Source organism: Lepidothrix coronata, unplaced genomic scaffold (genome assembly GCF_001604755.1).
Source record: "Lepidothrix coronata isolate B3197 unplaced genomic scaffold, Lepidothrix_coronata-1.0 Scaffold42, whole genome shotgun sequence".
Lineage (NCBI taxonomy): Eukaryota > Metazoa > Chordata > Aves > Passeriformes > Pipridae > Lepidothrix > Lepidothrix coronata.
This window is the reverse complement of record NW_016690222.1, coordinates 220093-292181: the sequence shown is the minus strand read 5'-3', so window position 1 is coordinate 292181 and position 72089 is coordinate 220093. Positions and strand designations below refer to the sequence as shown.

Genomic DNA, 72089 nt, shown 5'->3' with positions numbered 1-72089 from the left:
CAATAACAGTTTAGCAAGAGATTTTTAGTTCAATGCAAAATATTTGTCTTAAGCTTCTCTAATTTTTCTTCTCTGGCAACTATTTTTAGGTTTTTCTGTTTCTCCTGGGACACCTTCTCACCTAGTAGCCACAATACCACCCCTTCCATGCTTTCCAGCTACTTTCATTCCTGTCCAGCTCCCATCAGGAAATTCTTGCCAAGCTGAGAGCCCGGAATTCTTTCAGACCTCTCTCTTGGCAAGGAACTCTGCTTGGCAAAGCAGATCCCCGGTATTCATGCCAAATGAGAGCAGTTCAGAAATCTCAGGAGAACATGTGCAGCTTTCAGATTCAGGTGGGTAAAAAGTGCTGGAAATCTAAACCTAAGTCTATTGTGCGACTCCTCTGAATTTTTGCCCTTACTAGTGATTGTTACTGGTTTTATTTAAGTTCGGTAAAGGTGCTTTGTTTTTATTGTGGCTTGTTATAAAAGCTTTTAAAGTGTTTTAAACTTGAGTTTTTTTAGTTTTTTGAATCACAGTCATCCTATCTCTCACACTGAATGAAATTGGACCTTGTGGATATAAATGGAATTACATTGGAAAAGCTAAGTTATATGAAGTAGGCAATATGTTGTATTCAGGGGGAGACACATTAGAAGTAGGATGTGGATATAGCTTCCAAAGGTGTGAGAATGTGCTTCTTAGCTAAGAAGGCCTAGTCTTTTTTAACAATCTTGATGTTTCTCACACTGATACGGAATCACATGGTTCAGAGTTAAAACAATGTTAAGTTTCTACTTGGCATCTTCTCTTTGTTACACTTTACCAGCCTTGTCTTCTGTGGGAAGATACCAAAGGGTTAGAAAGAATAAAAGAACAATTTGCAAGAAATCAAAAACTGATTTCAAAATGGGGGGAAGAGGAACAAAAAGAAGTCAGAATAAAACAGCCTAAAAGGGAAGAGAATGTAAATTAGACAGGTATCATGAATTCATTTGAACTTCTATAACAACACCTGACTGTGATGCTGTGACACAGTCCCATAGTACAACTGAAATTTTAATTTCATATTTTCCAAGACAGCTCAGGACAAGTACTCTCACAGATAGAGTCTTGTCTCCTTCTTGTGCCTGAAACTATTATTTTATTGCTGGGTTAAACTGAATGAGGATCAATTGCCCAGTGAAGTTTATCACAGAGCTTCAGAAATACTTCTGCCAGTACAAATGAGGGGAGTGAAGGGGTGGTCTATAGGTGGATGAATCACAGAATCACAGAACCACAGAATAGTTAGGGTTGGAAGGGACCTCTGGAGATCATCTAGTTCAGCTCACCTGCCAAGGTAGGATCACCTAGGGCAGGTTACACAGTAATGTGTCTAGGTGGGTTTTGAATGTCTCTAGAGAAGGAGCCTCCCTTGGCAGCCTGTTCCAGTGCTCTGCCACCTCAGTGTAAAGACGTGTTGAGGTGGAACTTCTTGTGTTTATGTCCCTTACTCCCTGTCCTGTTGCTTGGCACCACTGAAAAAAGTCTGGCGCCATCCTCTTGATACTCACCTTTCAGATATTTGTATATATTGGTGAGATCTCCTCTCAGTCTTCTCTAAATTAAACAGGCCCAGCTCCTGCAATCTCTCCTCATAAGAGAGATGCTTCAGACCCCTAATCATCTTTGTGGCCTTCTGCTGGACCCTCTCCAGTAGCTCCTTGTCTTTCTTAAACTGACAACCAGAATTGAACACAATACTCCAGATGTGGCCTCACAAGGGCTGAATAGAAGGGGAGGATCATCTCCATCAACCTGCTGGCCAGGCTTCCTGATGTACCTCAGGATTCCATTGGCACTCCTGTCCCCAAGGGCACACTGCCTGCTCATGGTCAGTTTGTAATCCACCAATACTCCCAGGTCCCTTCAGAGCTGCTCTCTAGGTGGTCAACCCCCAACCTCAACTGATTCTGGGGTTATTCCTCCCCAGGTGCAATATCCTACACTTGCCTTTGTTGAACTTAATTGGGTTTCTATATACCCGACTCTCCAGCCTATTAAGATCCTCTGAATGGTAGCATGGCCTTCAGGTGTATCAGTCACTCCTCCTCAGATTCGTATCATCAGTATTTTTGCTTAGAGTGCATTCTATCCCTTCCTCCAGGTTGTTGATAAACAAGTTGAATAAGACTGGACAGCAGGAATATATTAGGACAGTGGGAGGTATGACTGCTTTTTTTTAAAGCAATGCTGACTTCGACCTGCCTCGTGCGTAAAACTAAGGCTTGAAGGTGCAGAGGCCTTAGTACATCAGGGTAACTTCCCACTGGAAGCTGGTCAGTGCAGTTGTCTTTGAGATTTTCTTCAGCTGAATATGTGCTTGAGGACTAGGCTGAGCTGACAATTTCCCAACTGTGTGGGTTTTTATTGCTGAAAACATAAGCATAAGCATATCAATAGTTTGTATAACACTTTACATTCTTATTTAAAGGTATAAGCACTGAGCCGATGCTTCAGTCTACAGAGAGTCCCACAAAAAACCTTTCCAGACAAGATGCTCAAGAAGAGAACAGAAAAGAAAAGAAAGGTGAATTAAACAGCTGCTTGGATACATTGTTCTTGCCTTGCACTGGGAAGCACAAGTTGAAAATTACAGAGCTTAGGCACCTCTCCTTATTAAAGCATTCTGGAGACAGCACAGCCCCATACCTAAGACTGTGGGAAGGAACACGTGGGTTCTGCATCCCTTGCTGCTGTCAACCTACTGTGTCACTTCTGACCCCTCTGCCGTATTCTGGTGCAAGACAGGCAAGCAAGTTGCAGAAACTGCACTGCTTGTCTGCCATTAGACTGGAGATGTTTGGTGTATAACTGAGAAAGTCTGAGTGATGAATATAAAACTTTTGTATTCCTGCTGTTGGACCAGAAAGTCCTTTCAGCATGTTGCAAAGGACTTCAGTAGCACTGGTTGCATTTATATGATTAAGTGAGCTATATAGTTCCTGCCTACAGCAACAGTTCATAGTATGAATGAGCAAATAAAGGCTTTCTGCTCCAGTTGTCAGTCCTAGCTTGACCTGAAGGAGAAACTCAACACTAGGTGACACTCAGAAAAAAAATTAATTGAAGTGGAAGCCGGCTGCTTGTGGTGAACACACTCAATAAGCTTCAATAGGAAGATGCACAAATCTGCCTGGTTAGAAAATCTCGTGTACAAATACTGACTGTTAAACTGTTCAATGAACTGGTTTGCAAGTCACATAATTATAGATACATAAATAATTCAGTACTGTCTAGCAGTGCCTACACTGCCACATTCTGCGGTGAACACATTAAGCAAGCATTACAAATCTCTAGAGATAAGGAGCACAAAGCATACTATTTGTCCTTTCCATGTTTCCAGAACTAGACTTGAGGATGAGAAGCCTCTTTTTTTCACAGATTACATCCTTCCACCTACATAATTCAATTGTATTCTGTAAAATGTTTTCAAAAATTAAAACCTTGCCTATGTTCCTGAAAATACAAATATTTCTAATTATTTTATGATATTTATTTTTCATTTATTCATTCTGTAAAGACTTTGTTTACACTGACCTTTTTCCTGCTGTTTAGATAGCAGTCAATTAAAAGAAGGTTTCTCTGAAGCTTTTTCTGCTGCCAAAGAAGAACAAAGAGAACAACTAAAGGAGGAGATTTCTCCATCTCTCTTTGGCATAGAGGGGAAGATGAAGACTGGAAGCATAGAAGACAGGTGAGAAATGATCTTAGTCAGTCCATCAAGCTACAAAACCATATTTTCCTTGATTGTATATGTAATGTATGTGTTATATTTGCAACATGATGGTTCTTTCCTCTGCTTGAGAGTGGCAGATATGCATGGGCAGAAACTGGACAGGTCTACGGCCTGTCAGTTGATCTACTTCTATGTAATAGAATGTTGGTCTAGCCAACTTAAATGAACTAGTTTTGTAAGTATGATCTTCAAAGGATAGAAGTAAGGCAAAAGTTGGCAGGGAGAGACAACATCCTCTGATGTGCCATTACTTCTGCGGTAGCCATCATTACGTGTTGGTAGCTCATTCATTCTTGTCCTTCCTCTGCCTCTTCAACTGTGCTGAGACCATTTTTTATATGCCTGTATAGTTAACGAGTCAGTGAAGTAATCCTTGTTAAAATTATCTGTACAGAGGAGAAACGTAACATTTAACTTGGAGCAGTTTTCTGATCTGGTACATCACTACATTGCAAAAGGAACTGTACTAGGACACTGAGGGGGTGCTCACAATGAGGCAAAAAGGGGTAGGTTGGCATTGGTGAGGGAAGAAATGCTTGTAGAGTTGTTACCTTTCCTTGACTGATGCAGATAGGAGCAGCAGGTCTTTGGTACACTGAAGCTTGATCAAGTATAAAACAGAAGTGGACAACTTCTAGGAAAGCACAGATGGAGAGTAATTGTCATGAGTGTGGGAATTGGACAGAGAAGGAAGACAAGGACCTCCAGATCAGAAGACTGGGAAGAGGTGGAAGGACAGTAAGCACATTTGGACAAACGGGCCTGTCCACATATGCCTTTTTGGATCAGCAATCAGCTTCTGAAGTCTATCTCCCAGCCACCCCTACTTGTTGTGCTTTGGTTCACATTGTGTCGTTGGTATGAACTGGATGAAACTAAAGCACAAAATTTACTCCAGCTGAATGTACTCCAGTTCTTCTTGATATTTTTGCTATGGTAACAGGCTATAGTTGGTTTGAAGCAAACTTCCCTGAAATGAGTATTGTCTAATGTCGAGTCATCTTCAGCAACAGTTTTGGTCTACGGTGCATGATAACAGACAGAGACAGACTGACAAATTAAAAGATTATCCATGGTACAGTGGTGTTAGATAGAGGTGGGATATAGAAAGAACAGTGATATGTTGCATAACCAGCAGAAAACCCAGAATTTTTTAATATTCAGCAGAAATTATTAGTAAGTGACTAAACTCAAGCCCATTTCCAATTTCATACATTCATATATGCTGTATTATGTTTCATTTTGAGTCAGCCTTCATTTTGGCCCTCTACAATGTTACAGATATTATTTTGTCTACTCTATCACCCTTCACCATCTAATTCAAACCACTCTATCAGAAAGATAGTGAGTTCTTTCTGACTGTCATTAGCTCTAGTCTGGAGAAATGACTGAAATATTTTTCTTTTTAACTATTGTCTATTTTTAAGGAAAGACTGATACCAGACCAAAAAATGTTGCTTGCTACAAGTAAAATTAATCCTTAGGCTAGACAGGATGTTTTAAACTGAGACTTAGATTCACGCAATAGTGAGATTTTACTAACATTCATCACAGTTTAATAAAATTGAAGATAACATTTACAGTTCTAAACTCCACATCAGCTGCAGAAGAATTATCAAAAGAAAACTAATTGGAGAACCTTACAAATAAGTACCTTCTTGTTACTTGCCTAGGCCAGTCACATCAGCAATTGGCATTAGACAGAAGACTTCTGAAAAATTTGTTGAAGACCAACTTAAAGCAGATAATCATCTCGTAGAGAAACAGCACAAGGAGCAACAGGTATCGTTGCCATTGGTTCATTCACTAAGATTTTGACAAATTCTCATGGACTTAGGTATTGTGTGGGTTCTCTTTTGGCGTGGTAGCACATTTTTCCACTATTCTTTCACGTGATATTGGAAGACTTTTCCCCAAAGTAAAAAAACCCTGTATTACTCTGTCACAATCCTATTCCCCTACTGTTTCCCACTGGATTCTTTCCACATATTTTCTGGGTCATAGTTCATGCCTGAGTCTCAAGATACTTAGACATCAAAGTTGATTCTGTTATTTGTTTCCATAATAAATGGTCTCTCATGTGCTACTAATGTGACAATGAGGGCATTTCCAAATACAGTTTTTACACCAGGGACAAGTTCAGTAACATTGTTCTGCTTTTTGCTGTGCATGCGGTTTGAGATGAGCTTATTCCTGACACCTCTAGGTGTCAGACTCAGCGTTTTTTTAGGCTTGGTGAGTTGGAAGATGCACATCTCAGGAATGTACATCACTCGAATTTTCCTTATGTCTCCCTGGCAAAAACATCTCAAACTGATGCATTTATATATTTCTGTGTCACTTGAACTTCCTTTGAAAATGAAGAAAGGCCAAACTTTTATCATCTTCTATCATGTAGCCATTTAACACCATCTCAACCCTTTTACCCTACTACTGAATGAATGGAGGCATCACATAGTGACTGCTTCTAAAAGTTCTCATGCCTTCCCCATAGTCTCAGGGCTATTTCTTATGTACTCAGTTACCTATAGCCAGTGTCTTTAAGACTTCTGATATCTCATCTTTTTCAATTATGGTGAATATCTTCCTTTCTGGAGAATGATTCTCAGACTGTGATTCTCAGGATTTAATTTTTTTTTTCCAGAGCAAGGCAACAATAACATCTCTAAAGGTTTCTCTGAAACGAAGAGAAGTTATGGCAAGGTTCAAAAAAATTAAACAGAAGACTGTAAAAGAAGACAGGAAGCATTCCAGAAGAGCTGGGTTGAATCGCTGGGGTAATTCCTTCCAGTCTGGCCAAGTGAACACAGGTATACTGCAGCCGGGGGAATGCCCTCAGTTAAATCTGCAGGTCAGTAACTCCATACGAATGGATACACATGAAAAAAAAGCAGACTGTGCTTTAGGTGAGTGGGAGATAAAGACTGACTGTGAAGCAAAAGTAGTTGAGCAAAGTGAAGAAGAAAAAGAAGTCATTGGGACAGACGAAGACTCAAAGGAAAATACTGTTGACTCATCACAGAGAAGATGGCCTGAAATCCTGCAACCGTGTCCTGAAGCAATGACAGGAATGAACCTACAAGTGGGTGAGGAAAGAGAAACTCATCATATGGATTCTCTAGGACAAGCAGGCAGAACTGATGGAAGACCTTTGGAGAGTACCCTGACAAAGGACCTAGGTAGGGTGGATCAGCCTGTGAAGGGTCACCTCATAGATGGAGCAAAAACCCCCTTGGAATTCCTGCAAAGGCATTATCCACTCCAGGATTTAGAAACAGATTGCATCAAGGAGGCAGAGTGCAGTGGAGGCCCTGCATTCACATGGGGTCAGAAGTGGGTTCAGTTATGCCCACGGGAACTTGTTTTGGGGAGCCAGAACTCAGAAAGACAAATCCATACTGGGTTTAAGATGGTCAATGACAAGATAATAAAAATTACATGTCACTCACCTGAGGCTGCGGAGAAGGGAGGGTCGTCCTCAGCTTTACAGCAAAAATGGCAAAGGAAAGGAACAGTTGCCTCCACGTGGCAAGTTGCGTCTTTGTCCTGTGAGTCAAACTGCTCATCTCGCAACAGTGACGATAATCCCAAATCTCACCACGTTCAACATCCCTCCCAGCATGTGACTCAGAGAGTAGATCACACTGACAGACATTTGGATCTCTCTGATGGTCACTATGCTAGTGATGAGTCCAGTGGAACAGAAAAAATGTCTGCTAAAATGTACAGCAGATCACCACCAAGAAAACAAGGTCTCCAAGCAATCTCAGGACAGCAAGATCTCTCCTGCAGCACAAGCAGCAGTGATTCTAGTACTGGGACTGTCTGTCTGAAAGGGAGTAAGGCTCGCTCTTCTCTTCAGGAGTCCCTATTTCATCTTACAAGACTGAAAAGAAAAGTGCACAAACCTGAATCAAAGAATGAGAATAGGGACAGTGGTGTTAAAAGCCTACATCTGCCATCCTCGAGAGTGGCTCATGAGATTCCTATTTTCAAGATTAAAGAAATCCCTGAAGCTGAGGAACTACAGAAAAAACTGTTTACGAACACATTAGGTAAAAGCTACCCAAGTTTTTATTTACATTTATTTTTCATTGGGGAAGAAAATTTCTCTTCGATTTATGACTCATTCTGCCTGTGCTCCCTTGATATATGCCCTCCTCTGTTAGTATTTCTCAGACCTAAACTGGAAAAAAAAAAGAGAAAAGGGAGGAGATAAATCTGCAAGTCCCTTGCTTTGTTTAGCTCTTCATCATCACTAGTAATTTTTCCTAAGTCTGTTGTTTAAGGTGCACTTTCAGATAAATATTTTTGATCTCATGAGATGGGTGAAAGGTTTGGTGAATCCTTGAAGTCATTGCTAGAATTCTCTGTGGTGCTTAGGTATGACTGACTCCTTGACACTGAGATGTTCACATTCTTTATTTAATTTCCTCAGAGAAAACAATACATGACTTTTAAAAAAGTGGGCAAAATAATTTCTCAAATTTGCAGTTTTGCTCCTAAGATACAGAGAGCCTCACATTGGTGGCGAATTATAATTTCCTAAGAACTTCTTCACTCAGTTTGTCCTGAATGTGGCCCTAGTTCTTTGGTCAACCAATATTTCTTGCTTTTTGGCCCAGTGATCTTACTTCTGGCAACGAAATTGCAACATACTTAAGCAGGATTTAGTCCTTTTATTAAACAGTTTCTTGACTTTTCTCTTAGTTTGCACTGAAGGACTTCCCCCACATTGACTACTCATCCCAAACCCATTAGCTGTCTCTTTGTGTAGGATCAGTCAAAATCAGTTGTCCTGTTCTGAGTAATCGCCAGGGCAGAAATATTCACTTCTCGTGGTTCTCAATTGCTCTATCACAATTCAGTAAGCACACTCTACTCCGTGTCAGACTGATGTCAAAAGAGGGTTCCTGAGGCCTCTTTGAAGGTTACATTCAAACTAAAGTTGAACTATTGGCATTCACATTCCTGAAAAGGAATTCAGCTACTGACACTAATATATCCCAAATCTGTTTCACTTTCTTGATTTGTAGGGCTTGAGTTGCACTACTAAGAGATATGCTGGGAATGGAATACTTGTGTAATTAAGCAAAGATACATTAATTCTTTTTGATAGATTAAGCAATAAAATTTACCGCACTTATGCAGTCTGTGGTTTTAAATACACAGAGAGGGTTCATAAATATTCACAAAGTGTACTAACATAGATGTCTTTACAGAAGAAACCCAGAACATCCTTAGCAGAGGATTAGAGACTGGTAATAACAGTGGAACCCCTTCACTGACTGTGGTGAATGAAAATGATGAGAAAACAGTGCATTTTCACAGGTAAATCTCTGTACACTAGCAGTTGATTTGTGTGTGCAGTGAGACAAATATTTCTTTTACAATCCTTAAAATCAAGCTGCTAAATTCTTGCTTATCAGTTGTCTTCTTTTCAAGGGCATCTGTATTGTTTCAGAACTGAAACACTTATTTAGCTGTCTAGATTCACAGTAAAGCAACTGAAGGAGGCCAGCTCTGAAATCACTGGTGCAGTTTGGGTCTTAAAGCCGAATAACTCCAAATGCTTTTCATAAGACGCTGAATATCTTCAGATTACAGTGAAATCAGTAAGAACTCAAGATAATTTTTGAATGCTGAAAAGGTTTTAGTTTGTAGTTTGTTTGGTATTTGTTTACTTCTTCAGAGAAGAAAAATAAGTTCTTGCCACATAATCCCAGCAATAAATAACTTTTAAACTATGAGGTTTGCAATGCCAATTCCTCTAATAAAAATTGAGCTTGCTTACAATCAAATCAAATACATATTTTTAATGTGATGAAATCTGTTAGAAATTACTAAGATACCAACTACTGTAAACACAGAAAAGATTCTTTTCCTCTTTACATTTCAAGCCTAGTTCTTAACTCGTATGAAATTAACATAATTTATTGATTTGGATTTTTTAATATATAATGCAAAGTAAGAAATTATTTTTCACATCTTCTTGTCCATTCCTCCTAATTTCAGAGACCATGGGATAAGTGCAAAAGGAGATAGAATTACATTTATCAGTCTGTATCATTTCCTCCTATAGCTGTCTTTAGCAAAATACTTTCAATGTCTTAAAATAAAATGGTTTCGTTAAAGATTCTTCTTGCTTGTGACCTTGCAAACCTACTGGAAGATGATATCTGGCTGACTGTGATAGGTGATCTGGATGTGAATATTAGCGGGATTTAGCATTTCATAAAACTGTTAATGAAACTAAGTGCTGCTTTTACTTTTACCAGTGTAAATTTTGACTCTGGAGTGATGTACTGGTGCAGAATTACTGCAGTGCCAGACTCTGCCAGCACTGCATTCTCTGCCTGCTGACAGTGCTGCCTTACAGGTGAAATTACTTTGATTTTTTCATAATAATGCAGGTTTTTAAAAGAGCTTTCCATGGATTTATGCATGTCATTAGCCATAGTAGCCCCTAGCATTTCCACACAAATGTTTATCCAAAAATGTCAGCCTAGTACAACGTATACAACTTTTTTTTTAATTTAAGAGAGAAAACTAATTGCAAAAGGCAGCTTATCCTCCCTGGCTATGTTGGCCCTGTAGTGATTTATGCAATCCCAAAATCTGCTTTGTATTTTTAAATGAGTAACCCTTTTAGGAATCAGTTCCCTATTAGGAACACAAGATGACTGTCACATTGATAGCAGTTGACTTGTGCTGCGTTGACAACTTGTGCTCACTGGAAGCAATGAAAATCTTTTTGAGAGCAGCATGACATGCCTGAACCTGCCCAATCTATCCGTTCTTTTGTTTCCAAGTACTTTGTTTTCAGACTTTTTCAGGCAGAAATAACATGAGAAAGAGAGTAAAAACAGTTGGGATATAGCATGTTGTGTGTATCTGGTGTCTATTGGAGCCTGGACAGCACTCAAGGCATCAGCCTGTGGGGTCTACCCCTGCAGCACTGAAATAGCTCCTGATGGCGTTTGGCATCAGCCAGACTATTCAGTGATGGTTATTTTTTGTTCCTTCAACAAGGACAGCTTATTTGCCATTTTTACTGCATAATTTTCTTGTAGAATGGAATCGGGATGCTTTCTGGACCAACAGCAGTAACCAATGTGATTGGTTTATTTTTTTCCCACCTGCTTTTGACTGAAAAACCCTTTCTTGGAAAAAAAGGCTTTTGCTTAATGTGTGTTTTTGCCTCACAGACAGCTTGCTGCGATGTGCCTCATGCAGAGGTGTGCCTGGGATGAAAGCAAGAATTTGAGTTTGCATAAAGTGGTTAGCCTTTTTTAATGTATTTTATATCTGTGTTCTGCACCAATCTCCTATTTACAATTTATAATTGCGGTATGAACTGTTTGTCAGAAGCTCCAAAGAAGTATTTTGAGTGCTCCTAGTGTTATTGGTTATTACACTACCTCAGGTCAGGATCTGTTTTCTAGCCTTGACTTAAAACTGTACTGTTCAGTCTTCAGAGGAAAATGTTACACATGTATCTTGCTTTTCTTCTAGTACATTGTATTTCAGAGTTACTGGTCTGGATATGGAACAGTGGCAGGCTGGACATAGTCACACAGGGGCTCTATTTGCTAATTTAATTGGATTAATTTGAGGGGAATTAATACTTCTATTGACTATTGCTGAGGCTTTCTTTAGCATGCCTTTAACTGAATATTAGTCAGGGTTATTTAGAATAGAAAACAACAAAAAAAATTAGGTAATGCATTATAAAGAGCAGTAGGATATGGGGAGTTGTTTTTTCTCTTCGTATCTTTGAGAACTTTTGTATTTTGCTCCTGAGGTGTTAAACTGCATGAATGAGAGGGAAACATGAGGTCATGGCTGCCTCCTGTAATTTGCATTGCTTTTCAAGTAATAGTCATGGACAGATGGTGGCTGTAGGTCATGAAGTGAGCTGGGAGCTCACCTTGTTTGTTAGCAGGAAGATAACAAATAAGTTACAGAATCACAGAATATGCTGAGTTGGAAGGGACCCACGAGGATCATTAAGTCCAACTCTTAGCCCTGCACAGGAACATCCCTGAGAGTCACACCTTGTGCCTGAGAATATCATCCAAATTCTTCTTGACCTCTGTCAGGCTTGGTGCTGTGACCACTTCGCTGGGGAGCCTGTTCCAGTGCCCAGCCACCCTCTGGGTGAAGAACCTTTTCCTAATATTCAATCTAAACCTCATCTGACACAACTCCAGATCATTCCCTTGGGTCCTGTCACTGGTCACTACAGAGAAGAGATCAGTGCCTGCCCCTCCTCTTCCCCTCATGAGGAAGTTGTAGGCTGCAATGAGGTCTCCACTCAGCCTCCTCTTCTCCAGGCTGAACAGACCAAGTGACCTCATATTAAAAATGAACTAAGCAGTTAGATCAGTCATATAAACTCTGTTGGAGGATATGTAAAGATTTGTACTGTCCCCTCTTGTTGAGCTTTTAAGTGGACTTCCAGATCACTCATACCTTGAGACAGTAAGTTCAAAGGCAAAATCTCTTCTGGATGTTGAACTCCCACATTTAACTCTTGGAGTGTATTTACCTGTGGAAAGTGAAGCTCCTTATCCCCTTTCATTCAGGTCCATGGCTAATCTGATTTGTAGTAATGACTGGGCTGCTGGAAATACAGCTTAGTCCCCAGCCTTGCATGATGCAGTGCTTCACAGATGCAATGACAGGGAACAAGCTGTGCCTTCTGCAGGTCTTCCTTAATTTAGCAATCTGTCTGAAAAGAAAATGTATTTAAAAACCTCTAAGTTCATGGTCATTATGTTGTCAAAAATTTCAATTAGAATTGTTTCCAGCTGCTAAATAGAATAAATTTTATAGCTGAATGCATGCATGAGTGTTCCCAGTGAGGAAGTACCTTTGACAAGTGCTGATAACTTCTTGCCACTTCCAGCAGTACCAGCATATAAGGGACATGCCCAAACCCTCCAAAAATCATGCCCGAAGAAGGTACGTCTAATAACAGTCCTTCATTACAGTCTTGTATGCCAGCTTCATACTCTTTGTTTACCTTCTGAACAGAACACGGATAGACCAGCCCAAGACTGTCAGGAGCCAGGAGCTGACTCACACCTTGGAACACAATAGAGATCAAACTCACCCACTGCAGAAAGAAAAAATTGCCCAGAGCAAGTTCAGAAGAACAGCTAGAGTCACTGAAGAAAATGTGAAATCAGAGGAAATACAAGTAAGCTGTCTTCTGTAAAATAAATATGAAATTTATATCAATTAGTATCCTTGCATTCAGACATCTTATGGTTGTAACTGAATCCTTCCATTTGTCCCATAAGGCAAATTATTCATGCCACGTCTTGAGGACAGTTGTGTGTACAGTGAGGATTTGTGATGTTAATAGGACGTTTTTTTGGTTTGTATTTTAAATGTACATCCCTTTTTCTTTATATAAGAAAAAAAATAGGTTGTGCCTTCCATTTCTTAAGAAAGGTTGGGAGGTTCGCATGTTCCTTATACTTCCTTGTACTGATTTGCCCAGCTGAGCTGACTCTTGAAAAATTTCCAACTCCTGCCATACTGGGCTTTGCATCTTGTTGATATTAGGACCAATTGTGCCAAGTGCAACAGAGTTAATGGCCATCATTCTCTATTCTCATCCCTGAGGTGAGTGTTAATTTTTTTCCTTAAACTATCCTGATCTTTGACTTTGAGGTATTTTTGTGATATCTAGCTCTATGTCTAACAGTCTAACCTGCCTAACAACATCCCTGAATCATTTATTACAGTTTCTTCTAAGTTCCTTTAGGGGATTCTATCTGTTTGAATCCTCTGTTTCAACCTTCCCAGTGATAAAGTCATCTCCAATTATCTGTGGCCATTCTCCCTATTAAAACCAGCTAGACATAATATGACTTAAGGGGCAATTTTCTAGGAGAGTCACTGATAAAGAGAGAAAAAAATGGTGAGATATGTGAAACAAATAAAGGAGTTGGGGCAGCTAAAAGCTATATTTTTATAGGAGAGAACAGTAGGCAGTGGTAATGCTCAGAAATGTCTGGAACAATGTTCTACTGCAAAAGGATGTCTAAACCAAACTGATATATTTGACAGCAAACTGACAACTTCAATTATTTTCTTAACCAGAAATGTTTCAGAACACTCTCAGGCACATGGTGTGACTCTTGGGGATGGTCCTGTTCAGGGCTAAGGGTTGGACTCGATGATCTTTGTGGGCCTCTTTCAATTCGGCATATTCTGTGATTCTGTGAACGATTAAAACTGCCAAGATAGTACTTTGTTCTAACTTTCTGTACCTTCTTTATTTTTCATTTGTACATTTTTGAAATACTTATTTTTGTACTATACACATAGTTAATGTTTTCTCTGCTTATGTTCCACATTTCTCTAGAAGTAACATTTACAACAGGAAAGGTTTCAGTGAGGTTATTTTAGTATTTTGAATAAAAATATTTTGAATGTCCTCTCTGCAAAATATTTTAAAATATCAGCTTTCTTTCCACTTGGGATTTAAAAAAAAATGGCAGCATTTCTGCCAGGGAATAACTGTGTTTCCTGACTATGTCTAGCCCTAGGGATGAAGTCTGATAGAATTGTTTTAATCTTCTGTGCTGATCTGATAACATAATGAGTGTAGGTTCAAAAATTTAATTTTCCACAAAACAAACCCAAAACACTTTCTGAGTCACTTATCTGTGTGATTCTCAAGTTCTGAGTCTGCTGCTTCTTGGAAATGGCTGATGATGTGCCAAATTCAGAGCAGGGAGCTCACAACAAAGAAAGAATGGTGACTAGGAAGTAATTGGGCAGACACACAAGTGCAAGGGAAGCAGGAAAGGATTGCATATGAAAATTGGTTGACTGCAGGGCAAACTGCAAATTTCTATCTTGCCTCCGCCAATATTCCTTTTGCAATATCCAGCATGAGTGCCCTTAAGGAAGAGGACTCAGTGTTTGCATCAGCATGGGCAAGGGAAGAAAGGACAAGGGAAAATTGATGGAGAGGGATTTATATGGAAAAGTCCTCTCCAAATTTCATTACTTTCATTTTCAACTCTCTTGAAAATTGTCTTTGCAATCCTCTGCTGTTTGTAAGAATCATTTTAACTATTCTTTGTCACCACATGAAGATCTGAACCGACATTTTTGTTATTAAAATATATCTTGTATTCTAGCCTTTTTTGAAAGACATTTACATTTAATGATGATTGTTTGCATGATTAGTTTGTATTTCCTGTGTTTTTTTTCACACAGCACAGACTTTTCTCAGCTCACTTTGTAACAATATAGGAGTTCAGAGGGCAGTGGGATTTTTTACTATTTTGAGGGGGGTTGTTTGTTTATTGGCTTTTATGAAATAATTTCAAATATATTCTTCTTTTTATTGCAGACCTTTATAGTGTAAACCTTTAAGCAGAACAAAAGACTCCATGCTTCTTTCTGGATGTGTAAGGTGGGCATGCCTAGTTCAGAGCAGGCAATGAGATGGAACACTTTTTTTTTTTACTGATAGGTACTAAAACAGCAGATTGCCGGACTGCAGGAGGAGTTCAAGAGAAGTGAGTCCTGCTGGCGTGCTGCCTACAGCAAGCTGAGAGACCAGGTTGAGTTGCTGACCAGGCAGAACATAGAGCTTCGAGATGAGCTCAGAATTTCAGAACATCAGAGATGGAAAGCAGAAAAAAACCCAAAAGCTGTGAATTTTTTGGACAGAAAATCAGAGACCCCGGTACTGGAAGATATTATCTGCTTAATACTGTCTGAAAAAGAAAAATTCAGGAGTAGTTTTATTTTGGAGCTGTCATGTGTGAATACTGGTCCTCCATTCCTCCCATGCTTAGCCTGAAGGGGGAAAGTCAGTTCTATAGTGAGCCATGTTAAAATACATGCTTTGTAAATATACTCTTTGTAATTTTTTTTTTCAGTATCCCCCTTGTTTAGCATACTTGTAGGGTTACTTGTCACCTTACTATATAACTGAATAACTTCTTGTAAGAGAGTTAAAAGAAGTTAAAGTTGCCCACTTCTTACACAGCAGACAGCAAGTCTTGGTGAAATTAAATGGTTCAGACTAGAATTTAAAAGACAGAAATTTGGTTTAAGTGGGTAATTTAATTTCCTTGTGTATTTAAGGGAGACAAATACATGCTTTGATGGATCACTCATCCTATGTGTGTCAAGGCAACTAGAACAAATAATTATCTTCTAGGTGGTACAGTCTGGTGAGATGAATCCTATTCTTCCACAGAATGGCTGAACCTAGAAGAAAATAAAATTGAGCTATTTACTGCTAAGCATTTCCCTAATTTTCAAATCTAATTTCTTGTAATGTATCTTCAAAAGATGTTAGAACCACCAATTAACCTGTCCTTTGCTTTATGGAGTGAACAAGTTTTGGGCTCTCTTTTTATTTGATTTTAATGTACTTGTTAATGAGATTTTTCACCTAACACTATTAAGATCCATTGAAAATGTCATTTGAAGTGATATTTCACTTTATTTTTAGTTTTCCCAAACATACCCGCTCATATGACTCATCCTTTTATAGATTTCGAAGGTCAGAAAAAAAATCAGTCACAGGTACAGAATGAAAATACATAAAAATTCCAATAAAAGCAAGGATAAGAAAAAGCTAATTGATTTCTGTTGTAGGCCAGATTTCTGTTTTATTTCTATTGCTTTTGGGTATTTGGTGATGTAGGACTTCTACTCAAGCCACTGAATATTTTTGTTGTGTGAGAATAACATTAGGATGCTGTCTATTAAGATGCTAGGATGGCATCTACAAAGATTTTTTCTGATACTGGAGTGTTTTGGTCCCTAACAGAACATGATGTGGAATTTCATTAATTGTGTTTAAATATCATAACTTTTCTTACATCAGAAAGCCAGATGGCTTTGAATGTTGTTTTATTCTACTAGCTGTGCCTTGAACTTAAAATTATATATTTATAACAAATTCTCCACTAGGTTGCAGAAGCTATTCTGCAAGGGACAGCATCTTCATCCAAACAGGAAGAAAGTTCATGGAGAGAGAATCGCAAAAGCCGCAGCACCTCTCACATGGGGCTGAAGACATGTTTGCAACGACACTTAATTAGAGATGTGAGTAGCAAAGTATGCATTCCTATTCCCAGCAGTCACTCTTCCACAGTTTCAAATATGTATTTAAGAGAATATTCTTTGGAATCCAAATTTCTGCAAATGGAAGGGTGTATAAGCATGTTCACATTTTCTTGCAGTCAGGTTGTGCTCTCATTCTACATAACTTTGTTGGTAGTTTTTCTTCTGATTTTGCAGTAGGAAAAACATTTTTTTTCCTTTTCTAGAGAAAACTGAATTGCCTGTTGTTTTCAGCTATGCTCTGACTTCTTTGCACCTACTACTTTACAGACTTGTTTTATGAGTAATCTTTGTACCTTGCCTCAGCAAACCATAAATCTAGTATTTTGACATTCAAGGCTTTACTTGCCAATATGTACTAGTGGCCTCCCTGTTAATGTCAGTGGGAAAATCACTTAGCTTTTTACAAGTTATGACAAGTTAACTCAGTATGTCAAATGAGATGCTTGTTTCTGGCTGGTATGTTCATGACTGCTCCTCCACAGCCAGCTTTCCATATTTCTTACACGTCATTGTTTAGAATATAGATATTTAAATATCTCATCATGCTTTTCTTTCTCTTGGCTTTGTATTTCTTGCTTCTATAATAAGCACCTTGATTATTACTAAGCTCCTTTCTTAATTTTGCTCACATTTAGTTGAAATCTGTGCTTTATTCAAGTGAACAGTCACTCTGAAATTCCTCCTACCTACTGAAAATTTCCACTGGCTAAAGTAAAACTTAGATTGGCCAGCACACCTTGACACTCTGCCTGTCTAGGAACTGAAATAAAACGTAAAAGATGTCAGGTGAGAAGGGAGGCAACTATTCCACTGTAGTGAGCATGATAGCACGTGTTTTGGAAGTCACTAGACAGCAACTCTAGTGAATTCTATATGATGCCAGATATGAAAAGAGACAATGGTAAGAATAACTTTAAACTGAATATGCTTAAAAGAGCAGAATCAGTCATGTGTGAAACAGTAGCTTCAAAGAGGATGCCTGCCTTCAAGACTATTTCTAAGCAGTATGTGTTGTTCATGAGTCAGAAAATAGAGGGTTTAGCTGCAAGAAATTGTTCCATGTGTTCTACACTGATGTCTACAGCTGGAATCTCTCCATTCCTCTGTGCTACGGTGGACAGAATTACTAGTTAAACAAATAATATTCAACTGAATCTTCAGTTACAGTAGCCAGTAAAGTCAAAAAACTATCTTTAGTAGCTTACTCTGGAAATTTTTCAAAGCATGAAGGAGTTTGTTTCATCTGAACATCTCAAGCATTTTTGCAAAGTGAGTTAAAAACAGAAACATTTATTCTACATAGAGATTCCCTAAGATCCGGTGAGTTCGTTTTCCTCCTGTGGCACACAGCCACATGCAATAAAATTATGGCTTCAGCAACAGTTTTGAGAAGGGGGAAGTTGAGGACAGCAGACTTTTGGGCTCGCTGTTATCTGAGCTTTCACCATCTAGCCAGCACTGGATCCAATCCAACTGGAATCCAGCACAACCATGAGCTAGACTGGTAGGCATAGGGCCCAGATGTCCTGAGTGAACTCTAAAATGTTTGACAGAGACACATGCTCTTTATCTGATCTGATGGCACAAAAAGGCTTTAGAGTGAATAGGGTGGCGGTTAATTACTTGAATCTAGAATTTAAGGCTCAGGTAAATGGAAGATTAAACAGAAGGCCAAAATCTGTGTCATAGAGATAGATCTGAATGTGGTGACTCACTTGTGTTTTCTTTGTATTTGAGCTCTTTTGATGGCAAGTGGATGCTTTTCCTCACAGATCCTGTAAATCTGGACAACTCTGAATTTTGGATAGATATGAAACAAATTATCATACTATTTCTGTCCAGGACTGAAAAACTGTGCATAGGAATATGTAAAAGTGAATGGGAACATATCAAAATGAATGAGATAACCTTGAGCAACAGAAGGGTGTCAGGCATTGGAACAGACTGAACAGGGAAGTGGTGGAATCACCATCCTTGGCACTGTTCAAAAAACATGTGTGCTTTGGGACATGGTTTAGTGGCAGACCTGACAGTGCTGGGTTATTGGTTGGAACTGATGATCTTAGAGTCTTTTCCAACCTAAGCAATTCTATGGTTCTAGGATTTGGAGAAGATATGCGTGTATATACAGTGGGTTTCTGTGGCTGGGTTTTGGTAACGGGGGGAGGAGAGGGAGGGTACAGGAATAGCTTCTGTTAGAAGCTGCTAGAAGCTTCTCCTGTCCTGTGGAGCCAATGCCAGCCAGCTCCAGGACGGGCTTCCTGCTGCTGGCCAAGGCCAAGCCAGTCAGGAGTGATAGTAATGCCTCTGTGATAATGTATTTAAGAACAGAAATGTATTGCATGGGAAGAATTCCAACCAGGGAAGATTGGAGTGAGAACATGTGAACAACGATGTAGACACCAAGGTCAGTGCAGAAGGAGGGGGAGGAGGTGCTCCAGGTGCCAGAGCTGAGGACCCTGCAGCCCATGGTGCAGACCACGCTGGAGCAGGTGGATATCCAAAGGAGATTTTGACCCCATGGGAGGCCCAAGATGGAGCAGGGTCCTAGTGGGGACCTGCAGCCCATGGAGAGAGGAGCCCACAGTGGAGCAGTTTTTCCCTTGGCAGGACTTGTGGCCCCTGTGGGGGACCCATGCTGGTACAGCTCATTTGTGAAGGACTGCACTCCATGGAGGAGTGACCCACGGGACAGCAGTTTGGGAAGAACTGTTACCTGAGGGATGGACTCACGCTGGAGAGGTCCATCAAGGACTGTCTCCTGTGGGAGGGACCCCACGGGAGCAGGGGAAGGACTCATCTCCCTAAGCAGAGGCAGAAACAACAACTGACTGTAACCCCCATTCCCTGTTCCCCTACACTGCTGGGGGGGAGGAGGGAGAACATGGAAGGAAGGAGGGGTGGTGGGAAGGTGGTTTTAAGATTACTTTATTTCTCACTCTTTTGCTCTTATCCTGTTAGTAATAAATTTAAGTACTATCCACACTTTGAGTCTACTTTGCCTGTGAAGGTGATCAGTCACTGACATCTCCCAGCTCATGAATCCTTCGCTGGATTTTTTTGTCTCCTCTGTCCAGCTGCAGAGGGAGAGTGAGAAAGTGTCTTTAGTGCACACCAGGCATCCAGCCAGGGTCAATCCACTACAGCATGACATATTTAATTTAAAGCTTGCTTGGACTAGAGATTTTCATCAGCTGTAACCAAGAAAGCAAAATAACAATTACTGTCTGACTTATTTCTGTCAAAGCTAATTCGAGGGTACGTACCAAAACAATTAGGGAACAAGTCTGAATAATGTTAAAGACAGAGATTTTTTGAAGACATGACTTTATGAAGTAAAAAAACCCCACATGCAACAGATGTTCTACATCTCTGGAAAAGATATATTCTGATTGCCTATAATACTTTTAAGGATGATTTCTCTTTATACTGTAACATGATCTTCCTGGTGAGGAACTGTCCACTTTAAGTTGTGCTTTAGTGAGACAAGATAAATGTCCATTTTAACTGCACATCATTAATGATTCTTTCAGAATATGGCTTGAAAGATGAACAGGTTGGCCAAGATTGTTAATATTTATTAATTATTAATATCTACTAATATGAATCCTCTGCAAACAAGTAGATTTCTGAATGCTGCACATTAGCAAGAATAAGTTGCCAGTTTCCTGCCCAAAATGCAACTATGGATAGATATTAATGATTTCTGTGAGAAAATATCCATTCATTTGCATGCTGAGGGCAGGCGGTGAGGGGGAAGGAGGGGAGGGGAATTGTACTGAAAGGTATACTGATAACAATTGTACTGAAAGGTATACTGATAAGACTTCTTAATGTTGTTGTTGAAAAAGTTTCAGCCAAGGTCAAATGCGCTTACTTTCAATCTTCTTAGATTTTACTGTCTAATCTGGCAAAGGATTTTGATGATCTTTGAGCATGTTATTACCTTGCCTATAGACGTTCTTCCTGACAATCTACTAACTCTGAAGCAGGGAGGTTTTGTGAATATGTGGACGGACTTTTACAGCATTTGAATTTTCACTGCTTTATCCATGAGTACTTGCTGCTTTTTCTAAGCTTTTTGATGTGTTGGGGGAACGCAAATTCTACATGACTCAATTATGACAGCTGAAGGTTATAAGAGATCCTTATCGATGGAAATTGAGAAGTGAGAGATTTCCAGCTTGAAGAACCGAAACTACATGTAATTCACTAAATCTGTCTTGATTCCTCTGACATTATTGCTTTAAAAATAACTATGCTAGTGTATGCAATGTATAAAAACTGAAATCAAAACCTTTTACAATGTATGTATAGCAAGCTGGAGTATCTTTACTAACAGCATTATGCATGGAGGCTCCCTCAACTGAATTGGCTGATATATCTCACCATGCTCATGGAAACATCTCTTCTTTCTCTCTGCTTCCATCTTACCGTAAAGTATAAACTATTCATAAGTCTGATGTAAGTAGTTCTTTAAAAGCTTGAATTACAGGGGAAAAAAATACTGCCACATGTTAGTGTCTGGCTGAATCTGATGCATATTTGAGCTTGTGTGGTCCTATTAGCATTTTCTGAAGATGGTGAACCATCTGACCCCAAACTAACCAGACAGGAAAAAACCAGTTAATTTTTGCCTGATTCTACTTACTGAGCCAGGTCAATTCCCCTCTGTGGTTGCTGGTGCCTCAAGAGGAGGGACTGGAAACATGTGGCTGGAGATAGAGGAAGAGGAATGGGACTCTAGAAATCTGGACTGAAATTAGTTTGAGTTGCTGTGAAACTGCATCAATGGTTTTTCAAGTTCTTTTAAATAATTTGGTAGTTTCAGTCTTGAGATCTTTAGCAATGAAATGATGGATTAGGAGCTCTTTCCTTCTATCAGTCTGCAATTTCTGAGATAATATCTCTTCATCAGAAATAGTCTTAAAGTTCCTTAGTACTATACCACTTGTCTCAAGCTGAAGTCCCAGGTATATTTTGACAGTTTGCCCACTCACTTGTATTTGGAAACCTGATTATGTTTGGAGAATTCAGGCATATTCACAGAATCTGCCTGCAGAAAACATCTCCAAATGTAAAATATAAATCATTCTTTTTAACAATGAATTCTATTAATTTATGTACCTTTTGGTGACCTTGTCTGAAAGAACTAATCAGTTGCCTATCTCCTGCTAAGAATAGTTTTATGCTTGGAGGAAAAGATTTAGCTTTTTAAAATCCTACAACTTTGTGGTGTTGCAATAAGATTTCTTTCTTTGCTTCTTCCTTGTAAGCACATCCATTAAATTGTAATGTCATTTATTAATATATGTAAGAGATCACCATCCACAGCAACAGCAGATCCCCTAAATTTTGTTGATCACATGGAGAAAATTTTACAGCTGTCAAACAATGGCCAATGTTATCAGAGAAGGAGCAGTTCAGTCTTCCCATTTGTGCTTTGCTTGTCCTATGTCCTTTGAGCAATAGCTCATGGACTTGAATAGATGATGGCAAATATATCCTTTCTATGAAGAGCTTACAAAACCTTCTCAAGCAGGCACTCTTCAGTGTGTGAAACATTTCAAAATCAGAGTTATCTGGTACCACTTCCAACTTTTTTTATTGTTTCTTTGTTTCTTACCATCACGTGCATCATATACTCTTAGTTATTCACAAGCTCAATGCATTAGAGCTTCTTCTGCTACCGGTTCTGACAGAGAGATATCCCTTGCCATTTCTGCGATAACTTAGCAATGTGAGCTGTGAGACTCTGTCTATGTCTTTGTCTTGTATTGCAAGGCATTTCTAAGTTCAGTACCTTCAAAGTTTTGGCTAGGCAAGAGTACAGCAAGATTTCCTGTCATACCAACATAAAGTTTTCTTTGCAGCTTCAAACCCCTGAGAGTCACTGTGTTAATCCCATGTATGTCATGGTGGTCCTGCAAGAATATTTTCTGTTTCCTCTGTTCTCTGATCTAAGGTCTCCATGAAAAATTAGGGATGTGCTTTTGAGTATTTGTGATCTTTCCAGTCTAAATAACTGCTATAGTTTCTTTGAAACTGTTTGCATCTTGTTTCCCTTCTGTGGCTCACAGCCCTCTTGGGGTTCTACAAGACTTATGTCAGCCCTTATAGATGGAGATGTATGAGATCAAAATGTAGAAAGGGTGGATATCTGGCAAGTAAAAATGAACTGTCACACAATATATTTTAATAGGCTCAGCTCAGTTGTGATATCCCAGAGAGGGTTATCTTTCCTGCTGTTGGCAGAGTGATTGGGACTGAGGGATGAGAGCCTGACAGCAGCTGCTGGCCTCACATTGTGAGCCTTAGATTACCCTTGATTTACATCATTGTCCCAGTACAGAGAAATGTGAATGTCACATGAAAAGGAGGGGATATGCCTGACTCCTAGAGTCAGGAGATTTTCTCAGCCCACAGAGATTTATTTGTCTGTTAGTGCCCCAGGGAAAATGAAACCATATATGTTTCTCCCAGTCTGTCAGGTACCCTGCACGGGAACCTTTCAACAAACAGATTCACAAGATCAGGGTAATTTGATTGCCCTTTTTAGAGACTGCCATATAACAGTGTAAGGAAAAACCCCTCAGCAGGTCTTCCCACATGTTATTCTGCTGCTAGCAAACTGTCAGTATCTTATAAAGGACTCACACTAATAGTTTATGGAATAACACTCTTTATTAATACAAACTGTGACAAGTTAATAAGGTTCATGGTTGTCGGTAATAGGGTCTATCTGCAAAAATGTATTTAAAGCAATCTAATAATACTATACAGCAAGCACAAGAACAAACTCTAATACAAACCAATATATTCTGGAGCAAAAGTGAGCTCTAGTCCTTAAAAGCAACAGTCAGCACACATAGAATAGTTACTCACCCGACAGGCATCCCTGAACAGGGGGGAGGGAAGACAGGTTTGACTTCTCAGCTGATCCCAGCAGTTTCAGTGGAAATCTTTCTCGGATTTCTCCTCATTTCCAACTTCCTTTTATACTATTTCTTTAGGTTTATGTAGAGTTTGAGTGAATCTAGTCATAGGTCCTCAACTGGGTAGTTGTCCTTGGCATCTGTCTTCCTTGGTAGACAGATATGTCATGGTTGAAGTATCACCATATTCCGCTTCCTTCAGGATGTTTGTGGAGGGAGGCCACAGTGCCTTCACATCACTTCCCTCTCCGTTGCATTCTCTATACCATGTGTTTATCAGTGTTTGGGGAACCTTTGTGGAGCATCGTGACCATCATCCAGGAAGCAGCAGCTGGTTCTCCTCTGTAATTCTTATTCTCCTTTAATTTTTAACCCTATCCATTATTCCATAGTGCAAAGCAAAATAAGACCCCAAGACAGAGTTATGTATAAAACATGTGTGTGTGTGTTTGTGTGTGTTTGTGTGTGTCTCTGTGGGTATGCCCACATACACAAATAAATATTTTCCTGAAGTTTTAACTGCTTAGTGATGCACCTGTTGTATTGCTATTTGAACCCGTCTATATTAACTTAATAAAAATATATTCAAACTTTTTAGGCAACAGATAGTTCTGTGCAAAGAGCTCATTCTTTGAGATCAGTGACAAAGGAACATCAAGAAAAGAAACCATCTAACTGCTCCATTGATAGAAGCACACCAACTGGCAGGAGAACACTTAATCAGGGAAAACTGACACCTTTAGAACCAGAAAAAGTAAGTCAATAGCAAGGTCTATTTAAACTGCCTTTATTTGCTGTTTATAGAATTGTTCAGAAGCTATATCAACACCCTGATCCCCACACAGCTGCTGCTTGGTCTTCTTTCCCTGGAACTGAGGGTTTTTTTGTCAGAAATTATCTTAAAGACTGTTCATACATTGAGCTATTCAGATACCTGCAGGCCAGAGTGTGGGTGAATGCTTTGAAACCTGCCCCTCTTGCCTCAGAAAAAGTTCAGAGTTGATCACATGCACCAAGTATTGGGGCAGTGTATGGGCCAGTGGCTCCCAGGAAGGCCAGGGGCTTGGACCATCAGGAGCTCATGGAATCCAGCAGGGCAGTGCCCATCCCACAGACGCAGACAGGAAGGAGGGCAGGCTGGGGATGGAAGTGCGGGTTAGACCAAAATCCCAATTGTCAAAGCCTATAGTGATGAGACAGGTCTGGGGTCATGATAAGAATTCATCCTGTGGGTCAGTACTGGGATTTGGATCAATGAGGTGCAGGGCCAGGTACAGACAACTGCAATGCAAACCAACATGGACCAAATGAAGTGAAGCTTCCCAGAGATGGGAAGCAGTGGGCAGGGTGGTGAGCATGGCCTTGTCTGACACTTCTTCCAGTTCTTCCACCTTCCTTTCTCCACAATAGTCTGAACTAAGGTTAGACCCATGCACAATACCCAAACACAGACAGCTAAACTTCCAGGAAGGGGAAGTGCATCTGGCCATGTCAGTGACAACTCCCATTTTACAGTGAAGCATGACTGTAGGCCAGGCCCTCTCCTTTCTTCTTCAGGTTGTACATCAACCCTCTTCTACTGGAGGAAAAACAGATAGTAGAAAATCACCTGGAGTTGTCTCACATGTAACTGGTCTTTTCAAGGAGCCTAACTCATCTTCCTGTATAAAAGGTAAGATATGTGGAAACTTTCTGCCTGCTTAAAATGGTCTGCAAATGACTTGGAGATGCTGGTCTTTAACTCTTGACTTGCAGAGGATGTTATCACTAAAACACTCCTATTATTCTTAGAAGAATTATGAAATTTGTATTTTACAAGAGGGGAGAGCAAACTGTGCTCTCACCTGAGTACTTATAGAGTTTGTTGTCCTGGAAGTTTAAAGGTGGGAGAATGGATGTGGACTGCACTTCATTTTGGTCCAGGAAAAAGCACCTTTGGAAGGATGGAAAGATGTTAGCAAACATTATAAGTGTAAGAAGCAATGTGTTGCCAGACTCTGAGACATCTTTAAAAAAACCTGAGATAGGTATGGAAATGTGATTCATCAATTTGCATATGCTTTCAATGACCCCTTTTACTTTGCTTTTTCTTACAGGCATGCCTTTGCCAATTTCAGATAGCTCAGAAGACATGTCGCTCTCACATAACCATAGCAATGACACTTGCAGCTTTGTACCCTGCAGTAACAATGAAGAAAGAGAGGTATTCCACCATGTAACTCTATAAAAGAGAATTTCAGTTAGTCTGTGGTCTTACTTTTCATATACAGCATGCTAACTTCCATTCAGTTAGGAAAAATACTCTCCTGGCTTTATTTTCTTTCGTCTACTCATGATATAAGTACAATCTTTAAAACAATATTGCAATGGTTTTCAAATAATAGATTAGATTTCTTTATCAATATGGTCCTGCACAACTGTTGAATATTAATAGATTTATGTTGTTAGTTACCATTTTAATTTTGTCTCTGGAAGAATAAACTCTTAAAAAGACAGAAAAGCTGCTAAAACCTCAGAATAAAGTGGCTTTAGTGACCACACACAGGAGAAGTGACAAAACTGCAGATGACAACAAAGTATTTACAGATAGTTGTGCTTTTCTGGATGCTGAAGCAAAGGTTTGAGCTACTTATGATTCTGGTTCTTACACGATCAGCAAATGCCTTCTTTCCATTTGTGAACAGAAATAAAACATATCAAGAAAAGGAAAACACTCCATTCCCACTTTCTAGGCTATACAGAGCATTAGGGATGTATCTGACAACTCTGAGCACGGTGTTTATAGCCATTTACTGAAGCGTATCATTGCCCTGTGGGGAGCAGTACTCCCTATTCCTTTGGATTCTGTAATTCAAAATTTCACCACGTCTTCAAAAGTAATCAACATCATCTGGTAGCTGCCCTGGATGTTGTGTGCCAGATGTCAATTAACTTGAGGCTCCTTTATGCTGCCACACTGCAAAGAGCACTCATGGCAATGGTAAATTGGAATTGCAACATCCAGAATAGTCCTTACTTGCATAGACAGCATTACCTAAGAGCTAAAGGCCACGTAATTTCTTTTGGAAGAGTGGCTCCAGCTTATATAGGTACCTTTCTTTGTAAATCAGTAACCCAATATTCAGAGATAGTTCTCCTCTCTGTTCTTGTGTTTATTTTCTCCATTTTGTACCGTGTAATTTTGCCAGAATGCACTCTTGTCACTTCATTTTTGGACTTCCTTTTTGCTACCTTTAGCTGTGCAAACTGAAGATAATTTGAGTTAATGTGCAAAATTTCTAGCTACAACTAAAACATAAAAATTCATTGCAAAGGCAAGGCAATACCTAAAAGAAGGGCATCTTTCCTCTGCATGTGTGAAAGTAAATATGGGGTTTGCACTGTTGATTAAAATTAATGAAAATATTTTTAAAATATTTATGTTTGTATAACACTGACTGTGATATTTTCATAACATAGCCTCCAAAATTATCTGGAAGGTCAATGTTGAATCAAGAAAGAAGAAAGAGTGAGGAAGAGGTGCAGGAAAAAATAGAGTATTGTGATGGAAAGGTAAGAGAAAATAGGATTTTTTGGGTTTTTTTTTGGTTGGGAGGCATTCCCTTTTTGTGGATATTCTGATTGTTGGAACTAAATGGCAAAGCTATAGTGCATCTTCTGGTTGTCTTCTTTTTTGGACTTCAGATGAATTATATTGTGGGATTTGATATATGGTGAACAGAACCAGCTGCCATAGTAATACCAGGGAAATTGATTAACCAGAGACTGTGCTAGGTATGAAGTCTTCTCTGACCAGTGTATTGTTTGAAGAAGAGCACACTGATGGCATTATTGCCTGCTGTTAAGAAGATTTGAGCAATTTTTCAGCTTTCTGCATGCAGCTACAAATAATTCTGTAGTACTGAATGTCCATATAGGATTATTTGGAAAACAATGATTGTTAACCTATCATGTCAGCACTCTGTGTTAATACATCAATTCAAACATTTTGGCTCACATAATCCAGAAGCAGGGTCTCTAAAGTGACCTGTGTGGAAGATGCACAAGCATATATGAAATGAGTCCAGACAATAATTCACTGAAGTTGGTCAAGGAAAAACCTGACTGGCATCCCTATTGCCACAGGGCTGTGTACCTTACCTCCCTTAACAGAAAAACAAGGCAATAGGGTGAGAATTTGGGATATGTGATGCAAGTAAGTTCATCTTGTGAAAAGAAAATTTCTTTTGGCTCCCTTTATACACAAATGAAAAAAAAAAATAAGGCCTGTTCTGCAGTGATAACTTCTGAAATACAAAGGCATAGAATGACTTACTTCAAACTCTAGTTTAATTGGAAGGCAGTGCAATGCTGCTCATTTCCTTTGACTTCAATTAGATGTTTTATGTGTTTGAAGGTAGAAGAGGTGCTTACCGATGGACGTCGAATCCTCACTTTCCGCAATGGTACTAAAAAAGAGATTAGTGTTGATAAAAGGACAACAACAATTAGCTTTTCCAATGGAGATGTAAAGAAGATTATGCCAGATCAGAGAGTGGTGTGTAACTTTTTTTTTCTTTATGGAAAATAAAATGATTAATTGATTTTCCAATGAGGATCTATCATTTATCTTGATCTATTAATTCTGAGAGAAGTTGATAAGGAAGGGTGTTGGTTTAACAACCCTGAGCAGTGAAGCTTCTTCATCCACAAGGACAAAAGTGGAAAGGCACGAAGGTAACAGTCAAAGAAGGAAAAAATATGTGGTTGGCCAAGCAGGAGACTGAACAAGGCAAGGGGCAGAAGCAGCCATCTGAAGCAAGGACTTGTTTTAATTCATTTGTAGAGTAGCTAATTCCTCTTGGCATTATATAAATATAAATAGTTTATAATTATGTGAGCTAGAGAGGAAATAAGTGAGGCCTTGGTAGCAGTAGGGCTATTTTAAATTAATAGTTCATGGATGAGATCCAAAGCAAAGAGATGGGAGGATGACTTTCATGTACGCACTCTTCTTCGGTATGCTACAGAGATGAAAATAGTGTCATCTAGACACAGTCATGAGGAGGAGAGTGAATGAGAGGAAGGAACAGTAATGTGAACATAGATACTTTTATGGATGGCAGATGCAGAAAACGACCTTGAAATGACTTTTTAAAGATGGCTTATTTTTAAGCACATTGTTATGGTTGAATCTGCTTATGCAAATATTGTGAACATGCTGCTAACACTTCACTCTCCTTCCAGATTTATTATTATGCAGATGCACAGACAACCCACACTGCTTATCCAGATGGCCTGAAGGTGCTGCAGTTCCCTAATAATCAGATAGGTATGCAAGAGCTCATAAGCATGAACAGTATGTGCAGATTTATTTCTATTATGAAAGTGTGGTTTGCGTTCTGACTCCAAGAGATTAAGTATTTTCTTGCCATTTAACATTGTCTTTGCATTTCACTTCCAGTATATTCCATCACTTCACTGCTCAGTTTCCTCTTACAAAGCAAGTATAATAATGGAATATAAATGTAACTCTTCTAATTTTGATTATCTGATTATGTGATTCTTTAATTTCTTTAGCTGTACTCTGCCTATAATTTCCATCCTCACTGCGATGTCCAAAAAAATCCTGACCTAGCTGTGTGTACAGAAACATGAAAGAATACTAGATAGACTTCTTACACCTTCTTTTCCACAGAAAAACATTATCCTGATGGCACACAAGAAATTGTGTTCCCAGATCAGACAGTGAAGTGCCTCTATAGTGATGGACTGAAGGAAACTTTTTTCCCAGATGGCACAGTAGTAAAAGTAGAAAAGTAAGTCTTGTATAAATGACAGGAACCAGGCATTGGACACACACCCAATGATACTGACATTTAGAATTGTGGCTGGGTTTGGCATAGCTAGGAAATTTCTAGATGAAAGGAGAAAGGATTTTTAAGATAGCAAGGGTTTTGCTACAATGTACCACTGAAAACTGTTCACTTCCACCTTGAGTGATAGATGATCATTTGTCACTGGCAAAGTGACTGTGAAATATTCCTCATTTGGTTCCTTGTAACTTTACACTGGCCAGAGTTGCTGGGAGACCACCAGTTGTCTGTGTTAAAAATGTGGGTGCTAAAGGACTCAGGGTGAGGGCTCCTAAGCTGTATTCTTACCCACTTGGCTCCCTTTCTAATCTCAGGCAAGGCATTTCATGTATTGTCTCTCTATTGCTCCATGCAACATGAGAAAAACAGGAATCTTTCATTTGTACCTCTTCTGAGCTTCGAAAGGTTCCTGTTGTAAAATAGATTTTCTGCCTGCAAAAACTTGAGATCCCTCCATGAAGTTATGTAAAATGCAAATCTCCATTAGCTATTATACTATGTATTGAGATCTTTTTGTGAGATAAGATCTCTAATGCTATCCCGTGTTAATTCTGACATTATTTTCCGCTTTCATTGAGTCACATTAGATAGCTCAGTGAGACAGGTTAATAAAGACAGTGCCTTCTCATCACTGCATTCATTGTTATTTCTTTCAGGAATGGAGATAAAATAGTGATATTCAGTAATGGCCAGAAGGAGATTCACACTGCACAGTTCAAGAGGCGGGAGTACCCAGATGGCACCGTGAAAACTGTGTACTGCAACGGCAGACGGGAAACCAAGTACGCCACTGGACGAGTTCAAATCAAAGATGAGGAGGGTAATCTCATCCTAGATAAGAAGTAATTCCTCCCCGCAAAGGGCTGCACTGTATGTATGTAGCTCAACCCATTTTCTTGGCAGGTCAGAACTGTTAGCAAGATTTAACTTGTGAAAAGGACTGGATGGATCTGTAAGGCTGAAAATTACTTTGGCTGAGTGACTGGCTTAGATTGGAATAACCTTACCTGAATGTAATGTCTCTTGAGTGAGACTTGAATGGGATGCGGTCATGTGCTCTTTGTGTATGCAACATTAAAATAAATGCCCACAGTACTTGTCATTGAAGTGTTTATTTTATGGTACTGATCACAATTTCCCTTGTTTTTCTGCTACTTAGTTGTGAAAGTGACTACAATTCTGGACCATGGCATAAGAACCTCAAGTATACAGTTCAGTGCTGCCCTGCGCTGACTAGAGCAGATTGCTCAAAGCCCAATCCAACCTTGAACGCTTCCAGGGAAGTGAATTTTTTGAAATCACTGAAACATTTCTCTTGAGGAGCTCAGCTCATTTACCTGCCCATTGATTGAGATGCCCAATTATCTCCTTATGCCCTCCAAATTCCTGTAACAACAAATACGTTTTCATAGCAACATTATAGAATTGCTCTGTCTTCTCTTTAGTTTTCAGGGATTCAGACTATTAACAAATCACCATTGAAATTACAGAGTATCTATGAAAGAAAGAGCAAGGAGCATTGCTGATGTTGATCATACACATACTTCAGTTTATCAATTTAACTATGATGCTGTGAACATCCATGCAGTTTGATATCGACTGGTGTAATGATAAAATTGCATTGTTTTCTCTTTGCTGCTGCGTAACTCTCCTTTTCAGCTTTTCACTGCTGAAATAGCATATTTTATTTGTTTTGTAAAAGGAAACTCTAATCAAAATAAATCCAAGATATCATTCTTTTCCATGTGTTTCACTAAGAATTTCAGTTTGTTCTTCCTTACGCTGAGCAAAACAAATATATGTTGATTTTTTTCTCAATTAGGTATCATAAAAAAGTGAATGTGGTTAATGTTTTCAGTTTGGCTGGGAAACTAAATATATGATACCAATGTTTTATAAAGCAACATTGTTTTTATTCTCATGAATTCCTCTAACAAAAGGTCCCTGTTCTCCAGTTAAAATGCTGACATTCTTTTTGTTTCTGTAGTAATTTAGAAAACAGTCTTTGTTTGCAGCTTTTAGCCCTAAATCACTATTTACTATTCAATAACTTGCGTGTCACAGAATCACAGAATTCTGTGGGTATGTGATCCTTCTAATTGTAAATCAAATAAGGAACAATTTTGTTACTATGCTCCTTATTCCTTACTTCAGTCTACTTGCAGGAGGCATTTTGATTGTGGAATAATTTGGCCTGTGGTCCTGCACATGTGTAACACATAGGGAATATGTGCAAGCCAGTCTCTAAAACTGGCATGCAGCAATGCATGTGTGCAAACACCTTGCATATGTATTCACAGTGCTGATATGTACATTTGTGCTGGTTTAAAGGTAAACCAGCAGGGGAAATGAACTCAACTCAAAAGAGAGATTATAAATCAGAATAACAATTTAATAAAATAATACAATAAGTACAATCATACAGATAAACAATTGGTTTTAACCCACAAAACCCAAATGTATAACCCAGCACCCTGGGGCATGAACAGAGTGGTGTTCGTTGGGCCCCCTGAGTCCAAAGTAAAAGAAGAGGGGAAAACCTGTTGGTGAGAGTGCTGTTGCAGTCTGGTCAAGGGTGGTGATTGCAGTCTGGTTGAGAGCGGTGATCTGCAGTCTTCCTCTGGATCCCACAAGTGGTTAAAAAAGTTCCAAGACTCCAAGATTATATATTCTCCAGTTCAGGAAGGAATGCCCAGTACTTCCCTCAGGGCAGGGAGTTCTACAAAGGGTGTGAGGACAAGAGCACCCACCTATCTCACAGGCCTCTTAACACCTAGTTTATAGCCTGAGGAGTCAGGCTGCTCTGGGCAGAGGGTGTAAATGCTCTATTGATAACAGTTTCTGGGAAATGGTATGGAAGGTTATAGAATACACAGTTTTGGGTTACGCACATACAGTGATGAACTGGTCCCAGCTGTTCTAACTAGGACAACATTCACCTTGTTAGCACCAGCTTTCAGGGTGGTTGTAATGACACAAAAGCATGGGCCTGGTCCTACTTTCCAGCAAATCGATGGCAAAACTTCTATTGGTGAAATCAAGGGTGAAACTACTGAAGATTTCACAGCACTTTTGCCAACCCATGTCTGACCATCATTCTAGCAAGGTATTTGTTTCAGGTGATATTTTATAATATAATAGCAAAGGAATTACTGAAATAAGAGGCACACATTGGGTTTGAAAAGGAGGAGGCAGAAAAGCACCTACATGAATAACAAGCTCTGTCAGGTATGTTATAACTGGGAGACCTTCACAGACAAGTTACAACACATACCCCTTTGTTTTTCACAGACTATTCTCACGTTCCCTCTCCTCCACCTTCCACTCACATTAGTTAACCAGAAGCATTGGCTCTACCATCAAGGGTTCATAGCTGTAGGAACACAAATAATCCAAATTAAGTGTGACTGCATATTGTGCTTTAACTGTAGCAACACATACCTATTTCATCATGTCTTTTGTCCTGGAGGATTTATAATGAACAAATTTTCATGAATCCTACAGGGAGATGAAATACATTTTGGAAACCCCCTTCTTGTCTTTCCACAGGTTTTTCTGGCATTGGCAAAAACATGCTACAGCCAGTATTTGGCCTCAATTTTTGTTTAAATTTAGACTAGGCCGTGACTTCTGAACAGAGCTACTTCCATTCAGACAGCCAGGGGCATAGACCTCTGGTTTTTATCAGAGGAAATATGTGCATGTGTTAACTTGTAGTTGCAGAAGTCAGGTGTAGGTAACCAGCTGCTGAGTTGGGCAGACTTGTGTGAAGAGTGCCCAGCCTCCAGGGATTTGTTTATTTTTAGCTTCAACTTTTGCTGGGGAGGCTATTTTTGGCATGGTATTTTTTTCCCGCATCTGGGAAATCAGTGTTTTACTTGGAAGTGCTCTGGCGGTTTTCTTGGTCAGGACAGCTACCTTACAAATTGATCCTCTTGCATCATGCAGAGCAGGCTGTAGAAAAGAAGCAGAAATATATTTAGATGCTCTTTCACAAGTGAGTAAGCCAGGCACTCTCATCACCTGTGGTCTGGGGCACACACCTTCTGCCAACCTTTATTCCAGCTACTGGGTTTTGCCTGAAAATGTCAATCTGCTTGTAGTTCAGCAGTTCAGCAATATTGTGAAAAAGTTTTCTTCTCACAGTGTCATCAATGGAACAGCTGAAACACAAGGCTGGATGCAGTTGATTTCTAAAAGTTGTGGCTTGAACTGGTCATAAACCAGGGTGTCAAAACCAAAGAGCTCAAAGCAATTGGAATCCATTGGTAAGGAGATAACACCAAGCAGGGTAAGAATCACTGTGTTATTGATCTTCTGCCAGAGGACCATGCCATCAACCCCAAATATTCAAAGGTAAGAATGACATTCACTGAACATCCATTTGCAGCCACAGATAATCCCTTTGTATTTTTTTACATGAAACTCTGTATATGTTGATGCTGGTTGGTGTTTGTGGGAATAAACATTGTCCAGAGAACCAAAGTCAAACTTTTCAGTAGCAAAACCTCACTAGACTTTCCTCATAACTGTAAGCGGTGAGGAGGAAAAACTGATCACACATACTTAAAGGTGTAGTTCCAGTTTATACCCTGGAGTGAGCAAAGAGTTGCTAATGTACTTCTGCACAATAACTGTACGGTCATATACTAAGTCTATAATGTCTTGGAAAATGAGTATGCCCCTTCCACAGGAGAGATCCACAGGCTTGCAAATCCAATAGCTGTGTTTTTCTGCCTACTGATTGTCTCTCCTTGCTGTATTCTGCTCTAAATTTAACATAGTCATTAGGCATGATGAATGCCACGGGACTAAATTCATACAGAACTTATCCTTATGCTCCTTTCATACATTTCAGATGCCTTGCCAAGTAGTCTGTTCTGGTGATCTGGACAGCTGCTGGGCACTGATTGAATCTCTGCCACAGTTTAATGCTGTATTGGTCTGTCATGTGGAAAGGGGATTTCCAACAGCACAGGTTCCACTCTGAGTCATCTTGCTTTTTTTTTTTTTTGTAAAATAGAGTTCAACCACACTCCAGTAAAATCTCACTGACTATCACAGAGACATTCTCGTGGAGACAGAACATCAACACCTTCAAACATCTCTTGTATCATAGTCACATGCTATCATTTCCATCTCTACTTTAAGGCCCCTTCCAAGCCAAGCCATTTTATAATTCTATGACTTTTTCTTGGTTTGTTTTTTTTTTTGTTGTTGTTTGTTTGCTTTGTTTGTTTTGTTTTGGTTTTGTTTTTTTTGTGTTTTTTTTTTTTAACAGCTCTCTTTAGCCCAATGACTGTAGCTTTGCCTAGTCTAACTTACTTTGTACTGCTGCATTACTGACACATTATGCTAACTTAGTATGTTGCCCTGCTCTGAGCAAACTCTCTTGGTTAAGATTATAAAGCCCAATGCAAAACTGACAGGAGACAGTAGGAAAATGCCTATTGATTCCAATGCTCTTTTCCTCCTCTGACATGCTGATTTAACTCACTGATAATCTTCTTCTATTCCTCCAGTGAGCTCCTCCCCAGTTCCTGAAGAGCAAGGCACCTTCTCGCCTCATCACTTTCCTCTCAGCAAAGTAGTGTTCCATAGAAATGTATGTAGATTCTGAATGAAATACTATTTCCCACTGTCTATGTTGGCAGTAGATGATGGACTCCATTTATTTTTATGAGTAAAAAATGCATTTTGAGTTATATTAAGCATAGCAATTCTCATATAGACCGTTCATGAAGAGTGTTCCTCCCTATCCATCTAGTTCAATGTATACAAGTCTCAAACTGAAGACCTATCTTACTGGCTGGTGGCATAGAGCAAAAAAAAGTCCCGTGGACTTGTAGATTTGGAAGTGTTGTTGTTTCTCTCAATTTTATTTTCCCGGAAACCTACAGAGATGCAATTCTACAGTCTAATTGTCCCTGAGGATTAGAGTTCGTGTTTGGGGCAGAGTGTCTTGGATGAGAGAAGAGTGTTTGAGCTGAGTATCATTCTCACAAAACATTAACATACCAACCTCCACTTTCTCCCAAAAAGTAGCAAACAAAAAAAAACCCAAAATGGATGGTCCATATGGTAGACAAGACTCCCTCACATCCTATTATTGTAGTGACACCCTTGCTTTTTCTTTTCAGGTTGAGTTGTAGTCTCTGCCTTCCAAACAACTACTGGGAAAAAGTCACACCTGGAAGTACACAATGCAATGTCAGTTGAGTTTGCAAGGGACACTTTTCTGCAGAAAAATTACAATTTGTTGAAATTGAAAGCTTTTTTTCCAGAGAACAAAAGTAATCTTTTGTCAGCTTTTTTATTTAATTTGAATTTTCTTGTTTTGAAATTGTCAGAATATACTAGTTTCATTTTTTAAGAGACAGTGGTTCAGAAAGACATTTTTTAAATACCAATTTAGTTTTAAAACTAGAAGCCCAAATGTGAAATGACATGCTTTGCCATTATCCAAATATAAACTAACATAATTCAAAATTTTGCAAATCACAAAACAGTTCAGGATTCCCATTACTTTATTTGAATGTAAAAAAAAAAATTAAAAATTCTTGCAGGAGGAAAAGCCACGTTTCTCTCTCCACTCTGACGTTTGTGGATCTGTCATGCGATGTACTTATGTCACGGCTGTCCAATGCATTCTGCTGCTGACAGGCTCTGACGGGTAACCACAGGGCAGTCACAGAGCTCTTCTACAAGCAGCATTGTGAAGTTTGTAACAAGTGTGTTACAATGCAGACAGCAAACCCAGGAAAGTTTCAATTGGGGCTTAATGGGAAGAGGGTTTTAGAGAACAGTCCAGGAGGTATTTCTGGAAGGCTGGGAAGCAGGGCAGTGGGGTTAGGAGTATAGGACTACTTTACCATAGGACTGTAGTGTGTGGGTTAAAAATAGTCCAAGACCATCTTATATTCTGTAGTGAGGGAATTTTTGCTTCAAAATGATGGGCTTTTAAGCAAGCTTTGGTCCAAGGTGTGAGGTATAAGGCTCCTATTGGAAAGGGACTTTAGGCGTCATTAATGGCAGAGACTGTGGCCAAAATTTGAATTTCTGTATATGATGACTTTCCATATTGCAAAGTAACATGTAATTCTATATTCTAATAGTAATATGTATATTAACAAGTTTAGTGATGTCTTACAGTCAGACTTGCAGTACCCTTCCATCTTGGGTTTGAGCTAGTGTTGGAAGGGAGGGAGCAAGATCTAAACTGCACAGAGACAGACTGCAGTTGCGTTTTCCTTAGTGAGAGCTTTCCTTGGGTGAGGGGTTTATAGGGAACAGGAGAGAAACATGGTAAATAGTTACTGAAGTGTGGTCATGGTGTAATAGGACTTCTATAAGAGTAGTCTTCCTATGTCTCTTGTGATGAGTCATTCTTTTCAGCCCCAGAAAGTTGGGCGCTTGCTGCTGAGCTTGCACACAAATCAAACGTGGTGGTCCCAGGAAATGATTGTTATCTTTGCTTCCACTTTCTTTCCTGGGAATTTTTTGCCCTGTCTGCTTATTAAAGAGCACTGTCTCACACACTAAGAAAAAATTGAAAAACAAACACCAACCAACAAAAAAACCAAAACAAAAAAACCCCAAAAAAACCCCAACCAAAAAAACAAAAACCAAAAAAATCAAGCACACCAAAAAAAAACAACCATACAAAACTAAACAAGTTTTACAGTAGCTGGTTCAAATCCTGGGGCAAAGATCACTAAATTAAGAAAAAAATTATATAACTGGAAGCAGCTATGGTAAGCATTTGGATGAATCACCTTACAGACTGCAGTTAGCTTTGTCTTTTCTGCACTGCTCAACACTTATTAGCAGTGTTTCCGTGAAAGGCACTGTTGAACATGAAAGCAGTGTGTGGTAAACTGTGCCATCACAGTGTCCACTAGGTAATCGTAAATTAAGCCGTTAGTAATGTCTGAACAATGAAGCTTTCTTCGGTGGTTTGTTCATATCATCTTCTATTAATGAACATCTGGCACTCAGGGAATGAAATTAAACCTCTGGCATTCAGGGAATGCCAGTTTACAGGAAATTGGCTAACCAGACCTAGATACAACAAATGTCGGCTTCAAATTCCATGATAATTAAGTGCAAAGAAAAGAAAACACTTTAACTAACAAAGAACACCTGTCTGATTTTAAGGAAGTCATATCCCATATAAGTAGAAGCTCTTGAAGCGCAATTATGGAACAGTAACTCTGGGATTAGGCACTGGTCTAAATTAACAAAGATAAATTTCACTCACTTTACTCTGTATAAATGTGTGCCCAGATAAACCTCCATCTCTTTACCAACCTTCATTCCCAGAGGGTTCTATGTTCAGTCCATTCCTTAATAATTTGTAAACCCACCTTTGCATTCTTCCACAATGCAAAACTACCACAGCTGTCTCCAGCCATGCTTGAGCTTAATATCCAGGTACTACTGTTGCCAACCAGCACCCAGAAGCAGAGACCTTATAATCATAGAATCAGAATGGTTCTATGAAGGGACTCTAAAAATCATCTAGTTCCGACCCCCCTGCCATGGGCAGGGACACTCCCGCTGGCACAGGTTGCTCAATGCCCCATCCAACCTGGCTTTCCCCCTGAGGAGAGCAGGATGCTGTTGTCTATGACACCAAGTAACAGAGAGATAGGAGCCTGTCTGGTGAAACATGGAGTGGAGAAGGGTGAGTCTACCTGCACCCTGCTGCTAGTTAAGGTCTCAGCACAGACAGACCTGTGCTGCTCACTCACTACCTGCTAGACTGAAACAGGGCTTGTGGAGTCTTCCTTGACCATGAAAGGGCAGAAGCCTCATGTCACAGAAACTTCAACCATCTTTTCTTTTCTTGCATTTCAATTAAGAGGTATTCTTAGCTGAACTTCTGCCAAAATTTTTTCATATATACTATGCGGCAAAATCCCTATTGCCTTTACAGTAAACAAAACCATATAAATTTTATAACTGTGTTCTGTCCATGCTAAATGACAATTTTCATTTAGGTCATGTCGAAGACTGATGGGTACCTTTATTCTCATCCTGTCCCAGGAGTAAGCATGTTTATTGCATTGCCACATGTAACTGTGGCTTTCGTTTTCAAGTCAACAGTTTTTTCTCATGCTTCCTGTGCAATAGAAGAGTTGTTTTTCCCCTTCTATTACAGTTCGGGAAATGACTAGAGTAAAGTCCTGTGACAAAATCAAGAGTGAAAAAAAGCTCCCCAAACCACAGGCTGCAACATCCTATCTCCTGTGCTGATTCAGTGGCAGTAACACTGAGATCCTCTCCAAGGTCAGAGCACATTTTCTGCTCCTTGGTAGCTCCTCATGGTTTCAGTTGGAATATGTGGTGTAAGGAGCTGTTTGTTCATATGGCATTGCTGAATTTTACAGACAAATCCTGGGCACAGAGAGAACCAAACAATTATGGAGGTGTGCTGTGTTGACCCTGACCACCAATGAAGCATCCTCCAAGTTGCTCACTCACTTCCTCCAGCAACGGGATGGAGGAGAGAATCAGAAGAGCAAAAGTGATAGAACTTCTGCTTTGAGATATGGGCAGTTTAATAGGAGAAGCAAAACCGTGTGTGCAATCAGAACAAAACAGGAATTCGTGTACTACTTCCCTTTGGCAGACAGGTGTCCAGCCACTTCCTGGAAAGCAGGACCTCAGTGGGCATAGCAATTGCTTGGGAAGTCAAATGCCATAAACAAGAATGTCCTCACTTCCTCCTCCTTTGCCCTGAGCTTTTATTGCTGATCATGGTGTCTTGTGGCATGGGATATCCCTTTGGTCCGTCTGTCTCATCTGTCCTGGTTGTGCCACCTCCTAATTTCTCGGGCACCTGCAAGCTACTCACTGAGGGGGCAGAGTGGGGAAAAAGAGAAGACCTGGATGCTCTGCAAACACCACTCAGCAACAGCCAAAACACAACTGTGTTATCAACACTGTTTTAGTTACAAAAATCCCAATCACAGCACCATATGGACTGCTGTGAAGAAAATTAACTCCATCCCAGATAGATCTAGTGCAGGAGTAAAGAGAGAAACTTATCAAGCTGTATAGTCTTTCTGAGGGAGGGATTGTCTTTTTGTTCTGAGGTTGTAGAGCATCTCATGTAGCAGGATCCCGACTTCTGTGTTGGGTTATTACAAATAGAAAATGATTACATTCACACAGATGAGATTTTCACTGATGTCAAAAATCCTTTTTGCTTCACTAGCCTTTGAACATTGCGTTGTAAAAGAAAAAATCAGAGGAGAATTCAGAGATGAGTTGAAACATGATGCTGTGTTTCTGTATGAGATGGAAGTAGTGCAGGGTGAGAATCAGCAGCAGCCTAGAAAATCCATCTGTAAGTGCTGGGCAGCTGGGAGGCTGTCAGGATTCTACAGCCACCGGAATTTTGCTGTTGTATTTCCAACAGAGAGATTAATAGCATGCCTTTGACCTGACAGGACAAATGTGCAAGAGAAAGGTGGATCTGTGAGGCAACCCACGTCTCATCTCCTTTTCTGCAGGACATAATGAATTTTACTGTATGAGACCTGGAAAAGAAGCTCATCATTTGGAAATCCATGAATCAATGTGAAGTGTGGAGGAGAAGCCAGATGCTTGAGTATAAGAAATATAAGAGAGATAGTAAAGTAGCATGAAGTTTACTGCTATTTAAAAGACATAACAATTCAGGGATTTTTTTCCACATAAATTGTATCATTGTTGTCACACCGTATGGTGCCTTATCCTCCTGTTATGGTAATAACTGAGAGGAAGTAGTTTCAAGTGTTAGTTCCATGGCAGGCAGCAACTTAACTAGCCTTGTAGTTTATTTCCAGAGACAGCACTAATCTTGGAGATGAACAGCATTTGTCTCCAATTCCTTTTTTGCTGTCTGCCTCACACAGAGAATCTGATCATGGTGTCATTACCAGTAATGATCATCATGTCTGTACAGTTCTCTCTGATTAAGATACAGGAACACTGCCCAGTAATTGCACTGTAGCACTCTTCTCTTTGAAGAATAACCTCCCCAAATCCAAATCTGGAAACAATATGGATAAAATTAAGAGAAGTTGAAATGACATGAGGGAAATCCTCATCTGAGCCACTGCTGGATACATACAGGTATCAAGAAGTTATTACAGTGTAGGCCCATCCTCCTTTTCTTTTACCACTCTGTGACTTGCACTGTTACCTGCACCCTCGTCATGGCTAGGTTCTCTAAGTAACATGCCCTGGCTGCTCATCTCGAAGACAGCTCTGTCTGGGAAAGATGGATTAGAAAGTGGGGAAGGTCATAATAACTGAAGTATTTGGTTATGTGGAAGGCACCTCTTTTAGGATGAAGTTGCTGCAACTGGTGACAGAAAAATTGGAGACAGGAAAACCAAAGGAGAAAGAGATCTGGGATAGAGAGATGACATGGACAGAAACACAGCTGTCTGCTGACCTGAGACAAGCTGGTTGATTCAGCGGTCAGTGGATTATGAGGTGTGAAAATACGATGTGTAGATATAGCCAGTTCATAAGTTGATGTTATTTACAGCTGATGTTAAAGAATGCAGCATAAGAATAGCATAAATCTTTATAAGAAAAGATGTGTGTTGTCTGCAATCAGCTGAGCAACACTGGTTGCTCTTCTCATTCCATATGTGAGTATTTTAGGTTTCATTGTAAAGCTATGGTACTAGGTCTTATCCACAGAAATAAAAATATGAGGACTTTAAGAGTTTGGTTTACATTTATTAAGACTTTATTAATTAAAAAAATACACAACATTTAGTTAGTCATCTGCATGAAAGGGCGAAGTCAGATAGTCTTCCCTTATAAAGCTGAGACGTCAAAAGAGATTTTTACTTTTACGACATTTGTATTATATTGGCCTTGAAATCTGTTCCATTACCATCTTTCTGGAGGCAATACATTTTGGAATGCCCTTGGAGACATAGGAACTGGCCAGTTTGTTTGCTTTGCCTCTATCACTCTGACCCTGTTGGATTACATGTGTGTTTCTTGGGTCAGGGGTCCTCCATTTTCCTTCTTCGTAGCAGTAGGTGTCCCAGGGGAGCTCTTAGCCTCAAGGCATTCAACTGCTCCATATGTAACCATAGACAACACAAGCACAGACAATAAAATGTACAGTTTGATGTAAACTTGCAATTTGGTGCTATAACCAAAGGCGATGACAAATCCAAGTGATTCCCAGAGACGGCAATTTGCAAAGGCAGCCTCCTTGTGTTTCTCAAATAAAATGCCATAGAGTCCTGGAAGGAAGGAAGGAAGGACATGGCTTGTGAAGATTAAGCCTGCTACCATGTATTTTCTGCAAAGGGAATAAATAGATTGCAATGGGGAAGACAGACCCTCCCTCATACATGTCAGAGAAAGGAAAATACAAACTTTGTCTTAAAAAATTTTTGTGCCTCTGTGAATTATTATAAGTGAAATAATAGGGCCAACCAGACAAAATAGAGAATATCAGATAAAAGGGAATGAAAACATGAGGAAGGAAGGATGGGCTCTATTGAAGTGAGATGCCAGGAAGTTTATTTTTCAAAATATAAGCCACAAAAATGAAGGTTCTTGCACTGATGAACAAGTAAGTAAGGAGGAAGAGGAGATGTCCAGAACTGGCTTTTGACATAGTAGGGTCTCCATGTATGACCATTGAGAAGGTCATACCAAGTCCTTGCAGGCTTTCACAGAACAGGCAGTTTTGACCAGGGACAACATGGTCCTCAGGGACTAAGATGCTCCCATACGTCACCAGTTTTGGGAAGAACTTGATTGTACCCTGCATGCACTGTTGACTTTTCTTCAAACTATTTCTTTCACCTGCCTGAGAACATGCAGAGACTGTTCGTGTAAAATGCATGGCCCTTGTTTTCGCCAGAACTCAGCCTCAGGGAGCCCCAAGGTGAGGCTCACGCAGTGTTGCCAGTGGTGGTAATGTCTGCTATTCATATGTGCCAAGTTGAGAGAAATAAACTGACCTAAAACACTTAAATCAGAAAGCTGAGAAAACTGCTACAATTGGGCTCGAATTTAGTATGCAGGGAAGATTTGCACCTCTGAGATAACCAGGTTTTCAGCTCCTGGATGGTTTGGCAAATAGAATATCCTTGATGCACACAGAACCCCTGGGCAGCAGCTGGAAAACTTGCTTGACATAGAGACTTAGTTAAACAGATCATTCTAATGCAGTTGTGTTCACTGGGAAGATCCCACTGACTTTGGTCAGTTGCACACCCACAAGTGGGAGTCAGGGTAGGATTCCCAGTCTCCAGGTCTGACTAGTGGAGCAGACAGGAAAGGGGGGAGACCTTGCTTTCCTCTGGGTGCTGAGCTAGCATCAGTTGTGATAAAGAAGGGGGCATTTCCTCTGACTCAACTATGGTGTGCAGGGAGGGAAGAGAGGAATATCATGAACCTTGACTCTTCTCATCCACTTCTCTAACATCATATCTGTTTGAAATATGTACATTTAGCCAAAAGGGACAGAGGAGTACAAAGTTCTCTTAAAGTCTGGGTAGACTCAACTATCCCTTCAGTTTTGTTAGATAGGGGGAGACTTCATCTGTATGTAAAAACCTACTGAATCCTGATGACTTCAAGAGGACATTTACTGAACTCTTTCAATTTACACATGATGGAAAATCTGGATAAGTCCATCACAAGATGTACTTAGTTCATTAAACTGGCTGAGTGGAGCGTAGCATGAATTATACGATAATCCTTCATAGTTTTGCCTAATAAACGAAAAAGTGCAAGTTGTTCATAAAACTTTCCTGATATGCCCAGCATTATCTTCTGGAAAGTGATTAGTGAGGAGAGTTTAACATAGGAAGGTTTCTGATGCCATGACAGTTCTATATGTTAAGATTCTAGCTTTCAGCTGGTACATGTTTTCCCTTGCTATTTTGAAGCCTTCTTTTTCAACCAAAACAATGGGAGAATTGAGTGAGGATCTAGTCCAAAGTTCAGCTATAGGAAGGGCTGATCTGGCTGGGAAGTCCTCATTTTCAGGATACACGTGCTATTAGCTAGCAGTTACATAGGAGCACAATGTTGGTTTTGCCCCAAACCTAAATATTTGTCCTCATCACAAACACTGTCAAGTGCAGTGTGGTGCAAATTGCCTGGCTGAAACTTCACCAGGACCTGCTGGGCTGGCTGAGTAGAGAGGCTGCTAGGTCTGCATTTTTACAGTTCACTTCCATGGCAATTATCCTGCTTGTTTACCACTGCTCATTTTCCTACTCCTTCCCCCAGTTGTAGTAGGCATGTGTATATGACAGGACTGCTGAAAATTATTTGAGCCCAGGTTTATAAACTCTTTAGAGTCATTCATATCCTTTCTGAAGATGCACATCAGCCTGTAAAGAACTTGATTTTACTGTAATCTACCTGACAGCTCTGTGCTACACAATTGTTATACCAGAAGTGAAATTGTCACTGGGTAATAACAGCATCTATGCTCAAGTTAAACAAGAAAGGGCACTACATGCTCTGAAATGAAGCAGCTTTTATTGGAAATAAATTAGAGTGTCCATACATGAATGAAAACATGTTAGGAAGCCTTTATAAGGTGATTTATCCACCATAAGCCTATATATCCTCTAGGGGGTACTCGAGTATTAACTATTCACAGCAGCACAAAGTGAGCCATCTTTGATTACCACAGAATGCCTTAAGAATGTGGCACAATGCCATTGCATGTATTCACTGGTTAATCTATTGAAGCCCTATCAGCAGTCATGGGAGCTTACCAAGGGAAATACCATAGACCCTAGTCACCAATGCTGTTTTGGAGGTCTTATATTCTTTGATGCTGAGAATTTCTCATGTGATGTATATCTGTATAAAACTGATGAAGGGGAGAAGACATTTAGCCCCAAGTGGATATGTCAAACAAAAGATCCTGTTCTGGGATGCAGCATTGTGAGTTAATGTCACTGCACCTCTCTGTTAAGGTTTCATGTTATCACTCAGCATTTCACTGTGACAACGTGACAAAGAAAACTTTGTATAATTTTATAACTGGGAGCTGTGAAACAGCTGAATAAGGTACTGACAAAAAAAAAAAGACATTATGCAAGGAAAAGGAACATATGGGTTTTTTTCCAAGCTAAAACACAGGTGAAATTTTTACTAGTATCCTGTAGGAATCTAGGAATGGACATGACCTGTTACAGTGCAGTAATAGAGCGTATGTCTTGTCACATAGCTCCAGAGCTCACTCACCATTAAATAAGCATGAAACTGCCTATGTCTCATCTGGGGGCTTGGGAACTACAGCCACTTCCCAGACATCTTCTCTAATACTTAGGGCCTCTGTATCTACCCCTTTTTTTCCTAATGAGGGATTCAGGTACACCTTTATCAGGTATGCAGGGACCTTACTGAGGAAATGTCCTTACTGAGGACATCTCAAATGTATGTAAATCCTTGAAGAGAGGGTACAAAGATGATGGAGTCCAACTCTTTTCACTGATGTCCAAGAAAAATGGACAAGAGGCGATGGGCACAAACTGAAATACCAGAGGTTTCCTCTGAACGTCAGGAAAGATATTTTACTTTGATGGTGAGCACTGGCACAGACTGTCCAGAGAGAGTGTGGAGTCTTTCTCCCTGGAAACAACCAAAAGCTGTCTGGACATGATCCTAAGTAAGTGGCTGTGCCTGGGTGGCCCTGCATGAGCAATGGGTTTGGACCAGCTGATGTCCAGGGGTCCCTTCCAACCCTAACTCTTCTGTGATTCTGAAAGAAGCCCATTGTCTGAAGCAAGACTTTCTGGAAAAGACAGAAGTAGAACAAAGGGCAGTTCCTTTAGCCCAGTGGAAGACTAAGATATGGCTCTCAAGAGTGTTGAGAAGAAGCTTAGTGAGCAGTAAGAAAGATTGTGGCTGAAGAAGCAGGAAATGAATGAACAGTTTTACTTCAGAGAGAGCAAATCCTCACTGATGTTGTCCTTTCATGAACCTGAGTAATGAATGCACTGATTTAAAATTTTTCCCTAAGGCACAAGGCTCTGGGTTACAATGTGAGATGATGAGAGGGTGTCCCTTGATGTAAGTGCAAGCTCTCCTCTAGGGGATGTGAGCTGGAGCTGGAGCTGCTGGCTGCTTGCTTCCTTGTGTGTAGAGGCAGGGACTCTACACATGCTTGAAAAGAGAGTACTATCAGTGCCGGGCAATGGACTGCGGTGTTTTCCCTTTGGCTATCTCATGACAGTTTATCTAGTGGGTGAAATCATCTAAACTCCTGAAACAAGCAAAGGCACCAAAGGGAGGGAGGCCGAGACACATAACCTGATGTGTGCCCGGAAGAGCTAGTTCTGCTACATATATATTCCTATGGCATCTGCTAAATATGAATTTGAGATAGAGGAAAACAATATTGATGAAATAAGAGGCAAAATACGGGAGCAGAAGGGAGATCATTTAACTATCTTACTGACCCAGGCTATGTCATTGATTTAAAAAGACTGTAACTGACAGTCATGAGCAGACTTTACTTCAAGTCATCACAGACTATAACTCTTTCTTGCCCTCTCCAGCACTTGAGAGTCTGGCTTTAGGGTCTGTAAGAGAACTTCCTTTAGTTTTCATTAAGGGATAAGTTTAAACAATCCCTTACAGAAGTCAGTTTGTATCAGCTCATTATATGAACTGTCAGTACATAATAATTAATTGCACTGTGTCACAAAGCAGAATATAAAAGACTGTAAGAATAAACCTAATGCATGAGATTAGAAGTCCAATGGCATACTTTCAGGAACAGGCTTCTGGGTTAAGAGTGTAAGAAATGAGGCAAGAATACAGTGATATTTCCCCCCAAAAGTCTTTCCGACTCTGGCAATCAAAGACGTAGGGACACTCTGAATTGGGGATTTCTTCTGGACCACCAGCCTTTAATAGCCCCAAAGAACATTTTCCCCTGAAGTGATGTAATTCCAACTGAAAAATATTTTTGGCAATGAATTCTATACTTTGATTATGCATTGGGTGAAAAATGGTTTGATTTCTACAAAGGCTTCTGTCTGATAACTTCACCTGGTGCCACTAATTCTGTTTTTAAGAGAAACAGTGAATTTCTAATCACCTTCTCCATATTCTTAATGACTTTACCAACTGGTTTCTGTACTTATCACTTGTCCAGGTTAAAGACCTCTAGCTTGTTAGGCTTCCTTCAAGTGGAAGTCTCCCATGATTCAGCTCCGTTTTATTGCCTTCTTATGCCTTATCACATTGGATTATGATTTTTGAAATGGAGTGAATCAGAACTGTATGGATTTACTTGCTCGTATAATGTTTCTTTCTGTAGTTTTCTCCTTCAATTTTTTTTTCTAGTAACTCCTAATAGCTAATTTCCTTCTTCTTTTGTTGAGCTTTGAGCTGATTTTTTATTCAGAGCGCTCTCCTTTATTGTAAAAGACAGACTAAATGTATAATTCTTCTAAGTTTCTAATTTTCTTTGAAATACTCCTCCAGAATATTTATTTTGAATACTCATTATCATCTGCTGCAGTATTCTTCTCTCTTCATCTTGGAAAAATTGGTTTTATGAGTATTTTTCTTACTTATTCCCAATGTGCTCTTATTTCTTCTATTTTCCCATGATTCAACATATTTCTTTTAGATGCCGTCTTAATGCCATTATCATTTTTATGCATGCATTGCTTTACAGATGCAAACATGCAGATTCTTATATCTCAAGAGAATACATTTCATTGCCAACAGGACTTACCATTAGTTTGTGTTTGCCAAACAGCATCAGATAGGCCCCAAAGAGCAGGGAATACAAAAAACACAGCGAGCTGCTTAGGATGAGGTTTCCACAGCAGTAGTGCTATTATACAGGCGGTGTTTGTAACTGTGGCTGTTGATTTAGAAAGAAAGAAGAGAAATATAGATGCAATTATATACAGGACAGATAGTGATAGATAATACTTTTTTATTCTTCTCACAACTAGAGCACAAGGCAGTCTTAAAATCTTTCTGGTTCTTTGAGATTTGTGCTGACTGAGTTGATATCATATGAAATACAAGACAATGCAGGCCTTCGAGAGTCTTCAGTTCATAGTTCTGAGCAGTGTCCTGAGCTGAGAGATCCTCAGCACTGGCATGGCTGTTAGACCAAAGGACACAAACTGCCATTGAGTAGGAGAAGGGGCTGCTGAAACACTTGCACTCACCATGTGAGGCATGTGGGAAGGGAGTGCAAAAACCCTTCTGCTCTCCTTGCCTAGTCCTTAAATGAGATTTCCATTCAGGGCCAGAGGAAACAATTAAGGATATCTAGAGGGTTTGGTGGTTTTTGGTCTTTCTTAAATATGCAAATTTCTCTCTGGCATGTTATTTTTCTCCCTACTAGAACAAGCAGTAGAAATGGCACCAGGCCAACCTTTAAAAATTTTCCTGAAATTCTGCTGAAATTTTCAAATTTACCATTCCCCAAGACTCAGATCAACAGTGATTTTCTTTCACTCCATAAAGGTGAGGATTTTTCAGCCCATTGGAGAAATCCTTCACTGTTATAGTGCAAGTCTCAAATTCTGCATTAAGATCATTTATCACTGGCTGCATTAGAGCTATAAAGCATCGAGACTATTGGGCACTTTCTGCATAGATAATACCCTCAAAAGCATGGTGAACTTACATCACCGGCAAAGTGATGTAACGCAAAGACTTCAATTCAGTGCTTAATTGTGAACTGTGCTCCCTCTCTTCTCATGAATGAAGTTTTGAAGTTTGCCTCCAGACTGGCTTTGGTATTAATTGATAGCTGACAGCAAGTTACCCCCCTGTGCATGGGGTGCAAGGGGTGGAGCACTGGTTTCGATCTATTACATGAGGTGATCAGTCATTCAAGAAACATTCACATACCTAATGCAAATAGAAGTTTTCTACCCGTGAACTGAGAGATCTTTCCGAAGAGCAGAGAGCAGAGGGAATTTACAGCTGCAAAGCAGATCATCACATAGCCAACGTACTGTATCCCTAGCGCACAGGTCACGTATGCCTGGAAGAGAAGGGACAGTGGTGCTACATTATCTTCCATGAAAATACACACCTAAAGTTCAAAGGTCTTAGCCTGAGTATTTGGTAAATAGCATGGACAAGATCAAAGGAGCAGAGCTGGAGAGTTTGCTGACAAGTCCCTGGTGTATTGATATAGTTGGTCTTCAGCAGCAATACTCCTAACCCAGGTCCCAGTCAGACTGATGCCATGCAAACAGAGCAACAACAAGCAGAACAAATCAGAGCACTGCATGCTATAAATAAAACTTCTGGAAATAGCATTAGAAATTTTTTGCCATTCCCTTCATAGCCCAAGAGGTGAAAATTGACAGTTGAAACTATGGTCATTACAGAGCAGCTCCCAAGAAACGAAGAGGACCTCATCTATAAGAGCATATGACCAGTGGAGGTGATCATGGAGTGCCTCTTTCAATCTGTTACAACATAGCAGCAAGTGTGCTCTTCCATCTTCTTTGATGCAAGGTTTGAAACCTTAAGCATCAAAGAAGCAGCTCAGGAAGATTTCTCTCTTTCTTCAGGTTTTTTTTCAACAAATGCATGGAGAACACACCTGCTGTGTGTCTTGATTTGTAGAGAAACTGGAGGAGCAGAGGTGGTTTTAATCATTTCAATCCATCAGGGTTTGGACCTATTGCACTAGTGACTGGTGAGGGCTTTCAGCCAGCCATGTTGAGGACTTGCTCTCTTACCGTAAAGGTTGTCAAAATAAAATACATGATATGTGTGCTGACTTGCACTTATACAAACTCTAGGGAAACCAGAAGGAAGGAAGATATAAAAGCTTTGCTGGCTTCTGGCTTTTCTCCCAGTTTGTTATTTACAACAAGCTGAAGAGTTTGAACCTGTAGCTCTCTGCTGTGGCCTCCACTGGTGAGTTAAGCTCTCTACTGCACTCTTTTTGAGGCTGTTCCAAGGGACATATTTACTGCTGGCCTCTACTCTTTGAAGATGCCACTCAGAGTTCATTCAAGCAGAAGTAAGCAGTAATTTAGCAATCCACAAATCACAACTGAAAACATCTTAATTTAACACGTAAATATAGATTCAGATGCAATAGTAAGACACAAAGACACAAAAAAAAGTCAGACAGAAATAGATTTCCGTTCTCATCCACACCTTTGTATAGTCACCAGAAAGAAATCCCTGTTCAAACCCACTGTACATTGTCAGAGGGATTAGAAGACACTGCCTTTTATCTTTAAGATGCTGGAAAGTTGCTAGGAATGTAGACCAAAAAGATGGTATCTCTAGTTTTTCTTTCTCAGTCTCTGCTTGATCAGATTTGATCTGGTCCAGAAATATAATAATCAGCAACACAGCTAGCACACCACTAGCTGCAAAAAAAAAACAAAACAAAACAAAAAGTTCATGAAAAACTGAGGAATGCTGGAAGAATGATGGGAAGTTGCTTGCTGCTGTTATTGTTCTGACTTAATGCTTAGCCCCCTGTGGGATACTTTGGCAGATGCCTCTGATTCCGTTTCAGTGTAAAGGCCATTTCTGTATAAACAAGAAGGCCTGATCTACATTCACATCTTCTGCATACAGCTGCACACCTCACAAATCCCCTCAGCTTAACTGTGACTGTCCTGTTGTGACAGCCGCCGGGCCAGCTGCACAGCCGCAGAGGGTGATGGCTCACCCTTCCAGGGCAATCCAGGGGCACGGGGATGGGGAGCTGGCCGGGAACAGCTCCCTCGGGAGCTATCAAAAGCCTTTAAATCAACATGAGAGAGGAATATTCACTTCTAGTGCCAAGTTTTTCCTGGCTAGGGGGGATCTTCTTTCGAATACATGGAAAGAAAAATAAATGCTGTCTTGGATCTCAGTATATGTTGTGCTTTTTCTTTTCCTTTTTTTTTTTCGTTTCAGCTCAGAACAATGCTTCGAGTATGGAATATGTGCTGTTTTGATGACGATGGTGAGCAATTTTAGCTAACTTGAAAAAGATTGAAGTTACTTCCTAGCAGAAGCACCATATGAAAGAATAAATAAGGTAGTTAATCAGAAAATGATTTGTTGCTTGTGTAGTGAATCAATACAATTTTTTCATGTTACCGAGAAGATAAACTTGTCTCATATTATACATGAAACAGCCATAGATTCACAATTGATTGCTTCATTATGAGTGCAGGGCATGATTATGTTTCCTCTCTTACTTATGCTGACTAGAATTCCATCCATGGAAACAAGTAGAGTTCAGAGTAAGAGGAGAACCAGGCACCTCTTCCCATTCACACTGTCTGTTTAATGTGCTCCTATGTTATGTGCATGGCTACTGTCTCTTCTGTGAACTTTTAATGTCCAAATGCATCAGCAGATTTACAATAAACTGCCTCAATTTTTTGTTGTTCATTATTTTTCTTCCATGTCTCCTAGAATGAAATTGTATTCTCCAGTGTCCTGGTTCCCTACAGAGGCTGAGCTGTAAACTCTTCATAATGTAAGTAATTGCTTGTTCTGCCAGGGTGTTTACTAGTACATATGGGCTAATTGCAGGACTTATATGAGCGAGAGCAGGGAATCCACACTTTCAGGAAAAATATTCTAACAAATATGTCAAATGAATCAAGAGCAATTAGAGGAGATAATGACATGGTTTAAGAGTGGTTGGTATGAATGTAAGTAAAAACATCCACAGTCCTTGAGAAAACTCAACAACAAAGACTACGCCAGTATTGTCTCCACCCAAGCTGGGCAAAATATGTATTCAGCCACCAAATAGAGGACACATTTAAAAATGTCTGTGGATGAAATATTTAGCTATTTGCTTTCCCTTGAGGTGGGAAAAGACATATCTTTTATTAAAAGCTTAAAAGAAAAATGAAACCCTACTGATGTGGGGTCAGTAGACAGCAGGGTTGCATTCATTTTACATGAGCAAAGCCTAAGGGAGCGCTGTATATGTTAGTCATCAAATTTAGATTTAAACTTGTGAGACAAACTTGCCTTTAGCAGAAAGTCATCAGCTCCAGTACACTCTGGAAGGGAAATGGGGGGATATTCTTTACATTTTCTCACCAATTAGGAATGGAGGCTGGGGAAAGAGGAAGGGTTTGCTGCAGTGCCCTTGTCCAGTGAGAGCTGGCTCTGTGTAGATCACATGCACTCTGTTGGAGCATATAATAAATTCCATGCATCTGTCTCAGCACAGAGAATACATCTATGTTCAGAGACTGTGAAGATATTTTAATGGAGTCAAGGTGGCATATTGCCTTGCCAAATACTTTCTTTTATCCAGAGGATAACTTGTTTTGAGCTGGATACTTTTTGAAATTTCCTCACTCAATGAATCTTGGCACATCTATTTGTCTTTCCAATTTTTGATGGCATCAGCCTTTCCTGTCTTTGATTCTTTTCTAGCCTTATGCAAGGGAGGTCTCTAGCAGCCGTAGTTAGTAAATGGGAGCAAATTAGCAAATGCCAATTTGTCTACTGCTTCTCTTCAACTTTACCTTTCACACCAAGGTATTCAAGCAGTGCAACTAAGAGTTGACTGCAGTTGTGAAGTGTCAGCAGGGATCCAAAAACCTTCCCTCAAATGACGGCTTGTTCTGGGAGCTGTGGTTCAGGTCCACCTCTAAATACAATGTAGTTCTTGTGCTAAAACTTCTTTATATATGGTAGGACACCAGTCAGTTCTGATAGGCATCCCCACTTGACTAGAAGTTGGTGAGTTCAAGTACTGCTATCTGGGCTGCTCTTACCATCTTGGACCTCTGCATGCATATAAATTTACCCTATGCCATCAATAACTAGATCACTATTACTGGTCCTGACAATAGTGAATTTAAAACCATCTCACACATAACTGGATAAGCTGCTGTAATCCTGTAATTGCAATGAGGGCACACTTTTGAGTCTAGTCTGTAGAGGAACATTGACTTTGGGTGAAACAATGGGGTTACCACACTGGGCTTCAACTTTATTTCAGGTAAAAAATTTAAAGAATGTCTTGCTCCTTTAGATAAAAAATTATACATAATTATACATAAAACATAAAAAATGTTTTATGGCATAAAACATTTGACACTAGAAAGGAGTTGTTTACAGGTCTCACATATGTTATTTCTTTTTAGCAAATTGGATTGAAGAAGAAAGTCAGAAACTTAATCTGCAAAGTCATGATAGATTTCAGAAGTACTAGATTCCCCACCAGTGATATTGCTTATAGATTGTGTTTATTACTTACCAGTGTAAACACCTAGCAGTGTGTAGATTAAGGAGTGGGAGGGTTTTGCTGAATCAGTGGTGTTAGTGGTATCAGCCAGGCAGTTGTATGCTCCACAGCATGCCAGGTCTTCTTCTGAGATTTCCACTAATTCAGTAAGAACCAAAAGAAAGGCAGGTCAGTGAAGAGATCAGATAACTGCACACTATACATAAGGATATAAAGAGATGGGAATCCAGTGCTCAGTGATTGGTCCCCATTTCAAATCCTTCCTGATTAGAAATGATTAACTTCAGAATCCCAGTTTAACACACAAATATTTGATTTAACAGAAGCAGTAGCTTCCGACTTAACACTGAACTGATGGTTACATGGAGATAAGGACTAAAATTAAAGGTTAAAATCTGAATGCAAGCTCAATTTGCAGTATTCAAAGTTCCAGTGCATATCGCTACATCTTAGTCATAACACCCCATGAAACAGGTCCCTTAGTTCACACTGCCACTGAACTGATGGTCCACAGTTCTTACAGCCATTGCACATTATCCCTCTCCAGATAATGTCTGTATATGTTATAGGAACAGAAACCACTTCAAGACATTTTTTTGTTTTATAAATTCAAATTATGACTACCCAGTAATGCAGTCTTCCAAGAAGCCTGCTTTTCCTGGTTTTATTATTTTATTACTGGCTTTATAAGTTTCTGAGAACATACCTTAAACTAGATCAGTTCAGCAGGGTTTGGAGTAAGACCTTTGCTTTGTTCAATCTTACCAGTGTTGTGCTGGTCATACATCAAAGCCACACACATGTGCTCACACACACTGTGTGTCACCATGACACCATGCCTACTTCGTCTTGATAAAGAATAAATACTAATCCAAAGTATAAGCCTGAATAAGCTGTGTAGTGGAGAAGGATGATCAAAAAGCCATACAATTATTTTAGTGCTTTCACTGCAGAATTTGTCATTGGTCCAAGCACAATAAAGGGCAGTACACTTGTACCTTGGCTGAGTCCTTAAATAAGAGTTGATCTGTAATTTTTCAATTAATTTTTCAATTGTTTAGTGTGGTTTTCCTCATTGCTTGCAATCAAAGCTGCTGCAATGTGAATCAGCTGTTCAACTAGCTTCATAAACAACTTTAGGTTTAACATCAGATAAAATTTAATAATGTAAAGAAAATCATTACCTTATTATAGCCACTGGCTAGTGCTATAGACCTTCAGCAAAAATTGGACAATCAGACCCTCACCAAAATTAACATATGGAAAAGATGAGTCACACAAGTGAAGTGTGGAAATGTGTAAAACAAGTTTTTCATCTGTTCATGAATCATCTGAAGATGCACATGCAATTAGTGATATGGAAGGTGCAAGGCAGGGTTTGCACTGTTCCTCTGGAATTAAGGCTGCAATATTGATGAGTGAGAAAGCATGACTTGTAATTTACCCTGAGTACTGTCTTCTGTTGTAGTATTACTTCATGGTGTAACTTTGCCATGCTTCCTCTGGATGCAGTGATGCAGGCAATTTGTCAAGTGTAGGTAAATGTCTGAATTCTATGCATTTTGATTTTGAAGACAAATGCTATATCTTTCTGACTGCTCAGTGAAACTGTACATTTTAAGTATATGAACAGTATGGATGGATACCTTTGTTGCAATGTCAGAGGAGAGAAAAATATGGGAGAGGTTGGAGATGCTTACTCTCTCACCTCTGCAAAGAAGCTCCCTCTAGATTAAAGCTGAGTCTCACTGAGAAGGCACAGCAGAGAAGCTTATGGTATAACTGCTCATCACTGTTGTGAAGGTATGCAAGGCCTTTGACTTTGAGAGTTGTTCACAGCACATCTCCCAAGAACACTGCATTTTCTGAAATTCTATATAATTGATTAAAAAATAAGTAAAAGAAATTCTTTAGAATTTGGAGGAATATCCTCAGATGTAAAACTAGGAAGGGATTTACAAGACAAAAAAAGTAGAAGTTTAGTCCTCTTATTAAAATGATGTGTGCTGTGAGGCAGAGGAGAGTAAAATGGTTGCAGTCTGTGCAGACCCCACAGCTGCACCACAGCCTCTGCCCTGCAAGCGAAATCAGAACAGACAGTCCCTCCCGAGATATCATGTGGCTCAGTGATCAGGTCAGCAGGGCTCCACTGCACTTTGAAAGCAGTCCGTTAGCATTCTGCTCTAATGGTGTTTCATCTGTAGTTATTTGGGTTTAAAGGAAGCCTACTGTGATACTCCAAAAGTGTCACACCTTGTGACAACTACTTTGCCATAAAGCCAAGGATTCAAAGATTAAAACCCGATGCCAGCTCCCTGATATTTAGTTTTAAACTAGTACCTGTTTGAATACTCTGCTTAACTGAGCCAGGGAAGAGAGGTAACTTCCTGCTACTTCTAGTAGAATGTATATGGAAAGTCCCTGTTGTGACTTTGACAGGATAAGGAATGCACAGGAGACTGCAATGATAATATATCGTAGCATTTTGAATCTCTAAGGTGGCATCCAAGTATTAATTTATCTTCACAACTGCCCGTTTAAAGCTGACACCAATTACATGCATGGGAAATGAGGGCACTGCTGTTGAGTGATTTCTTCAAGCTACATCGGCATCTGCTGTCTGAGCCTGAAGTACAGCAGAGGAGCCTGGGCACACAGACTCCTGCCAACAGCTACTGCTATTTCTTCTTGACAGTTCTGTAGAGCACTCATTTTCAGCAAGCACCAGCATCAGCTTGACTACTCTTGAATGTTTAAAAGCAATTCAATACTACAAACTTTGCGAAAAGGTTGCTTCATGTTTTGCCTTTTGTTTTAATCCGCTTTAAACAGAAGTTAGATGTGAAAAACTGTCACTTCCAGGAGCCTATCCATGCTTTACAACACAGGGGTGGAATTAAATCAGAATTCAATAGACATCTATTTTTGAGGTATTTGTCTGAACTCTTTTTATGGCTGATGAAGAGTTGATAGAAAATAGACACTTTCAGAGAGCAAAGCAGCCCATCTATTTCATACATCTATCTTCAGATGAGCTAACTCACATCTGAAGTGCCTATTTACACTGCCTATGGAAGCTCAGATGCAGAAATTTACCTTTTATCTATCTAGCTGAAATTTATAGAAAGAAGTGCCAAAATTTTAAAATATATTTTACCTTTGGTGGAAGATTGGCTAAATATCAAGGATGAGATAAGATTTCCCCAGACGCCAGAGGACTGAAATACCAGAAAGAAGACCCCAAAATATTGGTTGATAATGTCTTTTGCATTTTTTCCTGCTTTCTCGGCATAAGAAGTGCCAGCAATGGTGAGGTAAGTGCATTTGGCAGACCAGAGTGGTGCTCCTCCTAAGCCCAGGATCACAGATGTAGGGATTAGTGTGTACCTGCCAAAGAACACTTTATTTAGCATAGCTGTTGTCCATTAGCATAATGATAATTTGTCCTAAGATTCAGAGGCAAAAATAGACATCAGAGAAATAGATTTATCCTTTGTATGACACAATAAATCTGTTACATGGAATCCAGAAAAGGCCAGTCTTACGAAGTTTGGGATGTGCAAGCACTCCCAGCTCTGTCAGGGACTAGGCCTAAGCTAGGCTGGCTAGGTCTTTGCTCATGTGCCTTATCTTCTTCTGACTGAGAATTAAATTGTACCTGCACTTCAGAAGATGGATCACAACAACTTTCCTCCAAAGAGCTGCAATCCCTGTCTCTGGAGAGTGGAAGTTGTTCATCCACCTCTGAAAAGGCAAGGCAAGAGCTACCCTCTTCCTGTGGTTCTCTTCTCCCAGGACTACTGGCTGGAAGATAACCTTCCTTTCAATCTTTTCAAAAACAGTCCTAAAAGTAATTTGGCTTTTAAATGAAATTTCTAATTTTTTTCCCAAAGGGGAATCTCTGCTACAAACATGAGTTAGAGAAGCAACTTAGATGCGTGAACGATGTATTCATTCTGATTTTTTGCACATTTTCATCTCTTGTTTCACCTGCTACTGGATTTATTTATCTCTATTTCTTGCAGGTAGCACTTTTGCATCCAACTTTCTAATATGCAACACAGAGGTAGAGCAGGAATTGAGAAGAAAAAGAAGCCAGAATTTTGCCCTTACTTATTTTGTTCAAACACAGTAGGCAGAGTTAAAGTATTTAAATTGTACCAGCTAGCATAGAAGTTCCCTAAGGAGAATGCAATGTAGCAGCACATAGAGATTGCAATGGTCCACTTGCAGCCCAGCTTCTTGATGAGGATTGGAGGGAGGAACATAGATGATAAGATGAGCGCAGCATAGAGAATGCTTAGGGAAGCAACACCCAGGCCTTCTTCTGAGTTGAGACTGCTCTGCATGGACAAAAACAGTGATTGAGACAAATTTTATCACAGGCACATATCATTATGGTGAACAGAGAGTGGTTTCAGGTAGAAATGGAGAGATGCAGCATCTGGGGCTGGGTGTTACTGTCTCCTTTCCCCATAGCAATCTGATTATGGATTTATGATTTTCCTCACAATGATAGAACAGTTATTAAAATACGACACAAAATCAGTTGAGGATTGCTCAGATTCAAAGCTTCAGTAAGTCAGACCTTAGATTTGATGTAATTTTTTTGAATTTCTCTTTGAAAGCAAGTTAAACGAAGGATAGTTTCTTTTCCTGGCCCTCACTTGTTCACAGAATCACAGAATATTCTGAGTTGGAAGGGACCCGCAAGGATCATTGAGTCCAACTCTTAGCCCTGCACAGGACTATCCCCGAGAGTAATATCATGTGCCTGAAAGTATCATCCAAATGCTTCTTGAACTCTACCAGGTTGGTGCTGTGACCACTTCGCTGGGGATCCTGTTCCAGTGCCCAACCACTCTTTGGATGAAGAACCTTTTTCCAATATCCAACCTAAACACCCTCTGGCACAACTTCAGGCCATTCCCTCAGGTCCTGTCACTGATCACCACCACAGAGAAGAGATCAGTGCCTACCCCTCCTCTTCCTCTCGTAAGGAAGTTGTGACTGCAATGAGGTCTCCCCTCAGTCTCCTCTTCTCCAGGCTGTGGAGTGACCAAGTGACCTCCTTCCCCTCCAGGCCCTTCATCATCTTCGTTGTCCTCAGGCAGGCAGGAATATCCTCAGATCTGCATTGTAAGGCCTGACTTAGCAACAGTAGAAGATTCTTTGCTTTAAAGTACAGGTCTGATAATTTCTAAATTCTTCAGAGATCAAGGTTCGATATCCTAATATGCTCACAGCAGCCCTTTGTAGTTGGAGGTAATTGATTCAGCCACATTTTGACAAGGGAGCAATAACTGATCTAACCAGGCGTTATAGTTTTATGCTCAAAGTAGTTCTTGTCTTGATACTGTTAAAGTTGAAATGAGAAGATCAAGCTGGGAGACCTGGACAAGCTTGAAAAGTGGGCCTGTGTGAATCTAATGAGGTTCAACTAGTCCAAGTGCAAGGTGCACCTGGGTTGGGGCAATCCCAATCATAAGCACAGACTGGGAGAAGAACTCATTAAGACTAGCCCTGTAAGGGAAGGACTTGAGAATTCTTGAGGATGAAAAGCTGGACATGAGCAACAGCGTATGCTCACAACCCAGAAGGCCAATCACATCCTGGGCTGCATCAAAATAACTGTGACCAGAAGAGGGACTGGATGCTGAGGGCTGGCACTGGAGAGTGCTGGAGGAGAGTGAGGCTGTTGGTACTTGACAGAACACTTTCAAGTCCTGCAGTGGCTGTGCAGTCTGGCCATGCAGGACCATGGTGACAGTCGTGCAGCAACCTTGGTGAGAAACAGGCACCAGGGATATGAGGTCAGGGGCTTCCCTGCTGAGCAGTGTCAAAGTATTTGAGAATCGGAACGGTTGTTTTGTAAACTGTCAGAGAGGCTTCCTGATCTCAGAGGTCTTATTTCTGACATATCACGTGCCTGGTTTTGTCAGATATAGCTTCCAAAAATTAGAAGCCAGGCCTCCAAAACCATATGATTAGCTTAATTGTTATTGTCCGGGGTTTCTCTGAGGGGTCTGGGTAGTGGAATATTGAAATGAATAATGAAAATTTTTAATATTCCAGCACTTAACCTGAGTGTGCATCATTTAAGATGGTGGGACTGACTTGCAGCTTCTTGGGTTTATCTTCCCCTGCCTCATTAGTCTCCCCAGCTCACATGTCCATCCAGTTTTGGGGATATTTTTGCATAACTTCTTTGAACTCAGAATTTGACAAAGTCAGCAATGAGAAGATGTTCCAGAAGAGGAACACTCCAGTGGGAAAATCCAATCCAATTGATCATGGTCATATGTTAATATCCTGCATAAAGTTACTTATGAGTAGTTTATATCCATTTACTAGAAATGAGGCCGACAGAGTCTTCTAGTCTGAGAAGTTTCTCCTTGTGTTTATCTACTCTGAAGTATTCATAGGCAGCAACAGTAACCCTCAGTCTTTCATTTTGGTTAAACAAATGTGCTATAATGGTATCCTGAGTGTTCAAGTCATTTTAGAAAGTCATCTCTGCTACTATGTCTTAGGATGTTAATGCCACTACAAACCACAACTGCCTTTCATTTAAAATAATATCTTTTATGATCCCAGTAATTAATATATTATTTTATACTTAAATTATTTAATGGTTTGGGCATACATTATTATTATTTTATAATGACGTACAATAATAATAATAATTATAAACCCATAGCAATTTAGAAATATTAAAAAACCCCTTTCCAGAAACTGAATTTGTTTTCCGTTTTTCAATATCTTCTTTTGAGCAAAATCTCAGGTAAATTTGTTTTTATTCAAACAACTTTGTGAATCTGAAGAAGTATTATGCCACAAGCATTCAAGCTATTTGAGAAACACTAGAATAAAATATTTAGTAAATACTATGAATCTGAGTGAGGAATACTAACCTGCAGCAAGTTAATGTCCTAACCCACCTCATAGAAAATCTTGTGCATATCTTGCTCACAGAGACATGGAAAGATGGATGTTTCCTACTGTCAACTGTTCTGATGCCCTTCCAGGCCAACTGTCCTGCTAACCAGTGGCAGATTCCCACTTACCTGTAGACTTTGGAGTCCTCCGTAAGCAGTAAAGAGGAATAAAAATCCGAAAGAAATGACCAAAACATTCTTAAGATTCCTTTCCATGTTGTTTCATAGAAGACAAAAGGTCTGCTGGTGGGCAGAGCTGATCCAATTATTCCAGGGGATGATTCGAGTTGGAGAAAAACAGCTTGTGTCTTGCTGGAAAAGGTCACTTCTTTCTGTCTTTGTGAAGGAAAGAGTTGTTAATTATTTGAAGACTGGCCAGTGAACTTTACTTTTATTTGTACTGAAAACGTGTTATGGAGTTGTTACTCATTCACGTGTTGTGACTCCAGCAATAGCAGTTGCCCCTGAAGGACACCTATATGTTTTATTAGATAGGTATGTAAGTCACTTGCAACACTTGGACCAATGTGAGTATTGCAGTTGTACATTATATGGCTCTCTACTACAAGCAGCATAGAAAAAAAAAAATGCAAGCAGTGAAATTGCTTTCTGGCAGAAAGATATACTAATCCATAAAGGGCAAAGATTAAACCATTGTACTGAAACCTCTATTAGGCCTATTGCTTAACTAAGGTTACAAAAGCATACTAGGAAATGAGATTGTGTTACAGTGCTGTCTGCATACACCAGCTCTGTAGCTGTGCAGCACAGAAAACCAAGGCTGCTGGCTGCTTTGCAGGTGAGAGGGTCTTCATTCATGGGGAACACCATGGCTTTGGTCTTTGAAATTTACCAAGTCATAGTCATGAAAATAATTTTTCTCCACCTGTCTCATCAACTCAAAAGCCAAGAAGAAAGCAGATTGAGCAGATAAATGAAAAAGCAACTTCCCCTCCCCTTCTCTGGCCCTAAGCCTGGCAGGGTGAACAAGACCCTTCCTGTAGCTCTGGCAGAGGAGGGATTTGAACTTTGGATCAGTGGAATCCAAGAAAGTCCATGGTATAATGTAAAAAGATTGAAGTGGAGATGGTCTGTAGGGTGTCCATAATGTTCATCGGGAATGCACAGCTAAGACTTGGTCCAAATCCCACTAGATGGCACAATTTTGCTTCCCAAGGGGGCATCTGAGGGTGAGGGGAGGAAGCGTTAATGCATTAACTCATTTAATACAAAAGAGGTCACAGGTAGTTTCTGCTTTGGAGAAAATTGCAGTATGTGCCTTTTCATTTTCTTCTTTTGTCTTATAATCTCGAATGAAGTAATGCAGAAAACATAATCTTTTAATACTCCATTGTTAATGTTTCTTCTTTGTTGCAAGTCTGGATAGTGGCTTTTTATTTTGCAGGCCACTATGCACAACCTGCAAACACTTTGAATTAGATCATAATTATGCTCTTTTTTGGCAGTGTTTGTAAGCCTCTACAAGGCACATAGATCTTAAACTGGCAGTACTTTTCCCCATCTTTTTAGGTTTATGGACCCTTGCAATTTTCAGGTGAAAATATTTCACAAGACATTTGCACCTGGTGTTAACATGCTTGTTTCTGCTTCAGATCCCTTAGAAAAAGTCTGCCAGATTCTACAGATTTGCAATCATAGGTCTAAAACTACTGGAAAAATGATTGAGAATATGTAGGAATAATGCTTATCCTATCAGCTCTTGTAGCAAAGGCAAGAACCGGGAATAGTGCAAAGAGCACTCAGTTATAAAAGCCTTTATCTCAGTTCTTTTTCTTGACACTAGCAGTAATAAAAACAAAGCTTTAAAAAAAAATTAATTGGACACTATTTTTAAAATGCAGTGTTGGACAGGTTATCTGATCAGCACTTCTGCTCTGAAGGAATTCTTAACTCCTAATTCAGTCACGTCCTCTCAGCAGTGCAATACTGGAGCATATATGGGAGATGGTGCTTTTTTTGTATGTATGTTTTTTTCTCTTCTTTCCACTGATCAAAGGCATTTCAGCCTGTTCCACATCCCTTGCCCAGGGGTTATCCAACTGACTGGTCCCAAGCCCCTCCTTAGGAATGTGCAGAGTCCTTCACCAAGGAAATCTGATAAGGCGAAGTATCTTTTCCTTTGGTACCAGGCAGCCAAGGCTCCAGCAGGCCTGCTGTGTATCACTCTTGACACCTCTTTCATTCTTTCTGCCAGTCTAACTAAGATTAAGTAAGAGATCCTCAGGAGCTGTGCAATGCATTTGAGGCTTAGCTTTCTCACAGAAGACTGCAGCCACTAAGCTAAAACAGTCTTGCAGAAGACCACCCCAAATATAGGAGATAGAAGAGGCTGGTTAAACTGATGACTCCCTCCTACAGCCAATTACATTTGTTTTCCAGTGTTTATTCTCTCAGTGTAAATGAGGGCAGTCTGCTCAAAAGATTATAGCACTAGAGGCTAATCTTTGGGAAGTTTTGTTCTTCATAATTATCTTTTCCCTATTTACTCTATTCTGGTTAAATACATTGTTTAGGCAATTATTTTAACTACAGAACAAAACCACAACACCCAGAATACTCATCAGAGGATTTTCTGTCTTAGGAGGCTTTAATTGGTTAGTTCCTTGGTGGTATACAGTATCCCTTGAATTTACCTGTAGAAAGGTTGACTGCCTATACAGCACTTACTTTCTTGTTCTGAAAGTCTGGCCATGTTGCTCTCTTCTTCTCCTCCTCCTTCATCTGCATTTGTGCCCTGCCTATTTTGGAGTTGAAGCAGGAATGACTAAATGTGACATGTGTCTTGCAAAGCTCTGCCATTCTGACAGAGGCTTTGGAAAATACAGGCTGTTACATGTTGAGAGATGATCACAACTGGGATGCGAGATCCATAATGCTGAGCTGAACAGATCAAGCAGTAAATGCTGTTTTCTCACAGGAAGGGGGTTGGAAGGGAGCTGCCAGTCAGTGAACTCATTTTGCCCACAAAGTTGGAGGAAAATAATTTTTGTTACTTTCTCTCTAGAATTGTGAGTTAGTCCTGTTTGTCTCTAAAGGCTTAAACATCTCACCCTCCTCCAGTATTTCAGGTCTCATTTCCAAATTTCCTGTATTTCCCATCTGTCCTTTCAAATACTTCTTTTTCATCATGCAATGCATCTACAGATACTGTCCTTTCATCTGTTCTCCCAGGATTGTCTCTACATGCTAGCTGCATAGACATCAGTTTGCCACTTCTGTCTGAATTCTACCTGCTGATGTCCTCCGTCTTTCTCTGGAGGCACCAAACTGTCTATCTCAATCTTTCTTTATGTCCTTCATGTATGCTGTCCTTCCTTCCTTCCTTCCTGCTTTGCTGTTCCTGAGCCATCATTCTGCCTGTGTCTCACTGTTTCTCCCTTCTCACCTCATCTCCTGAGTGCCAGCAGACTTTTTGATTCTTAAGGGAGTGACCTGAAATCTGCTGGTTGAGTTCCCATCTCACAGATTGCTACACTACTTTTAGCCTTGCTGGTTGTAAGGTCTCTCTCTCTCCTCCCTTAGCACTGCTCTTAATTTCTGAGGACATCCTTTTCCTCCAGCTCCACTACCTATTCTTTAAAGAGGAGGAGGAGAGACACCTGGTCTTCTGGGCTGGAAGCCAGCTCATGGTAGAAAGGCAACCAAATGGAAAAAAATCAGAGAGGGTGCAAGCTTGAATGAAATTGTGACTTTTTTATCAGTAGGACCATGTAGGAGACTTTCCCTACAGGACACTTGCCTGCTCTGTTGAATGCAGCTGTCCAAATAATCAACATTGTCTTTATAATACAGACAGGACTCAATTTATGATAGGATGATATGATGCCAGTCCAGACTCACCCATAAACTTTTATGAGCTTAAAGTGTTGGGCTTCTTGTAGATGTTACTCGCCTCCTGAGATTTGCATCAGTTTTGGCTGGAGCTTTCAATGCATGAACACATGTATGAGAGTGTTCACAGATATTAATTCAAGATTAGGGAGAGATGCAAGCATGCTGAAGGTAAGCCCCTGTCCTGTGTAGTAGGCAACCTCCCTGCAGAGGACAGGTAAGGAAATTGGCCTCTCCAGGCTGACAGCTGCCTGGGAACAATCCCCTGTTTCTCCACCAGAGTTGTCTTGCATTCTTTCTCTTATAATAAAGTTCTTTCATCTGGTTCAGACTCAGCCCAATCACATTTTTCCTTCTTAAAACTGTTGCCCGAGCATTGACATTAGACATGTGCCTTGCTCTGCATTTTGGATGTTTCGGAATAGCTGCGGTAATCCCATTTCTAAACTAGCAACTGTGACTCAACTGGTAAGGCTTAACACCCTGCTAAGATAAACATGCCACTGTTGTGATCTATGCTTTATAATGAATGGGTAGGGAGATGGATCCTACATATGAACAATGGACTTTTGTATGGCAGTGGCTCTGAAGTCTTAAGAGCCTTTTACTGGAAACTGCTTGACTTCATACTGGTTGTTCACATAAGCATGCATCAGAAATTCCTTACACACACCCATGATGTGCCTGGGAGGATGGGTCTCTGTCAGCAATCCAAATCATGTACATTTTCACCTTTCCTTTTCGTTTCAGAGATGGCTGCTCATGTTATTAATGTCCACTATCAAGCTAGCACAAGAGAAGGTCCATAGTGGTCAGTCAGGAAGCCCCTGCTTTTTAAAAGCTATCATCTAAAGATTCATGATGAGTTTATCAGCCTGTAGAAATAAAAAGAAAAGGAGAATGGGGCTTGATCCCAGAGAGCAGCACTGCATATTGGTTTAGACATCCTGGGATGTGGATGTCCTCACCTCCAGTGCCTTTCATTTGTCCATTGGTTGCAGCCATGACTGGAGACTGACATAAGAGGAATATTTACCACCTATTTACCACCCATTTTCCATCGATGTAAATATCTACCGTAGAGAAAAGGGAAAGGTAGTATGAGTCTCTTCCTCTGCAAGCCTTGCTCCTACTAACTTTTGCTTTTTTTCTCTGAATATCCTACAACCACATATAACAGCAGGAGCTACCAAGCTGCAGAAGTTCAAGCAGGGGCTCTTGAGAGTGAAATATTAAAAGAGGCTGTACAGGCTGGTATGAAAGAAAGGTGTTCTTATTGGCAAAATAGAAGATCTATTAGAATTAATCAGAATACGCAATCCTGCAGAAAATTTTGATGATGAAACTTCTTCCCTATCCCAGTAGATACCACCAAGTGCCTGAGGCAGGTGATTACCTGTTTTACCTGGCCTTTTCTGCAATACAGATCCCTTCCCTTGCCTCAGCATCAGTAAATCATACAGCCATCCAGGACACTGTTTCTCTACCAGCTGACCCTGACCCTTTTCCTCTGTCTGCAGTTCTGCCTTCTCCCTCCAATCTCAGGCCCATTAGTCTGCGCATCCTTGCATTCAAACAAATGAAATTACCTTTTCCAGTGGCTTCCTGTACTTTGAAATTATAGAGCTAAGATAGACCTCCCGGGAAACAGGTACTGTAGTCCAGCTGGGGAACCTCTTGATGGTTGCTGCTCTGAACAAGCTTCGTGCTTCTAATCTGGCACTGACCTTTACAGAAACCGCCCTAGTACATTCATGAAGGTTGCAAAATGCCTATCCTGTCCTTGTTGGGAAATTCATCATTTTCGTCAGTCCCGCTGTAAAACTTGACCGGAGAAGCAACCAGTATCTAGGAAGACAGGACACATACAACTCCACCTCTTATCATCTGAAATAATAGTAACTACCATTTTGTTTGCACTCTTGCTTGCATATTCACTTACTGTGAAATGCAATATTTTACCAAACTGCTCCTGCCTCCAGAGAAGTATCAAGATTGTTAATCAGAGTTACTCAATCCATTTAACAGAAGTTGTTCCATAACTTCATGGGGGTAGGGCCTATCAGTCACCCACACCACAGTATTATGGGCACATAGTGAGGACTTGAAGGTGAAAAGTGAAGTCCTATTACCACCAGTTTCTTAGTCATTTAACAGTACCACAAGAATAGTTATTGCATAGAGAGTTTCAGCCTGACCTGGAAAGTCATCCTTGTTTTTTTCCTATTAAAAGTCACTCATGGAGCCTGTTCCAGGATCCACTGCAATCACTGGAAGACTGCCTACTTCGGCAACAATTCCTTTAGTCCTTCATACTCCAGTGGATGGATGCCCTTGGCTTTCCCACATGAGAGAGTTAAGGAAGCTAAGGAGTTTCAAGCATTGTAGGACAACTCCAGAGAAATGTGGAGGTGAAATTTTCAGATCAGCCAGCAGGAAATCTAGAAGCAATATCTAGTTCCTAACAGAATGCTAATTTCAATAGGATCTCTGTGAGAAAATATATTTCCATTCTGTTTGCTGGATTCCCTAAGGCCAACAAGCAGATCAGACTGGACTAAGTAGGTCTGTAGCTACTTAAAAAAAAAAAAATCACTATGATTAAGTGTCAGAAGTTACAAAAATTATGCTAAGCATGTATTCCTCCATGCCAGACCTCTGGAGTTGTGGTAGTTTTAATTATTCAGCATTAAAGACTGGCTTAATTAAGTTTTATCTTAATCATTCTCCTCCAGAGATAGCTTTTTAAGTGACTGTAAGTGCTTTTCTTAAACAGACAAATTGAAAGAAATCAAGGTTATAGTACAGAAAACCTCAGTGTCTTTTTATTGTGAGATCTTGGCTCTGCAAAGGAGGAGGAAATTAGGGACTAAAACCACATCATATGGAGAAGGAGAAACAGGGAGTTTACTGGAGCAGATAGAGAAAAGCAGACAAACTAGCGGCCTGTTTTTCTGATTACCAAATGCTTAAACTATCAAAATCTTCATATCATCTTTAAATATTTTAATGAAGATAAACTTTTACAGCTCTTTATTAAAAGAGCAGAACATGCATGAAAAGGCTTTCAGTAAACATACAAAATCCATGCTACAAAACCCTGTAATGAATGACAATTCATTTTGATTTTCATAACAAATTATTCTGGGTTTGTTTGTAAATATTCCCAATTCCCTCTGATACTTTCATCTCCTTGAAGGTGAACCTTTGCTGAGCCTTGAGGCTGTTTTAATCTATGGCCCCTGGGAACAGCTGTGGTGCCTTTGACCAGCATGGAACTTAGGTGGTGCAGTGTGCACGGGCTATTTCTCCAGAAGGCCCTCCTACAATGAAGAGGAATAGTAAAAACAAGTAGGACTTCAGTACGAATCTAGCTGTTTATGGTAGCTTTTCACTTGAACTGGAACTGTAATGAGACACGATTTGGTACGTAATGGTGCAGGCTATAACCTAGCTGTCTGTTGTGCAAAATCCCTCTGCAGAGATCAAAATGCAGCCAGAAGGAGTCATCTGTTTCTTGTACTTGGCATTGCTATTGGAGAATCACCAGGACCTTAATCCCAGGGGCCAAAAGCATTAGACGCTTGGTTTTTCAACGAGCAGAGCTCAAACCTGTGTGTTGGGTTGCAAGCATTCTTTTACCCTTTATAAATTAAGGTCCTGTTATGGGTTTTTGATTAATTATACTTTTAAATCTTTCTCCTTTCTATTTACCTTTTGGGTGTAGGTGTAGAATTCCAATGGAGATCAGCTTCTTTGGCAGCGTGAGTAATGCAAACCTCAGAGAAATAGACTAAATATTGCAGCCTAAAGAGTTTGCTGAAATTACAATTCAAAATATGTAAAAGTCCTTTCATTTCAGCTTTTAAACAGAAGCACAGGTCTCCTAAAGATGTAATCTACGAGGCATGTCAAAGGTTTTTGACATTTGAAATTATAGCTCCAGTACTGGAGAGAGACTGTCAGTTTGTAGCTTTGTGCTTTTTCTCCATGCAAATGTGAGCAATTTCTTTTAGCCCTCAGTACATCATCGGTATACTGTTGTTTGTGGAGCTGCTTGGATTTAGTAGAAGAGAATCAATAAATTAACCATTTACTCACTGTGAAATTGACTTTTATAATTGAGAGACTGCTGAAAATGTATGTATATCTGAGGGAAGCAAAAATCAAACTGCATTGTATTGTACATTTGCAGCATGATCTAAAAGAAGTAAGTTGGTTCTTTTGGAAAGAAGTTAGAGAACCACATGAATGTTGAATGGAAGATATCACTGGACGTCAGCTACGCAGCCTCCAAATCCAAGCAGTGTTGCCACCAGCATTAAATCTGACCAACCATGAGGCCTGGAACAACATAATCTGGACTGAAGTTAGTGTTCCTTACCAAGGACTATTGCAACATTTCTCCCCAGCGAAATAATACAGGACAGTGGGAGTTTCCTGTGGACAGTTCTGCTGATGAATCCTATTCAGGCAGGAAGCCCTGCTGCTGAGATATTTGCCAGATGCACAAGTGAGTGTCACGTTCAGACACTAGATGCTTATGAGGAGAGCCTATTGTTTCACAGACTGATTAGGTACCCCTAGTAGCCTTACACAGTAAGTAGTACAGAATGTCCTCCTAGACTGTAGTGCAAAATTAGGCTTATAGTCACATGTGCCTTAGTCTTCATTTTTGGGTTCATACCCTGAATCATTTTGCGAGTAGTGGCCTAGTACAAATCATTGTGTTAAAATAGCATGTTCTTTGGAGGACTGAGGATTCTTGTCCAGAAGCAGAGCTAGAAAACCTACTGTTAGTTTTTGTGGGGTTTATATACTTTTCTTATAGAGTTGCCTCCAGAACCCTTTTTTCTTGAGTGGAGCATTCTGATGCTCCAAACACTATAGGAATTTATAATCTTCCTTCAAGAATTCAGAAGCACTGTTTGACTTGCTATCAGGTGTGCTCTTTCTGTCTGGTTGAACTCCTTCCACTAGATCAAATTTCAGGTATTAAACTTATTTGATGCCTTGGTAACTTTCCTGGACTTGCTCAGCATACTAATTCTCCTCAGGGATTCTTCCATACCTATTCAGAAGTTGCCGGTCTCACCTTTGTCACGGCTGATTTCTCTTTTACCCTCCTTATCTTATCATCTTTCCCCCTCCAGTCTTTAACCATGAGCTGATAAAGAGAGAACCTGAATGTAGCAGATATAGTTGACCTGTCAACTTGAACCTGCAAAACTGCTTCTTCAGCATCTGACTATGTTTAACAAAAACTGGCCATGGCAAATTAGCAAAGGGAGTTGTGCCCTTGACTTTCTGCTTTCCTTAAGAAGTTTCTGTGAAGACCTACTTAGTATCACAAAGCATATAAAATGGGGGGGGGAATAAAAAGCTGCCTTCCACTGCCTTCCAAAGGCTCAAAGGCTCCCTTAGAAGCACATTGGCAATTACGTTATGAAAAACGAAGTCAGACATCATGTTAAAAGCTGCAAAGTTGGCGTGAAGATCCATAAGGGCCAGTGCAGCTTTAAATGGATGGGGGTTTGTGAGTAAGTAACATGTAGGTATGCATATAAACATTTTGTGTTTATATGCACTTATTAGGTTTTTGACAAGTAATACAGAAAGCCATTTGTAAACTGGGGCCAAACCTAATTTTTATCTAATATAGATGAGCTATAGAGTTTAAAAATCAAGGCATATATTTGGCAACACGGCAACATGAAATGCCATTTTGTTTGTGTGTGGCTACTAAAACTGCACTGTATTTAGAAATGAGGCAATCAAATAACATTTTTCAATTCTGTTGTTTCCCAGGAGAGAGAATGTGGGTACCAGGGGGAAAAGTTGAAAAAGAAATGTGGCATGCAACTTAAAGAGCTCCTCTAGTTCATCATTCTTCTAATCTCTCCCTGAAATGTTCTAGTAAAGAGTTAGTATGGACCTCCCTTGGCAGTCTATTTCAGACCTTACCTATCATAAACTGAATATATATAACTTAAGTCATTCTTCCTTCTCTTGGAACCAATTACTGAGGCCTCACAAATGCCAGGCAGAACAGCAAGGTAAATTTGTATGAGCTGCAGATGATACCCCTGCCTATAAAATCTTGAATGATGCTTGTAAAATCATCTTGAATTCTAATCCTATCTTACTTGTGGTTTCTTCCAGTGTCATGTCTTCTACAGTGTAGTCAGTTCCTTCTCTATTCAGGCCTCCAGACCATGAGTAAAATCAGTAAGCAAGAGTAGATCCAGAACAGACACCAGCAAAACCTCACTCAGTATGTCTTTCAACTCCAACTGTGAATCAGGGTAAGCCGTCACTGTGGGTAGTTCTCTGTGAGCCTGCACACGACCTGCACTAGTTTCTTCAACATTCTAGCTGGCTTATGAAAATGTCACGTGAACCAGGGACAGGAACATAACAAAATAAAAATAAGTGACTCCTACTGCTTCTCCTCTAGCTACTAAGCCTATTACAGATTATAGGAAGGAAATTCTATTGGTGTGACATAATATTTTTTTCTTAACAAATCCATTGTGACTGCTACTCATTTCCATTTTCCCTTCCACAAATATTTTGTAACAAATTTTACTATCAAAATGCAGAAAAGACCAGGTCTGTTTAGGAACATGCAGTTTAGTCTGTCTGAGTTTTGAGATGAATCTTTGAAAAGCAGTCCTGCAATACAACCTTCAATAAGATGCATGTGTTCGTTCTATCACCAAATCTTCTTTTCTTCCTTGGCAAGTCAAAGATTTCTATTTGTTTCCTTGTTCTCTTCACCATGAATTCTTTTGTGTGTTATCATGTATTTGCACCACACAGCCACTCTCCAGGAGAGCTGCAGGGAGCTGGTGAAGAGGAATTCCCAAGATTCAGTGCTGTGAAAGGAGCTACAAAAGTGCCCTGTTCTGCACTGATTATTTCCAGGCACTGAGGGCCCAGCTTCCCTCTTGGGAGAAGGGCACTTTGGACCAAAAGGAATCTGACAGGGTCTGAGCCTTGGAGCTGGGCAGCAATGGCTTAGCATAGCACCATCAATACTGTCTCAAATACATCCTCACACAAACTTCTGCTCTGTAAGAACAGGCACATATCTATGTATCTATTGCATTGGGCAGTCCTGCCTACCTAGACAGCACTGGACCTTTACTAATTCACAAGAAAGTCATCACTAGAACAAGGTAAACAAATTTGTTGGTTTTCTCCAAATGGAGAACTCCAACTATCAAAGGAATGTTTAACACCCAATGCTAAAGGTAAAAACTGATGTACGACTTCTACTCATCCTTGGTTACCCACAGAACAGTGGTGAAAGCTCTACAAATAATTGTGTTCATCACTAGTCAAGGTTTACTTTACCCAAATTTCCTGTTCAAGCAGACATCTAAAGTTGATTTATAAGCAAATAAAATACAAATGATTTCTCCATCCCACATATTATAACATATGAAATCTTTCTGGGAATTATGCTCTGTAATCTTTCTCATATGCTTACTCAGATTCTCCCCAATGTCAGTTTTTACTGAATGCCCAGAACATCCTTTTGCACAGACCTCCACACACATTTTGGGTGTTTGTGCTATGCAATCCAGTAAATCCAGCGAGTTTGAATTAAGTATATTTTATACCACCAAACGCACGGAGTTATATGTGGTGCCTCCTCTCTGTTCCTCTTGAAGCTGCTGGCTGATGAGCTGTTATTGTCCATGCAGAGGCACTGTTTCCAGAGTGAAATCTAGGAGTTTCCAGTAAGTTTGTAGTAAGACGAGAATAATCTAGGTTTGTTTCAGTCTCAAAGGTCACATCTGTACTAATGTGAACCAGTGTACTTTCACTAGAAAGTCAATGAGTCAGGCTGATTTACTATAGCTGAGCATTATTGCCTGTATGTAATTAATCTGTGGGGTTTGGGTATTTTCTGCCTGATCTGGCATCCATTGAAAGCCAAAGCACATTAATGAGATTGCATGAACTGCTTGTAAAGACAGGAATATCTTCTTGCCTTGCCGGTGTTTGCGTAGGAGTATTTTTTGCTACTCTGTCCAAAATGATTCTCAGAGTAAACAGTCCTTTCCTCTTATATTTGACAGGAAAACATAGGACAGGAGAAACAACATGTTGTGAACCCTTTTTTAACTTCTGGGCAATTAGAAGCAGATTCACAGAAGACCATATCTTTGCAAGTTTACAACTCTCTGGTATCGCTCTTACAGTGCGTAGGAGAGGAGACCTAGAGCTGGTCCCCGTTCCATGTTTTACTATTTCATATCAAGCAGTACATAGGATAAAACACAAGATCCAGTATCCAGTCTGCCTTTTCCCCCACAGAGTTAATATTTGCATCACTGGTTTACAAAACCATTCACGTTTTCCCCGGTCTAACGCACGGCAGAGATGAATCACGTA

General features: G+C 40.0%; 2 protein-coding genes across 5 annotated transcripts; both read right to left on the bottom strand.

The window, feature by feature from the left end:
* Positions 1–33319: 33319 nt before the first annotated feature.
* Positions 33320–34808, bottom strand: TTLL2 (tubulin tyrosine ligase like 2). The gene is given in 8 exon segments (XM_017813665.1): positions 33320–33463; positions 33465–33681; positions 33683–33854; positions 33857–34175; positions 34177–34214; positions 34217–34394; positions 34396–34775; positions 34778–34808. Coding segments are annotated over 8 exon segments (1479 nt in total).
* A 6595-nt stretch (positions 34809–41403) lies between these two features.
* Positions 41404–60334, bottom strand: UNC93A (unc-93 homolog A (C. elegans)). Of its 4 annotated transcripts, none has more exons than XM_017813780.1 (8): positions 59961–60334; positions 57055–57236; positions 56051–56280; positions 52906–53031; positions 49830–50047; positions 48558–48693; positions 47419–47550; positions 41404–41932 (listed from the first exon to the last, which is right to left on the bottom strand). In XM_017813780.1, exons 1-8 carry the CDS (start codon positions 60045–60047, stop codon positions 41667–41669), a joined length of 1377 nt encoding a protein of 458 aa, XP_017669269.1. In that variant the 5' UTR covers positions 60048–60334; the 3' UTR covers positions 41404–41666. The 4 variants fall into 4 exon arrangements, with proteins under 4 accessions (XP_017669269.1, XP_017669272.1, XP_017669270.1 ...); XM_017813783.1 differs by having other exon boundaries at positions 57055–57145; positions 59961–60068; XM_017813781.1 differs by lacking the exon at positions 59961–60334 and adding an exon at positions 59808–59899.
* Positions 60335–72089: the final 11755 nt, after the last annotated feature.

Excerpts from the sequence above, each read along its gene's own strand:
- UNC93A (XM_017813780.1), bottom strand. The coding sequence starts at position 60,047 with ATGGAAAGGAATCTTAAGAATGTTTTGGTCATTTCTTTCGGATTTTTA. Across the intron at positions 57,237-59,960 it reads GAGGACTCCAAAGTCTACAG|AGCAGTCTCAACTCAGAAGA; the intron begins GTAAGTGGGAAT and ends TTGTCCATGCAG. Across the intron at positions 41,933-47,418 it reads TTGGCAAACACAAACTAATG|GACTCTATGGCATTTTATTT; the intron begins GTAAGTCCTGTT and ends CCTTCCTTCCAG.